The sequence below is a fragment of the Ambystoma mexicanum genome, chromosome 10, assembly GCF_040938575.1.
Source record: "Ambystoma mexicanum isolate Mex_15411 chromosome 10, UKY_AmexF1_1, whole genome shotgun sequence".
Classification (NCBI taxonomy): Eukaryota; Metazoa; Chordata; class Amphibia; order Caudata; family Ambystomatidae; genus Ambystoma; species Ambystoma mexicanum.
The window spans coordinates 1,688,605,430-1,688,677,518 of NC_090932.1; positions in this window are offsets into that span (position 1 = coordinate 1,688,605,430).

The following is a 72,089-nucleotide window of genomic DNA, read 5'->3' on the forward strand; positions in this document are numbered from 1 at the left end:
TTGATAATATATCCCAGCATGCACTAAGCTTAGGTTCGGTAGGCACTGCTGCCACCAGAGCACTATTTATATTATATCCCAGCATGCACTAAGCTTAGGGTTGGTAGTCCCTGCTGCCACCAGAGCACTATTGATAATATATCCCAGCATGCACTAAGCTTAGGGTTGTGTCATGATGCCTACCTCTAAGGAGCCAGGCCGGGCCCAGCAACCCCAGAGGCAGACATCATTTTCCCCAGGGAAGTCTCAGCGGGCCCAAGTCGGGGCCCTTTGGACTCAGTCCTGGCGCCTTAGGCGCCAGGCTCATAGAAGAGGATATGTGTTTAAGTGCTTGGGTGCACACTTACCTGATGCAGACCTTGCTGCTTCATCCAGGCCCTCTTGAGGCCTGAATGGGACTACTTAACCTGTAGGACTACTTCACCACCCGGGTGTGGTCGGGGAAGGATACATACCTGATTGGTGGAAGGATACATACCAGGAACTTCTTCCAAGGCTATTTAAACCCCACCCGAACAGCCACACATGCATGCTTCGCGTTGTTCTGCACCTAGCAGCTGGACGCTCACCGTGTCAGCTCCTGCATCCTGACTTCAGCCACGCCTGCCAGCACCCTGGAAAACCTGCAAGGGGAGAAAGGAAGAGAATAGGAGAAGAAAAGCCCTTACCTGCTAAATCTGCATTCCGGAGTCATTTCTCCAACGGCCCTGAAAAGGAAGACATCATTTTAAAGGCATTTCGTTTTGATCGCTGCAGCGCTGCATTTTACTCACCTTTGCAAGGCGCTTCCATCTTCAGAAGCGATCTTCCGGATTCAGCTACGCCCCGGCGCCTAGAGGAAAAAAGACAAGAACAAAGGTGAGAGGGAGAAAAGGAATAAGGAAAGCTCAGTTTCCTTTTAAGTCTTACCTGTTGGATTATTCCCACTGCATTTCGGGTCCTGCCGCTTCCTGGCATCTCCGGACCCCGGCCCCTATGGGGAAAAAAGACAAAGACATTGAATGAGCGAATGCAAAGACATTACCTGAGCGCTCATCCAGAACTGTAAAACTTCGGGTCGGCGCCATATCTCCAGCACTCCGAACCCCGGCCCCTAAGGGGAAAAAGACATTAGCATTAGCGCTTGCTGCAATTAGACAACGAACATTATTATTAAGCTTGAACTTTTGAACAGAACTTTTACAGCGCCTTACCTGAACAGTCAAGCTTACCTGAACTCCCATCAATCCTCAATCCAGTGAAGTAACTGGGTTTCAACGCGCCCCTGCATCAGAAGCAGGATGGAGAGCTCATCCTTCCAAACCCTAAGGTGAGGCTTCACGGGGAATCGTGGAGGAGGTATCGTGGAGGGTTGGAAGGGAGTGGGAGGCTTGAGCATTGTTCCACAGTTGTTAATACTCCCTTTTCACGCACAGGAGGGTATCCAACGAGCCAGGGAAGCCAGAATAGAGGGGCCCTTCCTGTCCATCTTCAGAGTGCTGCGCCTTCGACGCCGCGCCTCCGTGGGAACCAGGTGAGCGTTACAGAACGCAAAGCCTTACCACAATTTCCCACCTGGGCGCTATGGAGACTTCCAAGACAGATCAGCTGGCCCCTCTTTTAGGGGAATTACGGGCAGAAGTGCACTCAGCCCGCCAGGAGACTAATGCTCTCAGAAGGGAACTAATCCTATCCAAGGAAAGAACTGATGATCTGGCCAAAAGGTTATTGCAGGGCCAGGCAGAGCACACTCCTTTACCTGTTTCCGGAGATATTTCTACAACAATGGGTTTGAATAACCCGGTACAAATCAATCTACCTGGACACATGCCTTTGGCCCCGCCGGAACGTTTTGCGGGGGATCCCAAGAAATATGCCGTTTTTATGAACCAATGCCGTTTACACTTTTTATGCAGGCCCGGGGCCTTCCCCAATGACCAGACCAAAGTAGCCTTTGTACTATCTTACCTCAGTGGCTGTGCTGCCGATTGGTCTATTCCATTGGTAAATCAGGATGATCCCATCCTCCGGGATTTCCAGGGCTTCCAGGCCAGCATGGAAAGATTGTTCGCTCGACACTCGCAGGGACAGGCCCTTGACAACGAACTGCTATCCTTACGACAAGGTAATCAGGATCTTTTGTCCTATGTCGCCACCTTTAATAGACTAGTTGTGGAAACCGGATGGCCTGAAAATAAAAGGATCACATTGTTTCATTGAGGCCTGCGCGGAGAGCTTAAAGATGTTATAGCTCAGATAGTAGATCCACCCCAGGCCTGCGCAGACTACATAGACTTAGTGGTTCAACTTGATCACAGACTTCAAAATAGAAAAGCAGATCGGCTCAAGTATGAAACCAGAGTACCTATCAAGACCCACGTTAACTCCAAGAGTACTGACGTTTCCGAACCTATGCAAATTGGCAGTGTTAAAGGACCATTAACGCAGAAGGAACGAGAGAGAAGGCAACAAATGCAACTTTGTCTGTATTGCGGAACTTCCGGTCACTTTCTTCAAAGTTGTCCAGTTAAACCACCCAAGAAGGTGGTTGGAGCCACTGATAACGAGTTATTGACACCTGGTTCGGGAAACGACCTAGCCCGACAAGCGTAGGGGTCCGCTTGCCGAGCTTGAAAACAAACTCTTTGACCTTGCATTTTGTCATGCCAATTGTGCTTGTGAACCCAAAACAGCCTCAGCAGTTGCATGCTATAAAAGCATACATAGACAGTGGAGCTATTGGAAATTACATAGACCGTGAATTGGCTTCCAGGATTAAGCTTCCTCTCCGCCCGAAAGTAGCCCAAGATGTAATTACTACAGTTGATGGAACCGAAATAGCCTCAGGGCCTGTAACGCATTCCACAGTTGAAATCACTCTGGTGGGTCAGGACGGACATCGGGAAGCAATCGTGTTTGATGTGATCAAGGCCCCACAATTTCAAGTACTTCTTGGAATCCCTTGGTTAGAAACACATAATCCGAGAATAGACTGGCGAGCAAAGAAGATAACTTTTCCTGATTGTGAACCAACCTGTTACCCAAGGAATCCAGCTATGGGTCTAGCCTCTGTAACTTCCACCCCTGTACAGCTACCATCTGAATACCAAGAATTCCAAGACGTTTTTCAGAAAGAGCAGGCTAACACCTTACCTCCCCATCGATCTTACGATTGCCAAATCGACTTGGTACCCAATGCACAACTACCTTGTTGTAGGATTTATGCTCTTACTGAACCTGAGAACCTGCATTTGCGCCAGTATTTGGATCAATACCTGGCCAATGGTTTCATTCGCCCATCAAAGTCACCAGTCTCTTCCGCTTTGTTCTTCGTACCTAAAAAGGAAGGAGACCTTAGGGCCTGTATTGACTACCGCGCCCTAAATCAGATAACGATTAAGAATCGTTACCCTTTGCCCCTGATACCTGAGCTTATCGACCAAGTAAAAGATGCTTGTGTGTACACCAAGCTAGATCTCCGAGGAGCTTACCACCTGGTACGTATAAAAGAGGGCGACGAGTGGAAGACTGCATTCCGCACCAAATTTGGGCTCTTCGAATATCAAGTAATGCCCTTCGGTTTGTGCAACGCACCTGCCGCCTTTCAGTACTTCATGAATGATGTTCTTCGGGAACTTATCGATGTTTGTGTCATCGTTTATATTGACGACATCCTGGTGTATTCCTCCTCAGAATCTGATCACAGAAACCATGTTAGGGCAGTTCTTGAGAAATTGCGCCAGCACAAATTATTTGCCAAGCTCGAAAAATGCGTTTTTCATACCACAGAAGTGGAGTTTCTCGGATTCATCCTGACACCTCAAGGAATCCGAATGGACTTGCGGAAAGTGGACGCCATTCTCAAATGGCCATCTCCTAGCTCTGTGAAGGGAGTGCAAAGCATGCTTGGCTTTGCCAATTTCTATCGAAGGTTCATCCCGGAATTTTCTCGAACTGTTCAACCCATCACAGCTCTCCTAAAGAAAAACAAACGCTTTGAATGGACTCTTGAGGCTGAACAAGCCTTTCAGGTCCTGAAAACCAAATTCACCTCTGCACCTGTATTGAAGCACCCGCGCCCAGATCTCCCTTACATCGTGGAAACCGATGCATCCAGTTCGGCCATGGGAGCTGTCCTGTCGCAAAGAGACCCAGAAACTAACCAACTACACCCTGTAGCCTTTTGGTCCAGAAAATTCTCTCCACCTGAACTCAATTACGCAATTACCGACAAAGAACTACTGGCTATTAAATCAGCTTTCAAGGCTTGGCGTCACTATCTTCTCGGTGCAAGACACACCATCACCGTAATTACGGACCACAGAAATTTGCAGTATTTAAAGACGGCCAAAGCTCAATCTTCGCGACAACTCCGATGGGCTTTATTCTTTGCGGAATTTGATTTTGTAATTACCTATCGCCCTGGCTGCAAGAATGGTAAGGCAGATGCCTTATCCCGGATAGGCATGGAAGAACCCAATTCGAGTTTAGAACCTGTGCCAATCATACCGGAACAAAGAATTCTGGGCTTGACTTCATTGCAAACCATTGAGGACATCAAAGCTCAAGTAAAACAGCTTTTTGACTCTTCTGCCTTACTGGAATGGAGTCAAAAGGGTCCTCACTACACCGTTAAGGATGATTTACCCTACTTCCAAGAGCGGTTATTTCTGCCAAGTAAAGAATTGCAGGAACTTGTCATTACCCGTCATCATGAATCATTAATGGAAGGACACCCCGGTATCGCGAAAACAGAAGAAAAGATCAAACGCCACTTCTGGTGGCCTTCTTGGAGAAAAGACAAAAAGTCATTTGTGTTGTCTTGCGGAATCTGTGCCCAAAATAAGAGTCAAAAGAAAAGGCCAGCCGGCCTACTTCAACCTTTGGACATTCCACCAGCACCTTGGCACACCTTGTCAATGGACTTTATAACTGACCTGCCTCCTTGTGGTGGTTACAACACGATTCTCGTAATAGTGGATCTATTCTCCAAAATGGCCCATTTTATCCCTTTAAAAGGATTGCCGTCAGCTTCCACCTTGGCCAAGGAATTTATGGAAAATATAGTGCGGTTACATGGTTTCCCTTCCATATTAGTCTCAAACCGTGGAAGTCAATTTATCTCCCACTTTTGGAAGAAATGTTGCCAACTAGCACAAATAGACGTGCGGTTATCCACCAGCCACCACCCCCAGACCGACGGACAAACCGAGAGAATCAATCAGACTCTCGAGCAATATCTGCGGTGCATGTTACACCAATCCGAGTTGAATTGGAAGGACATCCTTTGGATTGCAGAATATGCATACAACAATTCAGTGCATTCTGGAACCGGACAGAATCCTTTTTATACCCTGTATGGTCACCATCCTCGGACCTCTGGCCTAGATCCACCTCTGACCCTGGAGATGCCTGCAGTAAATCACCTACATTCCACAATAACCCAAGCCTTCAAAGAAGCTACAACCCACTTACAGCAAGCCAAGAAAAAGTATAAAGAAAACGCTGATTTGCACCGAAGTAAAACTCCTCCTTACCAAGTAGGAGATCAGGTATGGCTAGCAACTAAACATCTACCACTCAAGGGTCAGCGAACTTTTAATCCCAGATTCATTGGGCCTTACCCCATCAAAGCTATTATCAACCCAGTGGCCTTTAAACTCGATTTACCATCCAACATGCGGATTCATCCCGTTTTTCACGCATCTCTTCTAAAACCAGTACAACCTGGAACCAGACTGTCTGAGCCCCCAGGCCCTGTCCAAATTGATGGAGAATTAGAATTCGAAGTGAAAGACATTTTAGATTCCAAGATAGTTAAGTCTAAACTCTTCTATCTTGTTGATTGGAAAGGATATGGACCTCAGGAAAGATCTTGGGAACCCAGTAACTATGTTCACGCACCACGATTAATTCAAAGATTCCATCAAAGATTCCCGCACAAACCAAAACCCCAGGAGGAAAAGACCTTGGGAGGGGCCTTGAGGGGGGGTACTGTCATGATGCCTACCTCTAAGGAGCCAGGCCGGGCCCAGCAACCCCAGAGGCAGACATCATTTTCCCCAGGGAAGTCTCAGCGGGCCCAAGTCGGGGCCCTTTGGACTCAGTCCTGGCGCCTTAGGCACCAGGCTCAGCGGACCCCAGTCCTGGCGCCTTAGGCGCCAGGCTCATAGAAGAGGATATGTGTTTAAGTGCTTGGGTGCACACTTACCTGATGCAGACCTTGCTGCTTCATCCAGGCCCTCTTGAGGCCTGAATGGGACTACTTAACCTGTAGGACTACTTCACCACCCGGGTGTGGTCGGGGAAGGATACATACCTGATTGGTGGAAGGATACATACCAGGAACTTCTTCCAAGGCTATTTAAACCCCACCCGAACAGCCACACATGCTTCGCGTTGTTCTGCATCTAGCAGCTGGACGCTCACCGTGTCAGCTCCTGCATCCTGACTTCAGCCACGCCTGCCAGCACCCTGGAACACCTGCAAGGGGAGAAAGGAAGAGAATAGGAGAAGAAAAGCCCTTACCTGCTAAATCTGCATTCCGGAGTCATTTCTCCAACGGCCCTGAAAAGGAAGACATCATTTTAAAGGCATTTCGTTTCGATCGCTGCAGCGCTGCATTTTACTCACCTTTGCAAGGCGCTTCCATCTTCAGCAGCGATCTTCCGGATTCAGCTATGCCCCGGCGCCTAGAGGAAAAAAGACAAGAACAAAGGTGAGAGGGAGAAAAGGAATAAGGAAAGCTCAGTTTCCTTTTAAGTCTTACCTGTTGGATTATTCCCACTGCATTTCGGGTCCTGCCGCTTCCTGGCATCTCCGGACCCCGGCCCCTATGGGGAAAAAAGACAAAGACATTGAATGAGCGAATGCAAAGACATTACCTGAGCGCTCATCCAGAACTGTTTCACTTCGGGTCGGCGCCATATCTCCAGCACTCCGAACCCCGGCCCCTAAGGGGAAAAAGACATAAGCATTAGCGCTTGCTGCAATTAGACAACGAACATTATTATTAAGCTTGAACTTTTGAACAGAACTTTTACAGCGCCTTACCTGAACAGTCAAGCTTACCTGAACTCCCATCAATCCTCAATCCAGTGAAGTAACTGGGTTTCAACGCGCCCCTGCATCAGAAGCAGGATGGAGAGCTCATCCTTCCAAACCCTAAGGTGAGGCTTCACGGGGAATCGTGGAGGAGGTATCGTGGAGGATTGGAAGGGAGTGGGAGGCTTGAGCATTGTTCCACAGTTGTTAATACTCCCTTTTCACGCACAGGAGGGTATCCAACGAGCCAGGGAAGCCAGAATAGAGGGGCCCTTCCTGTCCATCTTCAGAGTGCTGCGCCTTCGACGCCGCGCCTCCGTGGGAACCAGGTGAGCGTTACAGGTTGGTAGCCTCTGCTGCAACCAGGAGCACTATTGATAATATATCCCAGCATGCACTAAGGTTAGGGTCGGTAGCCACTGCTGCCACCGGGAGCACTATTGATAATATAATCCAGCATGCATTAAGCTTAGGGATGGCAGCCACTGCTGCCACCAGAGCACTATTGATAATATATCCCAGCATGCACTAAGCTTAGGGTCGGTAGCCACTGCTGCCACCAGAGCACTATTGATAATATATCCCAGCATGCACTATGCTTAGGGTCGGTAGCCACTGCTGCCACCGACAGCACTTTTGATAATATATCCCAGCATGCACTAAGCTTAGGGTTGGTAGTCACTGCTGTCACCAGAGTACTATTGATAATATATCCCAGCATGCACTAAGCTTAGGGTCAGTAGCCACTGCTACCACCAGGTGCACTATTGATAATATATCACAGCATGCACTAAGCATAGGGATGGTAGTCTCTGCTGCCTCCAGAGCACTATTGATAATATATCCCAGCATGCACTAAGCTTAGGGTTGGTCGTCTCTGCTGTCACCGGGAGCACTGTTGATAATATATCCCAGCATGCACTAAGCTTACGGTTGGTAGCCACTGCTGTCACCAGAGCACTATTGATAATATATCCCAGCATGCACTAAGCTTAGGGTTGGTAGCCACTGCTGCCACCGGGAGCACTATTGATAATATATCCCAGCCTGCACTAAGCTTAGCGTCCGTAGCCACTGCTGTCACCCGGAGCACTATTGATAATATATCCCAGCATGCACTAAGCTTAGGGTCCGTAGCCACTGCTGTCACCGGGAGCACTATTGATAATATATCCCAGCATGCACTAAGCTTAGCGTCGGTAGCCACTGCTGCCACCGGGAGCACTATTGATAATATATCCCAGCATGCACTAAGCTTAGGGTCGGTAGTCCCTGCTGCCACCAGAGCACTATTGATAATATATCCCAGCATGCACTAAGCTTAGGGTTGGTAGTCTCTGCTGCCACCAGAGCACTATTGATAATATATCCCAGCATGCACTAAGCTTAGGGTTGGTAGTCCCTGCTGCCACCAGAGCACTATTGGTAATATATCCCAGCATGCACTAAGGTTAGGGTCGGTAGCCACTGCTGCCACCAGATCACTATTTATAATATATACTAGCATGCTCTAAGCTTAGGGTTGGTAGCCTCTGCTGCCACGGGGAGCACTATTGATAATATATCCCAGCATGCACTGAGCTTAGGGTCAGTAGCCACTGCTGTCACTGGGAGCACTATTGATAATATATCCCAGCAGGCACTAAGCTTAGGGTTGGTAGCCACTGCTGCCACTGGGAGGACTATTGATAATATATCCCAGCATGCACTAAGCTTAGGGTTGGTAGTCTCTGCTGTCACCTGGAGCACTGTTGATAATATATCCCAGCATGCACTACGCTTAGGGTCAGTAGCCACTGCTGCCACCAGAGCACTATTGATAATATATCCCAGCATGCACTAAGCTTAGGGTTGGTAGCCACTGCTGCCACTGGGAGCACAATTGATAATATATCCCAGCATGCACTAAGCTCAGGGTTGGTAGTCTCTGCTGTCACCGGGAGCACTGTTGATATTATATCTAAGCATGCACTAAGCTTAGGGTCAGTAGCCACTGCTGCCACCAGAGCACTATTGATGATATATCCCAGCATGCACTAAGCTAACTGTTGGTAGCCACTGCTGCCACCGGGAGCACTATTGATAATATATCCCAGCATGCACTAAGCTTAGGGTTGGTAGCCACTGCTGCCACCAGAGCACTATTGATAATAATCCCAGCATGCACTAAGCTTAGGGTTGGTAGCCACTGTTGCCACCGGGAGCACTATTGATAATATATCCCAGCATGCATTAATTTTAGGGTCAGTAGCCACTGCTGCCACCGGGAGCACTATTGATAATATATCCCAGCATGCACTAAGCTTAGGGTCGGTAGCCACTGCTGCCACCGGGAGCACTATTGATAATATATCCCAGCATGCACTAAGCTTAGGGTCGGTAGCCACTGCTGTCACCCAGAGCACTATTGATAATATATCCCAGCATGCATTAAGCTTAGGGTTGGTAGTCCCTGCTGCCACCAGAGCACTATTGATAATATATCCCAGCATGCACTAAGCTTAGGGTTGGTAGTCTCTGCTGTCACCAGGAGCACTGTTGATAATATATCCCAGCATGCACTAAGCTTAGGGTCGGTAGCCACTGCTGCCACCGGGAACACTATTGATAATATATCACAGCATGCACTAAGCTTAGGGTTGGTAGTCTCTGTTGCCACCAGAGCACTATTGATAATATATCCCAGCATGCACTAAGCTTAGGGTTGGTAGTCTCTGCTGCCACCAGAGCACTATTGATAATATATCCCAGCATGCACTAAGCTTAGGGTTGGTAGTCTCTGCTGTCACCAGGAGCACTGTTGATAATATATCCCAGCATGCACTAAGCTTAGGGTCAGTAGCCACTGCTGCCACCGGGAACACTATTGATAATATATCACAGCATGCACTAAGCTTAGGGTTGGTAGTCTCTGCTGCCACCAGAGTACTATTGATAATATATCCCAGCATGCGCTAAGCTTAGGGTTGGTAGTCTCTGCTGCCAAAGAGAGCACTATTGATAATATATCCCAGCATGCACTAAGTTTAGGGTCAGTAGCCACTGCTGCCACCGGGAGCACTATTGATAATATATCCCAGCATGCACTAAGCTTAGTGTGGTAGCCACTGCTGCCACCGGGAGCACTATTGATAATATATCCCAGCATGCACTAAGCTTAGGGTCAGTAGCCACTGCTGCCACCGGGAGCACTATTGATAATATATCGCAGCATACACTAAGTTTAGGGTTGGTAGTCTCTGCTGCCACCAGAGCACTATTGATAATATATCCCAGCATGCACTAGTGTTAGGGTCAGTAGCCACTGCTGCCACCGGGAGCACTATTCATAATATATCCCAGCATGCACTAAGCTTAGGGCTGGTAGCCACTGCTGCCAATGGGAGCACTGTTGGTAATATATCCCAGCATGCACTAAGCTTAGGGTCAGTAGTCACTGCTGCCAACAGAGCACTATTGATGATATATCCCAGCATGCACTAAGCTTACTGTTGGTAGCCACTGCTGCCACCGGGAGCACTATTGATAATATATCCCAGCATGCACTAAGCATAGGGTTGGTAGTCTCTGCTGCCACCAGAGCACTATTGATGATATATCCCAACATGCACTAAGCTTAGGGTTGGTAGGCTCTGCTGTCACCGGGAGCACTGTTGATAATATATCCCAGCATGCACTAAGCTAAGGGTTGGTAGCCACTGCTGCCACCGGGAGCACTATTGATAATATATCCCAGCATGCACTAAGGTTAGGGTCGGTAGCCACTGCTGCCACCGGGAGCACTATTGATAATATATCCCAGCATGCACTAAGCTTAGGGTTGGTAGCCACTGCCGCCACCGGGAGCACTATTGATAATATATCCCAGCATGCACTAAGCTTAGGGTCGGTAGCCACTGCTGCCACTGGGAGCACTATTGATAATATGTCCCAGCATGCACTAAGCTTAGGGTCGGTAGCCACTGCTGCCACCGGGAGCACTATTGATAATATATCCCAGCATGCACTAAGCTTAGGGTCAGTAGCCACTGCTGTCACCCGGAGTACTATTGATAATATATCCCAGCATGCACTAAGCTTAGGGTCAGTAGCCACTGCTGCCACCGGGAGCACTATTGATAATATAATCCAGCATGCATTAAGCTTAGGGTTGGTAGTCCCTGCTGCCACCAGAGCACTATTCATAATATATCCCAGCATGCACTAAGCTTAGGGTTGGTAGTCCCTGCTGCCACCAGAGCACTATTGATAATATATCCCAGCATGCACTAAGCGTAGGTTCGGTAGGCACTGCTGCCACCAGAGCACTATTTATATTACATCCCAGCATGCACTAAGCTTAGGGTTGGTAGTCCCTGCTGCCACCAGAGCACTATTGATAATATATCCCAGCATGCACTAAGCTTAGGGTTGGTAGCCCCTGCTGCCACCGGGAGCACTATTGATAATATATCCCAGCATGCACTAAGGTTAGGGTCGGTAGCCACTGCTGCCACCGGGAGCACTATTGATAATATATCCCAGCATGCACTAAGCTTAGGGTTGGTAGCCACTGCTGCCACCAGAGCACTATTGATAATATATCCCAGCATGCACTAAGCTTAGGGTCGGTAGCCACTGCTGCCACTGGGAGCACTATTGATAATATGTCCCAGCATGCACTAAGCTTAGGGTCGGTAGCCACTGCTGCCACCAGAACACTATTGATAATATATCCGAGCATGCACTAAGCTTAGGGTCGGTAGCCACTGCTGCCACCGACAGCACTTTTGATAATATATCCCAGCATGCACTAAGCTTAGGGTTGGTAGTCACTGCTGCCACCAGAGTACTATTGATAATATATCCCAGCATGCACTAAGCTTAGGGTCAGTAGCCACTGCTACCACCAGGTGCACTATTGATAATATATCACAGCATGCACTAAGCATAGGGTTGGTAGTCTCTGCTGCCACCAGAGCACTATTGATAATATATCCCAGCATGCACTAAGCTTAGGGTTGGTCATCTCTGCTGTCACCGGGAGCACTGTTGATAATATATCCCAGCATGCACTAAGCTTAGGGTTGGTAGCCACTGCTGCCACCGGGAGCACTATTTATAATATATCCCAGCCTGCACTAAGCTTAGTGTCCGTAGCCACTGCTGTCACCGGGAGCACTATTGATAATATATCCCAGCATGCACTAAGCTTAGGGTCCGTAGCCACTGCTGTCACCGGGAGCACTATTGATAATATATCCCAGCATGCACTAAGCTTAGGGTCGGTAGCCACTGCTGCCACTGGGAGCACTATTAATAATATATCCCAGCATGCACTAAGCTTAGGGTTGGTAGTCCCTGCTGCCACCAGAGCACTATTGATAATATTTGCCAGCATGCACTAAGCTTAGGGTTGGTAATCCCTGCTGCCACCAGAGCACTATTGATAATATATCCCAGCATGCACTAAGCTTAGGGTCGGTAGCCACTGCTGCCACTGGGAGCACTATTAATAATTTATCCCAGCATGCACTAAGCTTAGCGTTGGTAGTCCCTGCTGCCACCAGAGCACTATTGATAATATTTGCCAGCATGCACTAAGCTTAGGGTTGGTAGTCCCTGCTGCCACCAGAGCACTATTGATAATATATCCCAGCATGCACTAAGCTTAGGGTTGGTAGTCCCTGCTGCCACCAGAGCACTATTCATAATATATCCCAGCATGCACTAAGCTTAGGGTTGGTAGTCCCTGCTGCCACCAGAGCACTATTGATAATATATCCCAGCATGCACTAAGCTTAGGTTCGGTAGGCACTGCTGCCACCAGAGCACTATTTATATTATATCCCAGCATGCACTAAGCTTAGGGTTGGTAGTCCCTGCTGCCACCAGAGCACTATTGATAATATATCCCAGCATGCACTAAGCTTAGGGTTGGTAGCCTCTGCTGCAACCAGGAGCACTATTGATAATATATCCCAGCATGCACTAAGGTTAGGGTCGGTAGCCACTGCTGCCACCGGGAGCACTATTGATAATATAATCCAGCATGCATTAAGCTTAGGGATGGCAGCCACTGCTGCCACCAGAGCACTATTGATAATATATCCCAGCATGCACTAAGCTTAGGGTCGGTAGCCACTGCTGCCACCAGAGCACTATTGATAATATATCCCAGCATGCACTATGCTTAGGGTCGGTAGCCACTGCTGCCACCGATAGCACTTTTGATAATATATCCCAGCATGCACTAAGCTTAGGGTTGGTAGTCACTGCTGCCACCAGAGTACTATTGATAATATATCCCAGCATGCACTAAGCTTAGGGTCAGTAGCCACTGCTACCACCAGGTGCACTATTGATAATATATCACAGCATGCACTAAGCATAGGGATGGTAGTCTCTGCTGCCTCCAGAGCACTATTGATAATATATCCCAGCATGCACTAAGCTTAGGGTTGGTCGTCTCTGCTGTCACCGGGAGCACTGTTGATAATATATCCCAGCATGCACTAAGCTTACGGTTGGTAGCCACTGCTGTCACCAGAGCACTATTGATAATATATCCCAGCATGCACTAAGCTTAGGGTTGGTAGCCACTGCTGCCACCGGGAGCACTATTGATAATATATCCCAGCCTGCACTAAGCTTAGCGTCCGTAGCCACTGCTGTCACCCGGAGCACTATTGATAATGTATCCCAGCATGCACTAAGCTTAGGGTCCGTAGCCACTGCTGTCACCGGGAGCACTATTGATAATATATCCCAGCATGCACTAAGCTTAGCGTCGGTAGCCACTGCTGCCACCGGGAGCACTATTGATAATATATCCCAGCATGCACTAAGCTTAGGGTCGGTAGTCCCTGCTGCCACCAGAGCACTATTGATAATATATCCCAGCATGCACTAAGCTTAGGGTTGGTAGTCTCTGTAGCCACCAGAGCACTATTGATAATATATCCCAGCATGCACTAAGCTTAGGGTTGGTAGTCCCTGCTGCCACCAGAGCACTATTGGTAATATATCCCAGCATGCACTAAGGTTAGGGTCGGTAGCCACTGCTGCCACCAGATCACTATTTATAATATATACTAGCATGCTCTAAGCTTAGGGTTGGTAGCCTCTGCTGCCACGGGGAGCACTATTGATAATATATCCCAGCATGCACTGAGCTTAGGGTCAGTAGCCACTGCTGTCACTGGGAGCACTATTGATAATATATCCCAGCATGCACTAAGCTTAGGGTTGGTAGCCACTGCTGCCACTGGGAGGACTATTGATAATATATCCCAGCATGCACTAAGCTTAGGGTTGGTAGTCTCTGCTGTCACCTGGAGCACTGTTGATAATATATCTAAGCATGCACTAAGCTTAGGGTCAGTAGCCACTGCTGCCACCAGAGCACTATTGATGATATATCCCAGCATGCACTAAGCTAACTGTTGGTAGCCACTGCTGCCACCGGGAGCACTATTGATAATATATCCCAGCATGCACTAAGCTTAGGGTTGGTAGCCACTGCTGCCACCAGAGCACTATTGATAATAATCCCAGCATGCACTAAGCTTAGGGTTGGTAGCCACTGTTGCCACCGGGAGCACTATTGATAATATATCCCAGCATGCATAAATTTTAGGGTCAGTAGGCACTGCTGCCACCGGGAGCACTATTGATAATATATCCCAGCATGCACTAAGCTTAGGGTCGGTAGACACTGCTGCCACCGGGAGCACTATTGATAATATATCCCAGCATGCACTAAGCTTAGGGTCGGTAGCCACTGCTGTCACCCAGAGCACTATTGATAATATATCCCAGCATGCACTAAGCTTAGGGTTGGTAGTCCCTGCTGCCACCAGAGCACTATTGATAATATATCCCAGCATGCACTAAGCTTAGGGTTGGTAGTCTCTGCTGTCACCAGGAGCACTGTTGATAATATATCCCAGCATGCACTAAGCTTAGGGTCGGTAGCCACTGCTGCCACCGGGAACACTATTGATAATATATCACAGCATGCACTAAGCTTAGGGTTGGTAGTCTCTGCTGCCACCAGAGCACTATTGATAATATATCCCAGCATGCACTAAGCTTAGGGTTGGTAGTCTCTGCTGCCACCAGAGCACTATTGATAATATATCCCAGCATGCACTAAGCTTAGGGTTGGTAGTCTCTGCTGTCACCAGGAGCACTGTTGATAATATATCCCAGCATGCACTAAGCTTAGGGTCAGTAGCCACTGCTGCCACCGGGAACACTATTGATAATATATCACAGCATGCACTAAGCTTAGGGTTGGTAGTCTCTGCTGCCACCAGAGTACTATTGATAATATATCCCAGCATGCGCTAAGCTTAGGGTTGGTAGTCTCTGCTGCCACAGAGAGCACTATTGATAATATATCCCAGCATGCACTAAGCTTAGGGTCAGTAGCAACTGCTGCCACCGGGAGCACTATTGATAATATATCCCAGCATGCACTAAGCTTAGTGTGGTAGCCACTGCTGCCACCGGGAGCACTATTGATAATATATCCCAGCATGCACTAAGCTTAGGGTCAGTAGCCACTGCTGCCACCGGGAGCACTATTGATAATATATCGCAGCATACACTAAGTTTAGGGTTGGTAGTCTCTGCTGCCACCAGAGCACTATTGATAATATATCCCAGCATGCACTAGTGTTAGGGTCAGTAGCCACTGCTGCCACCGGGAGCACTATTGATAATATATCCCAGCATGCACTAAGCTTAGGGTTGGTAGCCACTGCTGCCAATGGGAGCACTGTTGGTAATATATCCCAGCATGCACTAAGCTTAGGGTCAGTAGTCACTGCTGCCAACAGAGCACTATTGATGATATATCCCAGCATGCACTAAGCTTACTGTTGGTAGCCACTGCTGCCACCGGGAGCACTATTGATAATATATCCCAGCATGCACTAAGCATAGGGTTGGTAGTCTCTGCTGCCACCAGAGCACTATTGATGATATATCCCAACATGCACTAAGCTTAGGGTTGGTAGTCTCTGCTGTCACCGGGAGCACTGTTGATAATATATCCCAGCATGCACTAAGCTAAGGGTTGGTAGCCACTGCTGTCACTAGAGCACTATTGATAATATATCCCAGCATGCACTAAGCTTAGGGTTGATAGCCACTGCTGCCACCGGGAGCACTATTGATAAAATATCCCAGCATGCACTAAGCTTTGAGTCCGTAGCCACTGCTGTCACCGGAGCACTATTGATAATATATCCCAGCATGCACTAAGCTTAGGGTTGGTAGCGCCTGCTGCCACCAGAGCACTATTGATAATATATCCCAGCATGCACTAAGCTTAGGGTCGGTAGCCACAGCTGCCACTGGGAGCACTATGTATAATATATCCCAGCATGCACTAAGCTTAGGGTTGGTAGTCCCTGCTGCCACCAGAGCACTATTGATAATATATCCCAGCATGCACTAAGCTTAGGGTTGGTAGTCCCTGCTGCCACCAGAGCACTATTGATAATATATCCCAGCATGCACTAAGCTTAGGGTTGCTAGTCCCTGCTGCCACCAGAGCACTATTGATAATATATCCCAGCATGCACTAAGCTTAGGTTCGGTAGCCTCTGCTGCCACCAGAGCACTCTTTATATTACATCCCAGCATGCACTAAGCTTAGGGTTGGTAGTTCCTGCTGCCACCAGAGCACTATTGATAATATATCCCAGCATGCACTAAGCTTAGGGTTGGTAGCCACTGTTGCCACTGGGAGCACTATTGATAATACATCCTAGCATGCACTAAGCTTAGGGTCAGTAGCCACTGCTGCCAATGGGAGCACTATTGATAATATATAGCAGCATACACTAAGTTTAGGGTTGGTAGTCTCTGCTGCCACCAGAGCACTATTGAAAATATATCCCAGCATGCACTAAGGTTAGGGTCAGTAGCCACTGCTGCCACCGGGAGCACTATGGATAATATATCACAGCATGCACTAAGCTTAGGGTTGGTAGTCACCGCTGCCACCGGGAGCACTATTGATAATATATCCCAGCATGCACTAAGCTTAGGGTTGGTAGTCTCTGCTGTCACCGGGAGCACTGTTGATAATATATCCCAGCATGCACTAAGCTTAGGGTCAGTAGCCACTGCTGCCACCAGAGCACTATTGATGATATATCCCAGCATGCACTAAGCTTACTGTTGATAGCCACTCCTGCTACCGGGAGCACGATTGATAATATATCCCAGCATGCACTAAGCTTAGGGTTCGTAGCCACTGTTGCCACCGGGAGCACTCTTGATAATATATCCCAGCATGCACTAAGCTTAGGGTTGGTAGCCTCTGCTGCCACCAGAGCACTATTGATAATATATCCCAGCATGCACTAAGCTTAGGGTTCGTAGCCACTGTTGCCACCGGGAGCACTCTTGATAATATATCCCAGCATGCACTAAGCTTAGGGTTGGTAGCCTCTGCTGCCACCAGAGCACTATTGATAATATATCCCAGCATGCATTAAGCCTAGGGTTGGTAGCCACTGCTGCCACCGGAGCACTATTGATAATATATCCCAGCATGCACTAAGCTTGGGTCAGTAGCCACTGCTGCCACCGGAGCACTATTGATAATATATCCCAGCATGCACTAAGCTTGGGTCAGTAGCCTCTGCTGCCACCAGAGCACTATTGATAATATATCCCAGCATCTAATAAGCTTAGTGTCAGTAGCCACTGCTGCCACCGGGAGCACTATTGACAATATATCCCAGCATGCACTAAGCTTAGGGTTGATAGTCTCTGCTGCCACCAGAGCACTATTGATAATATATCCCAGCATGCACTAAGCTTAGGGTTGGTAGCCACTGTTGCCACCGGGAGCACTATTGATAATATATCCCAGCATGCACTAAGCTTAGGGTTGGTAGTCACTGCTGCCACCGGGAGCACTATTGATAATGTTTCCCAGCATGCACTAAGCTTAGGGTCAGTAGCCACTGCTGCCACCGGGAGCACTTTTGATAATATATCCCAGCCTGCACTAAGCTTAGGGTTGGTAGTCTCTGCTGCCACCAGAGAACTATTGATAATATATCCCAGCATGCACTAAGCTTAGGATTGGTAGTCTCTGCTGTCACCGATAGCACTGTTGATAATATATCCCAGCATGCACTAAGCTTAGGGTCGGTAGCCACTGCTGCCACCGAGAACACTATTGATAATATATCACAGCATGCACTAAGCTTAGGGTTGGTAGTCTCTGATGCCACCGGGAGCACTATTGATAATATATCCCAGCATGCACTAAGCTTAGGGTCAGTAGCCACTGCTGCCACCGGGAGCACTATTGATAATATATCGCAGCATGCACTAAGCTTAGGGTCGGTAGTCCCTGCTGCCACCAGAGCACTATTGATAATATATCCCAGCATGCACTAAGCTTAGGGTTGGTAGTCTCTGCTGCCACCAGAGCACTATTGATAATATATCCCAGCATGCACTAAGCTTAGGGTTGGTAGTCCCTGCTGCCACCAGAGCACTATTGATAATATATCCCAGCATGCACTAAGCTTAGGGTCGGTAGCCACTGCTGCCACCAGAGCACTATTTATAATATATCACAGCATGCACTAAGCTTAGGGTTGGTAGTCTCTGATGCCACCGGGAGCACTATTGATAATATATCCCAGCATGCACTAAGCTTAGGGTCAGTAGCCACTGCTGCCACCGGGAGCACTATTGATAATATATCACAGCATGCACTAAGCTTAGGGTTGGTAGCCACTGCTGCCACTGGGAGCACTATTGATAATATATCCCAGCATGCACTAAGCTTAGGGTTGGTAGTCTCTGCTGTCACCGGGAGCACTGTTAATAATATATCCCAGCATGAACTAAGCTTAGGGTCAGTAGCCACTGCTGCCACCAGAGCACTATTGATAATATATCCCAGCATGCACTAAGCTTAGGGTTGGTAGCCACTGCTGCCACTGGGAGCACTATTGATAATATATCCCAGCATGCACTAAGCTTAGGGTTGGTAGTCTCTGCTGTCACCGGGAGCATTGTTGATAATATATCCCAGCATGCACTAAGCTTAGGGTCAGTAGCCACTGCTGCCACCAGAGCACTATTGATGATATATCCAAGCATGCACTAAGCTTACTGTTGGTAGCCACTGCTGCCACCGGGAGTACTATTGATAATATATCCCAGCATGCACTAAGCTAAGGTTTGGTAGCCACTGCTGCCACCAGAGCACTATTGATAATATATCCCAGCATGCACTAAGCTTAGGGTTGGTAGCCATTGTTGCCACCGGGAGCACTCTTGATAATATATCCCAGCATACACTAAGCTTAGGGTTGATAGCCACTGCTGCCACCGGGAGCACTATTGATAATATATCCCAGCATGCACTAAGCTTAGGGTCAGTAGCCACTGCTGCCTCCGGGAGCACTATTGATAATATATCCCAGCATGCACTAAGCTTAGGGTTGGTAGTCTCTGCTGCCACCAGAGCACTATTGATAATATATCCCAGCATGCACTAAGCTTAGGGTTGGTAGTCTCTGCTGCCACCAGAGCACTATTGATAATATATCCCAGCATGCACTAAGCTTAGGGTTGGTAGTCTCTGCTGTCACCAGGAGCACTGATGATAATATATCCCAGCATGCACTAAGCTTAGGGTCAGTAGCCACTGCTGCCACTGGGAACTCTTTTGATAATATATCACAGCATGCACTAAGCTTAAGGTTGGTAGTCTCTGCTGCCACCAGAGTACTATTGATAATATATCCCAGCATGCACTAAACTTGGGTTGGTTGTCTCTGCTGCCACCGGGAGCACTATTGATAATATATCCCAGCATGCACTAAGCTTAGGGTCAGTAGCCACTGCTGCCACCGGGAGCACTATTGATAATATATCGCAGCATGCACTAAGCTTAGGGTTGGTAGCCACTGCTGCCACCGGGAGCACTATTGATAATATATCCCAGCATGCACTAAGCTTAGGGTCAGTAGCCACTGCTGCCAATGGGAGCACTATTGATAATATATTGAATCATACACTAAGTTTAGGGTTGGTAGTCTCTGCTGCCACCAGAGCACTATTGATAATATATCCCAGCATGCACTAAGGTTAGGGTCAGTAGCCACTGCTGCCAACGGGAGCACTATTGATAATATATCCCAGCATGCACTAAGCTTAGGGTTGGTAGCCACTGCTGCCACCGGGAGCACTATTGATAATATATCCCAGCATGCACTAAGCTTAGGGTCAGTAGCCACTGCTGCCAATGGGAGCACTATTGATAATATATTGCAGCATACACTAAGTTTAGGGTTGGTAGTCTCTGCTGCCACCAGAGCACTATTGATAATATATCCCAGCATGCACTAAGGTTAGGGTCAGTAGCCACTGCTGCCAACGGGAGCACTATTGATAATATATCCCAGCATGCACTAAGTTTAGGGTTGGTAGTCTCTGCTGTCACCGGGAGCACTGTTGATAATATATCCCAGCATGCACTAAGCTTAGGGTCAGTAGTCACTGCTGCCACCAGAGCACTATTGATGATATATCCCAGCATGCACTAAGCTTACTGTTGGTAGCCACTGCTGCCACCGGAAGCACTATTGATAATATATCCCAGCATGCACTAAGCTTAGGGTTGGTAGCCACTGCTGCCACCAGAGCACTATTGATAATATATCCCAGCATGCACTAAGCTTAGGGTTGGTAGCCTCTGCTGCCACCAGAGCACTATTGATAATATATCCGCGCATGCACTATGCTTAGGGTTGGTAGCCACTGCTGCCACTGGGAGCACTATATATAATATATCCCAGCCTGCACTAAGCTTAGGGTCAGTAGCCACTGCTGTCACCCGGAGCACTATTGATAATATATCCCAGCATGCACTAAGCTTAGGGTTGGTAGTCTCTGCTGCCACCAGAGCACTATTGATAATATATCCCAGCATGCACTAAGTTTAGGGTTGGTCGTCTCTGCTGTCACCGGGAGCACTGTTGATAATATATCCCAGCATGCACTAAGCTTAGGGTCGGTAGCCACTGCTGCCACCGGGAACACTATTGATAATATATCACAGCATGCACTAAGCTTAGGGTTGGTAGTCTCTGCTGCCACCAGAGCACTATTGATAATATATCCCAGCATGCACTAAGCTTAGGGTCAGTAGCCACTGCTGCCACCGGGAGCACTATTGATAATATATCGCAGCATGCACTAAGCTTAGGGTTGGTAGCCACTGCTGCCACCGGGAGCCCTATTGATAATATATCCCAGCATGCACTAAGCTTAGGGTAAGTAGCCACTGCTGCCAGTGGGAGCACTATTGATAATATATCGCAGCATACACTAAGTTTAGGGTTGATAGTCTCTGCTGCCACTAGAGCACTATTGATAATATATCCCAGCATGCACTAAGCTTAGGGTCAGTAGCCACTGCTGCCACCGGGAGCACTATTGATACTATATCCCAGCATGCACTAAGCTTAGGGTTGGTAGCCACTGCTGCCACCGGGAGCACTATTGATAATATATCCCAGCATGCACTAAGCTTAGGATTGGTAGTCTCTGCTGTTATCGGGAGCACTGTTGATAATATATCCCAGCATGCACTAAGCTTAGGGTCAGTAGTCACTGCTGCCACCAGAGCACTATTGATGATATATCCCAGCATGCACTAAGCTTACTGTTGGTAGCCACTGCTGCCACCGGGAGCACTATTGATAATATATCCCAGCATGCACTAAGCTTAGGGTCGGTAGCCACTGCTGCCACCAGAGCACTATTGATAATAATCCCAGCATGCACTAAGCTTAGGGTTGGTAGCCACTGTTGCCACCGGGAGCACTATTGATAATATATCCCAGCATGCATAAATTTTAGGGTCAGTAGGCACTGCTGCCACCGGGAGCACTATTGATAATATATCCCAGCATGCACTAAGCTTAGGGTCGGTAGACACTGCTGCCACCGGGAGCACTATTGATAATATATCCCAGCATGCACTAAGCTTAGGGTCGGTAGCCACTGCTGTCACCCAGAGCACTATTGATAATATATCCCAGCATGCACTAAGCTTAGGGTTGGTAGTCCCTGCTGCCACCAGAGCACTATTGATAATATATCCCAGCATGCACTAAGCTTAGGGTTGGTAGTCTCTGCTGTCACCAGGAGCACTGTTGATAATATATCCCAGCATGCACTAAGCTTAGGGTCGGTAGCCACTGCTGCCACCGGGAACACTATTGATAATATATCACAGCATGCACTAAGCTTAGGGTTGGTAGTCTCTGCTGCCACCAGAGCACTATTGATAATATATCCCAGCATGCACTAAGCTTAGGGTTGGTAGTCTCTGCTGCCACCAGAGCACTATTGATAATATATCCCAGCATGCACTAAGCTTAGGGTTGGTAGTCTCTGCTGTCACCAGGAGCACTGTTGATAATATATCCCAGCATGCACTAAGCTTAGGGTCAGTAGCCACTGCTGCCACCGGGAACACTATTGATAATATATCACAGCATGCACTAAGCTTAGGGTTGGTAGTCTCTGCTGCCACCAGAGTACTATTGATAATATATCCCAGCATGCGCTAAGCTTAGGGTTGGTAGTCTCTGCTGCCACAGAGAGCACTATTGATAATATATCCCAGCATGCACTAAGCTTAGGGTCAGTAGCAACTGCTGCCACCGGGAGCACTATTGATAATATATCCCAGCATGCACTAAGCTTAGTGTGGTAGCCACTGCTGCCACCGGGAGCACTATTGATAATATATCCCAGCATGCACTAAGCTTAGGGTCAGTAGCCACTGCTGCCACCGGGAGCACTATTGATAATATATCGCAGCATACACTAAGTTTAGGGTTGGTAGTCTCTGCTGCCACCAGAGCACTATTGATAATATATCCCAGCATGCACTAGTGTTAGGGTCAGTAGCCACTGCTGCCACCGGGAGCACTATTGATAATATATCCCAGCATGCACTAAGCTTAGGGTTGGTAGCCACTGCTGCCAATGGGAGCACTGTTGGTAATATATCCCAGCATGCACTAAGCTTAGGGTCAGTAGTCACTGCTGCCAACAGAGCACTATTGATGATATATCCCAGCATGCACTAAGCTTACTGTTGGTAGCCACTGCTGCCACCGGGAGCACTATTGATAATATATCCCAGCATGCACTAAGCATAGGGTTGGTAGTCTCTGCTGCCACCAGAGCACTATTGATGATATATCCCAACATGCACTAAGCTTAGGGTTGGTAGTCTCTGCTGTCACCGGGAGCACTGTTGATAATATATCCCAGCATGCACTAAGCTAAGGGTTGGTAGCCACTGCTGTCACTAGAGCACTATTGATAATATATCCCAGCATGCACTAAGCTTAGGGTTGATAGCCACTGCTGCCACCGGGAGCACTATTGATAAAATATCCCAGCATGCACTAAGCTTTGAGTCCGTAGCCACTGCTGTCACCGGAGCACTATTGATAATATATCCCAGCATGCACTAAGCTTAGGGTTGGTAGCGCCTGCTGCCACCAGAGCACTATTGATAATATATCCCAGCATGCACTAAGCTTAGGGTCGGTAGCCACAGCTGCCACTGGGAGCACTATGTATAATATATCCCAGCATGCACTAAGCTTAGGGTTGGTAGTCCCTGCTGCCACCAGAGCACTATTGATAATATATCCCAGCATGCACTAAGCTTAGGGTTGGTAGTCCCTGCTGCCACCAGAGCACTATTGATAATATATCCCAGCATGCACTAAGCTTAGGGTTGGTAGTCCCTGCTGCCACCAGAGCACTATTGATAATATATCCCAGCATGCACTAAGCTTAGGTTCGGTAGCCTCTGCTGCCACCAGAGCACTCTTTATATTACATCCCAGCATGCACTAAGCTTAGGGTTGGTAGTTCCTGCTGCCACCAGAGCACTATTGATAATATATCCCAGCATGCACTAAGCTTAGGGTTGGTAGCCACTGTTGCCACTGGGAGCACTATTGATAATACATCCTAGCATGCACTAAGCTTAGGGTCAGTAGCCACTGCTGCCAATGGGAGCACTATTGATAATATATAGCAGCATACACTAAGTTTAGGGTTGGTAGTCTCTGCTGCCACCAGAGCACTATTGAAAATATATCCCAGCATGCACTAAGGTTAGGGTCAGTAGCCACTGCTGCCACCGGGAGCACTATGGATAATATATCACAGCATGCACTAAGCTTAGGGTTGGTAGTCACCGCTGCCACCGGGAGCACTATTGATAATATATCCCAGCATGCACTAAGCTTAGGGTTGGTAGTCTCTGCTGTCACCGGGAGCACTGTTGATAATATATCCCAGCATGCACTAAGCTTAGGGTCAGTAGCCACTGCTGCCACCAGAGCACTATTGATGATATATCCCAGCATGCACTAAGCTTACTGTTGATAGCCACTCCTGCTACCGGGAGCACGATTGATAATATATCCCAGCATGCACTAAGCTTAGGGTTCGTAGCCACTGTTGCCACCGGGAGCACTCTTGATAATATATCCCAGCATGCACTAAGCTTAGGGTTGGTAGCCTCTGCTGCCACCAGAGCACTATTGATAATATATCCCAGCATGCACTAAGCTTAGGGTTCGTAGCCACTGTTGCCACCGGGAGCACTCTTGATAATATATCCCAGCATGCACTAAGCTTAGGGTTGGTAGCCTCTGCTGCCACCAGAGCACTATTGATAATATATCCCAGCATGCATTAAGCCTAGGGTTGGTAGCCACTGCTGCCACCGGAGCACTATTGATAATATATCCCAGCATGCACTAAGCTTGGGTCAGTAGCCACTGCTGCCACCGGAGCACTATTGATAATATATCCCAGCATGCACTAAGCTTGGGTCAGTAGCCTCTGCTGCCACCAGAGCACTATTGATAATATATCCCAGCATCTAATAAGCTTAGTGTCAGTAGCCACTGCTGCCACCGGGAGCACTATTGACAATATATCCCAGCATGCACTAAGCTTAGGGTTGATAGTCTCTGCTGCCACCAGAGCACTATTGATAATATATCCCAGCATGCACTAAGCTTAGGGTTGGTAGCCACTGTTGCCACCGGGAGCACTATTGATAATATATCCCAGCATGCACTAAGCTTAGGGTTGGTAGTCACTGCTGCCACCGGGAGCACTATTGATAATGTTTCCCAGCATGCACTAAGCTTAGGGTCAGTAGCCACTGCTGCCACCGGGAGCACTTTTGATAATATATCCCAGCCTGCACTAAGCTTAGGGTTGGTAGTCTCTGCTGCCACCAGAGAACTATTGATAATATATCCCAGCATGCACTAAGCTTAGGATTGGTAGTCTCTGCTGTCACCGATAGCACTGTTGATAATATATCCCAGCATGCACTAAGCTTAGGGTCGGTAGCCACTGCTGCCACCGAGAACACTATTGATAATATATCACAGCATGCACTAAGCTTAGGGTTGGTAGTCTCTGATGCCACCGGGAGCACTATTGATAATATATCCCAGCATGCACTAAGCTTAGGGTCAGTAGCCACTGCTGCCACCGGGAGCACTATTGATAATATATCGCAGCATGCACTAAGCTTAGGGTCGGTAGTCCCTGCTGCCACCAGAGCACTATTGATAATATATCCCAGCATGCACTAAGCTTAGGGTTGGTAGTCTCTGCTGCCACCAGAGCACTATTGATAATATATCCCAGCATGCACTAAGCTTAGGGTTGGTAGTCCCTGCTGCCACCAGAGCACTATTGATAATATATCCCAGCATGCACTAAGCTTAGGGTCGGTAGCCACTGCTGCCACCAGAGCACTATTTATAATATATCACAGCATGCACTAAGCTTAGGGTTGGTAGTCTCTGATGCCACCGGGAGCACTATTGATAATATATCCCAGCATGCACTAAGCTTAGGGTCAGTAGCCACTGCTGCCACCGGGAGCACTATTGATAATATATCACAGCATGCACTAAGCTTAGGGTTGGTAGCCACTGCTGCCACTGGGAGCACTATTGATAATATATCCCAGCATGCACTAAGCTTAGGGTTGGTAGTCTCTGCTGTCACCGGGAGCACTGTTGATAATATATCCCAGCATGAACTAAGCTTAGGGTCAGTAGCCACTGCTGCCACCAGAGCACTATTGATAATATATCCCAGCATGCACTAAGCTTAGGGTTGGTAGCCACTGCTGCCACTGGGAGCACTATTGATAATATATCCCAGCATGCACTAAGCTTAGGGTTGGTAGTCTCTGCTGTCACCGGGAGCATTGTTGATAATATATCCCAGCATGCACTAAGCTTAGGGTCAGTAGCCACTGCTGCCACCAGAGCACTATTGATGATATATCCAAGCATGCACTAAGCTTACTGTTGGTAGCCACTGCTGCCACCGGGAGTACTATTGATAATATATCCCAGCATGCACTAAGCTAAGGTTTGGTAGCCACTGCTGCCACCAGAGCACTATTGATAATATATCCCAGCATGCACTAAGCTTAGGGTTGGTAGCCATTGTTGCCACCGGGAGCACTCTTGATAATATATCCCAGCATACACTAAGCTTAGGGTTGATAGCCACTGCTGCCACCGGGAGCACTATTGATAATATATCCCAGCATGCACTAAGCTTAGGGTCAGTAGCCACTGCTGCCTCCGGGAGCACTATTGATAATATATCCCAGCATGCACTAAGCTTAGGGTTGGTAGTCTCTGCTGCCACCAGAGCACTATTGATAATATATCCCAGCATGCACTAAGCTTAGGGTTGGTAGTCTCTGCTGCCACCAGAGCACTATTGATAATATATCCCAGCATGCACTAAGCTTAGGGTTGGTAGTCTCTGCTGTCACCAGGAGCACTGATGATAATATATCCCAGCATGCACTAAGCTTAGGGTCAGTAGCCACTGCTGCCACTGGGAACTCTTTTGATAATATATCACAGCATGCACTAAGCTTAAGGTTGGTAGTCTCTGCTGCCACCAGAGTACTATTGATAATATATCCCAGCATGCACTAAACTTGGGTTGGTTGTCTCTGCTGCCACCGGGAGCACTATTGATAATATATCCCAGCATGCACTAAGCTTAGGGTCAGTAGCCACTGCTGCCACCGGGAGCACTATTGATAATATATCGCAGCATGCACTAAGCTTAGGGTTGGTAGCCACTGCTGCCACCGGGAGCACTATTGATAATATATCCCAGCATGCACTAAGCTTAGGGTCAGTAGCCACTGCTGCCAATGGGAGCACTATTGATAATATATTGAATCATACACTAAGTTTAGGGTTGGTAGTCTCTGCTGCCACCAGAGCACTATTGATAATATATCCCAGCATGCACTAAGGTTAGGGTCAGTAGCCACTGCTGCCAACGGGAGCACTATTGATAATATATCCCAGCATGCACTAAGCTTAGGGTTGGTAGCCACTGCTGCCAATGGGAGCACTGTTGGTAATATATCCCAGCATGCACTAAGCTTAGGGTCAGTAGTCACTGCTGCCAACAGAGCACTATTGATGATATATCCCAGCATGCACTAAGCTTACTGTTGGTAGCCACTGCTGCCACCGGGAGCACTATTGATAATATATCCCAGCATGCACTAAGGTTAGGGTCAGTAGCCACTGCTGCCAACGGGAGCACTATTGATAATATATCCCAGCATGCACTAAGTTTAGGGTTGGTAGTCTCTGCTGTCACCGGGAGCACTGTTGATAATATATCCCAGCATGCACTAAGCTTAGGGTCAGTAGTCACTGCTGCCACCAGAGCACTATTGATGATATATCCCAGCATGCACTAAGCTTACTGTTGGTAGCCACTGCTGCCACCGGAAGCACTATTGATAATATATCCCAGCATGCACTAAGCTTAGGGTTGGTAGCCACTGCTGCCACCAGAGCACTATTGATAATATATCCCAGCATGCACTAAGCTTAGGGTTGGTAGCCTCTGCTGCCACCAGAGCACTATTGATAATATATCCGCGCATGCACTATGCTTAGGGTTGGTAGCCACTGCTGCCACTGGGAGCACTATATATAATATATCCCAGCCTGCACTAAGCTTAGGGTCAGTAGCCACTGCTGTCACCCGGAGCACTATTGATAATATATCCCAGCATGCACTAAGCTTAGGGTTGGTAGTCTCTGCTGCCACCAGAGCACTATTGATAATATATCCCAGCATGCACTAAGTTTAGGGTTGGTAGTCCCTGCTGCCACCAGAGCACTATTGATAATATTTGCCAGCATGCACTAAGCTTAGGGTTGGTAGTCCCTGCTGCCACCAGAGCACTATTGATAATATATCCCAGCATGCACTAAGCTTAGGGTTGGTAGTCCCTGCTGCCACCAGAGCACTATTCATAATATATCCCAGCATGCACTAAGCTTAGGGTTGGTAGTCCCTGCTGCCACCAGAGCACTATTGATAATATATCCCAGCATGCACTAAGCTTAGGTTCGGTAGGCACTGCTGCCACCAGAGCACTATTTATATTATATCCCAGCATGCACTAAGCTTAGGGTTGGTAGTCCCTGCTGCCACCAGAGCACTATTGATAATATATCCCAGCATGCACTAAGCTTAGGGTTGTGTCATGATGCCTACCTCTAAGGAGCCAGGCCGGGCCCAGCAACCCCAGAGGCAGACATCATTTTCCCCAGGGAAGTCTCAGCGGGCCCAAGTCGGGGCCCTTTGGACTCAGTCCTGGCGCCTTAGGCGCCAGGCTCATAGAAGAGGATATGTGTTTAAGTGCTTGGGTGCACACTTACCTGATGCAGACCTTGCTGCTTCATCCAGGCCCTCTTGAGGCCTGAATGGGACTACTTAACCTGTAGGACTACTTCACCACCCGGGTGTGGTCGGGGAAGGATACATACCTGATTGGTGGAAGGATACATACCAGGAACTTCTTCCAAGGCTATTTAAACCCCACCCGAACAGCCACACATGCATGCTTCGCGTTGTTCTGCACCTAGCAGCTGGACGCTCACCGTGTCAGCTCCTGCATCCTGACTTCAGCCACGCCTGCCAGCACCCTGGAAAACCTGCAAGGGGAGAAAGGAAGAGAATAGGAGAAGAAAAGCCCTTACCTGCTAAATCTGCATTCCGGAGTCATTTCTCCAACGGCCCTGAAAAGGAAGACATCATTTTAAAGGCATTTCGTTTTGATCGCTGCAGCGCTGCATTTTACTCACCTTTGCAAGGCGCTTCCATCTTCAGAAGCGATCTTCCGGATTCAGCTACGCCCCGGCGCCTAGAGGAAAAAAGACAAGAACAAAGGTGAGAGGGAGAAAAGGAATAAGGAAAGCTCAGTTTCCTTTTAAGTCTTACCTGTTGGATTATTCCCACTGCATTTCGGGTCCTGCCGCTTCCTGGCATCTCCGGACCCCGGCCCCTATGGGGAAAAAAGACAAAGACATTGAATGAGCGAATGCAAAGACATTACCTGAGCGCTCATCCAGAACTGTAAAACTTCGGGTCGGCGCCATATCTCCAGCACTCCGAACCCCGGCCCCTAAGGGGAAAAAGACATTAGCATTAGCGCTTGCTGCAATTAGACAACGAACATTATTATTAAGCTTGAACTTTTGAACAGAACTTTTACAGCGCCTTACCTGAACAGTCAAGCTTACCTGAACTCCCATCAATCCTCAATCCAGTGAAGTAACTGGGTTTCAACGCGCCCCTGCATCAGAAGCAGGATGGAGAGCTCATCCTTCCAAACCCTAAGGTGAGGCTTCACGGGGAATCGTGGAGGAGGTATCGTGGAGGGTTGGAAGGGAGTGGGAGGCTTGAGCATTGTTCCACAGTTGTTAATACTCCCTTTTCACGCACAGGAGGGTATCCAACGAGCCAGGGAAGCCAGAATAGAGGGGCCCTTCCTGTCCATCTTCAGAGTGCTGCGCCTTCGACGCCGCGCCTCCGTGGGAACCAGGTGAGCGTTACAGAACGCAAAGCCTTACCACAATTTCCCACCTGGGCGCTATGGAGACTTCCAAGACAGATCAGCTGGCCCCTCTTTTAGGGGAATTACGGGCAGAAGTGCACTCAGCCCGCCAGGAGACTAATGCTCTCAGAAGGGAACTAATCCTATCCAAGGAAAGAACTGATGATCTGGCCAAAAGGTTATTGCAGGGCCAGGCAGAGCACACTCCTTTACCTGTTTCCGGAGATATTTCTACAACAATGGGTTTGAATAACCCGGTACAAATCAATCTACCTGGACACATGCCTTTGGCCCCGCCGGAACGTTTTGCGGGGGATCCCAAGAAATATGCCGTTTTTATGAACCAATGCCGTTTACACTTTTTATGCAGGCCCGGGGCCTTCCCCAATGACCAGACCAAAGTAGCCTTTGTACTATCTTACCTCAGTGGCTGTGCTGCCGATTGGTCTATTCCATTGGTAAATCAGGATGATCCCATCCTCCGGGATTTCCAGGGCTTCCAGGCCAGCATGGAAAGATTGTTCGCTCGACACTCGCAGGGACAGGCCCTTGACAACGAACTGCTATCCTTACGACAAGGTAATCAGGATCTTTTGTCCTATGTCGCCACCTTTAATAGACTAGTTGTGGAAACCGGATGGCCTGAAAATAAAAGGATCACATTGTTTCATTGAGGCCTGCGCGGAGAGCTTAAAGATGTTATAGCTCAGATAGTAGATCCACCCCAGGCCTGCGCAGACTACATAGACTTAGTGGTTCAACTTGATCACAGACTTCAAAATAGAAAAGCAGATCGGCTCAAGTATGAAACCAGAGTACCTATCAAGACCCACGTTAACTCCAAGAGTACTGACGTTTCCGAACCTATGCAAATTGGCAGTGTTAAAGGACCATTAACGCAGAAGGAACGAGAGAGAAGGCAACAAATGCAACTTTGTCTGTATTGCGGAACTTCCGGTCACTTTCTTCAAAGTTGTCCAGTTAAACCACCCAAGAAGGTGGTTGGAGCCACTGATAACGAGTTATTGACACCTGGTTCGGGAAACGACCTAGCCCGACAAGCGTAGGGGTCCGCTTGCCGAGCTTGAAAACAAACTCTTTGACCTTGCATTTTGTCATGCCAATTGTGCTTGTGAACCCAAAACAGCCTCAGCAGTTGCATGCTATAAAAGCATACATAGACAGTGGAGCTATTGGAAATTACATAGACCGTGAATTGGCTTCCAGGATTAAGCTTCCTCTCCGCCCGAAAGTAGCCCAAGATGTAATTACTACAGTTGATGGAACCGAAATAGCCTCAGGGCCTGTAACGCATTCCACAGTTGAAATCACTCTGGTGGGTCAGGACGGACATCGGGAAGCAATCGTGTTTGATGTGATCAAGGCCCCACAATTTCAAGTACTTCTTGGAATCCCTTGGTTAGAAACACATAATCCGAGAATAGACTGGCGAGCAAAGAAGATAACTTTTCCTGATTGTGAACCAACCTGTTACCCAAGGAATCCAGCTATGGGTCTAGCCTCTGTAACTTCCACCCCTGTACAGCTACCATCTGAATACCAAGAATTCCAAGACGTTTTTCAGAAAGAGCAGGCTAACACCTTACCTCCCCATCGATCTTACGATTGCCAAATCGACTTGGTACCCAATGCACAACTACCTTGTTGTAGGATTTATGCTCTTACTGAACCTGAGAACCTGCATTTGCGCCAGTATTTGGATCAATACCTGGCCAATGGTTTCATTCGCCCATCAAAGTCACCAGTCTCTTCCGCTTTGTTCTTCGTACCTAAAAAGGAAGGAGACCTTAGGGCCTGTATTGACTACCGCGCCCTAAATCAGATAACGATTAAGAATCGTTACCCTTTGCCCCTGATACCTGAGCTTATCGACCAAGTAAAAGATGCTTGTGTGTACACCAAGCTAGATCTCCGAGGAGCTTACCACCTGGTACGTATAAAAGAGGGCGACGAGTGGAAGACTGCATTCCGCACCAAATTTGGGCTCTTCGAATATCAAGTAATGCCCTTCGGTTTGTGCAACGCACCTGCCGCCTTTCAGTACTTCATGAATGATGTTCTTCGGGAACTTATCGATGTTTGTGTCATCGTTTATATTGACGACATCCTGGTGTATTCCTCCTCAGAATCTGATCACAGAAACCATGTTAGGGCAGTTCTTGAGAAATTGCGCCAGCACAAATTATTTGCCAAGCTCGAAAAATGCGTTTTTCATACCACAGAAGTGGAGTTTCTCGGATTCATCCTGACACCTCAAGGAATCCGAATGGACTTGCGGAAAGTGGACGCCATTCTCAAATGGCCATCTCCTAGCTCTGTGAAGGGAGTGCAAAGCATGCTTGGCTTTGCCAATTTCTATCGAAGGTTCATCCCGGAATTTTCTCGAACTGTTCAACCCATCACAGCTCTCCTAAAGAAAAACAAACGCTTTGAATGGACTCTTGAGGCTGAACAAGCCTTTCAGGTCCTGAAAACCAAATTCACCTCTGCACCTGTATTGAAGCACCCGCGCCCAGATCTCCCTTACATCGTGGAAACCGATGCATCCAGTTCGGCCATGGGAGCTGTCCTGTCGCAAAGAGACCCAGAAACTAACCAACTACACCCTGTAGCCTTTTGGTCCAGAAAATTCTCTCCACCTGAACTCAATTACGCAATTACCGACAAAGAACTACTGGCTATTAAATCAGCTTTCAAGGCTTGGCGTCACTATCTTCTCGGTGCAAGACACACCATCACCGTAATTACGGACCACAGAAATTTGCAGTATTTAAAGACGGCCAAAGCTCAATCTTCGCGACAACTCCGATGGGCTTTATTCTTTGCGGAATTTGATTTTGTAATTACCTATCGCCCTGGCTGCAAGAATGGTAAGGCAGATGCCTTATCCCGGATAGGCATGGAAGAACCCAATTCGAGTTTAGAACCTGTGCCAATCATACCGGAACAAAGAATTCTGGGCTTGACTTCATTGCAAACCATTGAGGACATCAAAGCTCAAGTAAAACAGCTTTTTGACTCTTCTGCCTTACTGGAATGGAGTCAAAAGGGTCCTCACTACACCGTTAAGGATGATTTACCCTACTTCCAAGAGCGGTTATTTCTGCCAAGTAAAGAATTGCAGGAACTTGTCATTACCCGTCATCATGAATCATTAATGGAAGGACACCCCGGTATCGCGAAAACAGAAGAAAAGATCAAACGCCACTTCTGGTGGCCTTCTTGGAGAAAAGACAAAAAGTCATTTGTGTTGTCTTGCGGAATCTGTGCCCAAAATAAGAGTCAAAAGAAAAGGCCAGCCGGCCTACTTCAACCTTTGGACATTCCACCAGCACCTTGGCACACCTTGTCAATGGACTTTATAACTGACCTGCCTCCTTGTGGTGGTTACAACACGATTCTCGTAATAGTGGATCTATTCTCCAAAATGGCCCATTTTATCCCTTTAAAAGGATTGCCGTCAGCTTCCACCTTGGCCAAGGAATTTATGGAAAATATAGTGCGGTTACATGGTTTCCCTTCCATATTAGTCTCAAACCGTGGAAGTCAATTTATCTCCCACTTTTGGAAGAAATGTTGCCAACTAGCACAAATAGACGTGCGGTTATCCACCAGCCACCACCCCCAGACCGACGGACAAACCGAGAGAATCAATCAGACTCTCGAGCAATATCTGCGGTGCATGTTACACCAATCCGAGTTGAATTGGAAGGACATCCTTTGGATTGCAGAATATGCATACAACAATTCAGTGCATTCTGGAACCGGACAGAATCCTTTTTATACCCTGTATGGTCACCATCCTCGGACCTCTGGCCTAGATCCACCTCTGACCCTGGAGATGCCTGCAGTAAATCACCTACATTCCACAATAACCCAAGCCTTCAAAGAAGCTACAACCCACTTACAGCAAGCCAAGAAAAAGTATAAAGAAAACGCTGATTTGCACCGAAGTAAAACTCCTCCTTACCAAGTAGGAGATCAGGTATGGCTAGCAACTAAACATCTACCACTCAAGGGTCAGCGAACTTTTAATCCCAGATTCATTGGGCCTTACCCCATCAAAGCTATTATCAACCCAGTGGCCTTTAAACTCGATTTACCATCCAACATGCGGATTCATCCCGTTTTTCACGCATCTCTTCTAAAACCAGTACAACCTGGAACCAGACTGTCTGAGCCCCCAGGCCCTGTCCAAATTGATGGAGAATTAGAATTCGAAGTGAAAGACATTTTAGATTCCAAGATAGTTAAGTCGAAACTCTTCTATCTTGTTGATTGGAAAGGATATGGACCTCAGGAAAGATCTTGGGAACCCAGTAACTATGTTCACGCACCACGATTAATTCAAAGATTCCATCAAAGATTCCCGCACAAACCAAAACCCCAGGAGGAAAAGACCTTGGGAGGGGCCTTGAGGGGGGGTACTGTCATGATGCCTACCTCTAAGGAGCCAGGCCGGGCCCAGCAACCCCAGAGGCAGACATCATTTTCCCCAGGGAAGTCTCAGCGGGCCCAAGTCGGGGCCCTTTGGACTCAGTCCTGGCGCCTTAGGCACCAGGCTCAGCGGACCCCAGTCCTGGCGCCTTAGGCGCCAGGCTCATAGAAGAGGATATGTGTTTAAGTGCTTGGGTGCACACTTACCTGATGCAGACCTTGCTGCTTCATCCAGGCCCTCTTGAGGCCTGAATGGGACTACTTAACCTGTAGGACTACTTCACCACCCGGGTGTGGTCGGGGAAGGATACATACCTGATTGGTGGAAGGATACATACCAGGAACTTCTTCCAAGGCTATTTAAACCCCACCCGAACAGCCACACATGCTTCGCGTTGTTCTGCATCTAGCAGCTGGACGCTCACCGTGTCAGCTCCTGCATCCTGACTTCAGCCACGCCTGCCAGCACCCTGGAACACCTGCAAGGGGAGAAAGGAAGAGAATAGGAGAAGAAAAGCCCTTACCTGCTAAATCTGCATTCCGGAGTCATTTCTCCAACGGCCCTGAAAAGGAAGACATCATTTTAAAGGCATTTCGTTTCGATCGCTGCAGCGCTGCATTTTACTCACCTTTGCAAGGCGCTTCCATCTTCAGCAGCGATCTTCCGGATTCAGCTATGCCCCGGCGCCTAGAGGAAAAAAGACAAGAACAAAGGTGAGAGGGAGAAAAGGAATAAGGAAAGCTCAGTTTCCTTTTAAGTCTTACCTGTTGGATTATTCCCACTGCATTTCGGGTCCTGCCGCTTCCTGGCATCTCCGGACCCCGGCCCCTATGGGGAAAAAAGACAAAGACATTGAATGAGCGAATGCAAAGACATTACCTGAGCGCTCATCCAGAACTGTTTCACTTCGGGTCGGCGCCATATCTCCAGCACTCCGAACCCCGGCCCCTAAGGGGAAAAAGACATAAGCATTAGCGCTTGCTGCAATTAGACAACGAACATTATTATTAAGCTTGAACTTTTGAACAGAACTTTTACAGCGCCTTACCTGAACAGTCAAGCTTACCTGAACTCCCATCAATCCTCAATCCAGTGAAGTAACTGGGTTTCAACGCGCCCCTGCATCAGAAGCAGGATGGAGAGCTCATCCTTCCAAACCCTAAGGTGAGGCTTCACGGGGAATCGTGGAGGAGGTATCGTGGAGGATTGGAAGGGAGTGGGAGGCTTGAGCATTGTTCCACAGTTGTTAATACTCCCTTTTCACGCACAGGAGGGTATCCAACGAGCCAGGGAAGCCAGAATAGAGGGGCCCTTCCTGTCCATCTTCAGAGTGCTGCGCCTTCGACGCCGCGCCTCCGTGGGAACCAGGTGAGCGTTACAGGTTGGTAGCCTCTGCTGCAACCAGGAGCACTATTGATAATATATCCCAGCATGCACTAAGGTTAGGGTCGGTAGCCACTGCTGCCACCGGGAGCACTATTGATAATATAATCCAGCATGCATTAAGCTTAGGGATGGCAGCCACTGCTGCCACCAGAGCACTATTGATAATATATCCCAGCATGCACTAAGCTTAGGGTCGGTAGCCACTGCTGCCACCAGAGCACTATTGATAATATATCCCAGCATGCACTATGCTTAGGGTCGGTAGCCACTGCTGCCACCGACAGCACTTTTGATAATATATCCCAGCATGCACTAAGCTTAGGGTTGGTAGTCACTGCTGTCACCAGAGTACTATTGATAATATATCCCAGCATGCACTAAGCTTAGGGTCAGTAGCCACTGCTACCACCAGGTGCACTATTGATAATATATCACAGCATGCACTAAGCATAGGGATGGTAGTCTCTGCTGCCTCCAGAGCACTATTGATAATATATCCCAGCATGCACTAAGCTTAGGGTTGGTCGTCTCTGCTGTCACCGGGAGCACTGTTGATAATATATCCCAGCATGCACTAAGCTTACGGTTGGTAGCCACTGCTGTCACCAGAGCACTATTGATAATATATCCCAGCATGCACTAAGCTTAGGGTTGGTAGCCACTGCTGCCACCGGGAGCACTATTGATAATATATCCCAGCCTGCACTAAGCTTAGCGTCCGTAGCCACTGCTGTCACCCGGAGCACTATTGATAATATATCCCAGCATGCACTAAGCTTAGGGTCCGTAGCCACTGCTGTCACCGGGAGCACTATTGATAATATATCCCAGCATGCACTAAGCTTAGCGTCGGTAGCCACTGCTGCCACCGGGAGCACTATTGATAATATATCCCAGCATGCACTAAGCTTAGGGTCGGTAGTCCCTGCTGCCACCAGAGCACTATTGATAATATATCCCAGCATGCACTAAGCTTAGGGTTGGTAGTCTCTGCTGCCACCAGAGCACTATTGATAATATATCCCAGCATGCACTAAGCTTAGGGTTGGTAGTCCCTGCTGCCACCAGAGCACTATTGGTAATATATCCCAGCATGCACTAAGGTTAGGGTCGGTAGCCACTGCTGCCACCAGATCACTATTTATAATATATACTAGCATGCTCTAAGCTTAGGGTTGGTAGCCTCTGCTGCCACGGGGAGCACTATTGATAATATATCCCAGCATGCACTGAGCTTAGGGTCAGTAGCCACTGCTGTCACTGGGAGCACTATTGATAATATATCCCAGCAGGCACTAAGCTTAGGGTTGGTAGCCACTGCTGCCACTGGGAGGACTATTGATAATATATCCCAGCATGCACTAAGCTTAGGGTTGGTAGTCTCTGCTGTCACCTGGAGCACTGTTGATAATATATCCCAGCATGCACTACGCTTAGGGTCAGTAGCCACTGCTGCCACCAGAGCACTATTGATAATATATCCCAGCATGCACTAAGCTTAGGGTTGGTAGCCACTGCTGCCACTGGGAGCACAATTGATAATATATCCCAGCATGCACTAAGCTCAGGGTTGGTAGTCTCTGCTGTCACCGGGAGCACTGTTGATATTATATCTAAGCATGCACTAAGCTTAGGGTCAGTAGCCACTGCTGCCACCAGAGCACTATTGATGATATATCCCAGCATGCACTAAGCTAACTGTTGGTAGCCACTGCTGCCACCGGGAGCACTATTGATAATATATCCCAGCATGCACTAAGCTTAGGGTTGGTAGCCACTGCTGCCACCAGAGCACTATTGATAATAATCCCAGCATGCACTAAGCTTAGGGTTGGTAGCCACTGTTGCCACCGGGAGCACTATTGATAATATATCCCAGCATGCATTAATTTTAGGGTCAGTAGCCACTGCTGCCACCGGGAGCACTATTGATAATATATCCCAGCATGCACTAAGCTTAGGGTCGGTAGCCACTGCTGCCACCGGGAGCACTATTGATAATATATCCCAGCATGCACTAAGCTTAGGGTCGGTAGCCACTGCTGTCACCCAGAGCACTATTGATAATATATCCCAGCATGCATTAAGCTTAGGGTTGGTAGTCCCTGCTGCCACCAGAGCACTATTGATAATATATCCCAGCATGCACTAAGCTTAGGGTTGGTAGTCTCTGCTGTCACCAGGAGCACTGTTGATAATATATCCCAGCATGCACTAAGCTTAGGGTCGGTAGCCACTGCTGCCACCGGGAACACTATTGATAATATATCACAGCATGCACTAAGCTTAGGGTTGGTAGTCTCTGTTGCCACCAGAGCACTATTGATAATATATCCCAGCATGCACTAAGCTTAGGGTTGGTAGTCTCTGCTGCCACCAGAGCACTATTGATAATATATCCCAGCATGCACTAAGCTTAGGGTTGGTAGTCTCTGCTGTCACCAGGAGCACTGTTGATAATATATCCCAGCATGCACTAAGCTTAGGGTCAGTAGCCACTGCTGCCACCGGGAACACTATTGATAATATATCACAGCATGCACTAAGCTTAGGGTTGGTAGTCTCTGCTGCCACCAGAGTACTATTGATAATATATCCCAGCATGCGCTAAGCTTAGGGTTGGTAGTCTCTGCTGCCAAAGAGAGCACTATTGATAATATATCCCAGCATGCACTAAGTTTAGGGTCAGTAGCCACTGCTGCCACCGGGAGCACTATTGATAATATATCCCAGCATGCACTAAGCTTAGTGTGGTAGCCACTGCTGCCACCGGGAGCACTATTGATAATATATCCCAGCATGCACTAAGCTTAGGGTCAGTAGCCACTGCTGCCACCGGGAGCACTATTGATAATATATCGCAGCATACACTAAGTTTAGGGTTGGTAGTCTCTGCTGCCACCAGAGCACTATTGATAATATATCCCAGCATGCACTAGTGTTAGGGTCAGTAGCCACTGCTGCCACCGGGAGCACTATTCATAATATATCCCAGCATGCACTAAGCTTAGGGCTGGTAGCCACTGCTGCCAATGGGAGCACTGTTGGTAATATATCCCAGCATGCACTAAGCTTAGGGTCAGTAGTCACTGCTGCCAACAGAGCACTATTGATGATATATCCCAGCATGCACTAAGCTTACTGTTGGTAGCCACTGCTGCCACCGGGAGCACTATTGATAATATATCCCAGCATGCACTAAGCATAGGGTTGGTAGTCTCTGCTGCCACCAGAGCACTATTGATGATATATCCCAACATGCACTAAGCTTAGGGTTGGTAGGCTCTGCTGTCACCGGGAGCACTGTTGATAATATATCCCAGCATGCACTAAGCTAAGGGTTGGTAGCCACTGCTGCCACCGGGAGCACTATTGATAATATATCCCAGCATGCACTAAGGTTAGGGTCGGTAGCCACTGCTGCCACCGGGAGCACTATTGATAATATATCCCAGCATGCACTAAGCTTAGGGTTGGTAGCCACTGCCGCCACCGGGAGCACTATTGATAATATATCCCAGCATGCACTAAGCTTAGGGTCGGTAGCCACTGCTGCCACTGGGAGCACTATTGATAATATGTCCCAGCATGCACTAAGCTTAGGGTCGGTAGCCACTGCTGCCACCGGGAGCACTATTGATAATATATCCCAGCATGCACTAAGCTTAGGGTCAGTAGCCACTGCTGTCACCCGGAGTACTATTGATAATATATCCCAGCATGCACTAAGCTTAGGGTCAGTAGCCACTGCTGCCACCGGGAGCACTATTGATAATATAATCCAGCATGCATTAAGCTTAGGGTTGGTAGTCCCTGCTGCCACCAGAGCACTATTCATAATATATCCCAGCATGCACTAAGCTTAGGGTTGGTAGTCCCTGCTGCCACCAGAGCACTATTGATAATATATCCCAGCATGCACTAAGCGTAGGTTCGGTAGGCACTGCTGCCACCAGAGCACTATTTATATTACATCCCAGCATGCACTAAGCTTAGGGTTGGTAGTCCCTGCTGCCACCAGAGCACTATTGATAATATATCCCAGCATGCACTAAGCTTAGGGTTGGTAGCCCCTGCTGCCACCGGGAGCACTATTGATAATATATCCCAGCATGCACTAAGGTTAGGGTCGGTAGCCACTGCTGCCACCGGGAGCACTATTGATAATATATCCCAGCATGCACTAAGCTTAGGGTTGGTAGCCACTGCTGCCACCAGAGCACTATTGATAATATATCCCAGCATGCACTAAGCTTAGGGTCGGTAGCCACTGCTGCCACTGGGAGCACTATTGATAATATGTCCCAGCATGCACTAAGCTTAGGGTCGGTAGCCACTGCTGCCACCAGAACACTATTGATAATATATCCGAGCATGCACTAAGCTTAGGGTCGGTAGCCACTGCTGCCACCGACAGCACTTTTGATAATATATCCCAGCATGCACTAAGCTTAGGGTTGGTAGTCACTGCTGCCACCAGAGTACTATTGATAATATATCCCAGCATGCACTAAGCTTAGGGTCAGTAGCCACTGCTACCACCAGGTGCACTATTGATAATATATCACAGCATGCACTAAGCATAGGGTTGGTAGTCTCTGCTGCCACCAGAGCACTATTGATAATATATCCCAGCATGCACTAAGCTTAGGGTTGGTCATCTCTGCTGTCACCGGGAGCACTGTTGATAATATATCCCAGCATGCACTAAGCTTAGGGTTGGTAGCCACTGCTGCCACCGGGAGCACTATTTATAATATATCCCAGCCTGCACTAAGCTTAGTGTCCGTAGCCACTGCTGTCACCGGGAGCACTATTGATAATATATCCCAGCATGCACTAAGCTTAGGGTCCGTAGCCACTGCTGTCACCGGGAGCACTATTGATAATATATCCCAGCATGCACTAAGCTTAGGGTCGGTAGCCACTGCTGCCACTGGGAGCACTATTAATAATATATCCCAGCATGCACTAAGCTTAGGGTTGGTAGTCCCTGCTGCCACCAGAGCACTATTGATAATATTTGCCAGCATGCACTAAGCTTAGGGTTGGTAATCCCTGCTGCCACCAGAGCACTATTGATAATATATCCCAGCATGCACTAAGCTTAGGGTCGGTAGCCACTGCTGCCACTGGGAGCACTATTAATAATTTATCCCAGCATGCACTAAGCTTAGCGTTGGTAGTCCCTGCTGCCACCAGAGCACTATTGATAATATTTGCCAGCATGCACTAAGCTTAGGGTTGGTAGTCCCTGCTGCCACCAGAGCACTATTGATAATATATCCCAGCATGCACTAAGCTTAGGGTTGGTAGTCCCTGCTGCCACCAGAGCACTATTCATAATATATCCCAGCATGCACTAAGCTTAGGGTTGGTAGTCCCTGCTGCCACCAGAGCACTATTGATAATATATCCCAGCATGCACTAAGCTTAGGTTCGGTAGGCACTGCTGCCACCAGAGCACTATTTATATTATATCCCAGCATGCACTAAGCTTAGGGTTGGTAGTCCCTGCTGCCACCAGAGCACTATTGATAATATATCCCAGCATGCACTAAGCTTAGGGTTGGTAGCCTCTGCTGCAACCAGGAGCACTATTGATAATATATCCCAGCATGCACTAAGGTTAGGGTCGGTAGCCACTGCTGCCACCGGGAGCACTATTGATAATATAATCCAGCATGCATTAAGCTTAGGGATGGCAGCCACTGCTGCCACCAGAGCACTATTGATAATATATCCCAGCATGCACTAAGCTTAGGGTCGGTAGCCACTGCTGCCACCAGAGCACTATTGATAATATATCCCAGCATGCACTATGCTTAGGGTCGGTAGCCACTGCTGCCACCGATAGCACTTTTGATAATATATCCCAGCATGCACTAAGCTTAGGGTTGGTAGTCACTGCTGCCACCAGAGTACTATTGATAATATATCCCAGCATGCACTAAGCTTAGGGTCAGTAGCCACTGCTACCACCAGGTGCACTATTGATAATATATCACAGCATGCACTAAGCATAGGGATGGTAGTCTCTGCTGCCTCCAGAGCACTATTGATAATATATCCCAGCATGCACTAAGCTTAGGGTTGGTCGTCTCTGCTGTCACCGGGAGCACTGTTGATAATATATCCCAGCATGCACTAAGCTTACGGTTGGTAGCCACTGCTGTCACCAGAGCACTATTGATAATATATCCCAGCATGCACTAAGCTTAGGGTTGGTAGCCACTGCTGCCACCGGGAGCACTATTGATAATATATCCCAGCCTGCACTAAGCTTAGCGTCCGTAGCCACTGCTGTCACCCGGAGCACTATTGATAATGTATCCCAGCATGCACTAAGCTTAGGGTCCGTAGCCACTGCTGTCACCGGGAGCACTATTGATAATATATCCCAGCATGCACTAAGCTTAGCGTCGGTAGCCACTGCTGCCACCGGGAGCACTATTGATAATATATCCCAGCATGCACTAAGCTTAGGGTCGGTAGTCCCTGCTGCCACCAGAGCACTATTGATAATATATCCCAGCATGCACTAAGCTTAGGGTTGGTAGTCTCTGTAGCCACCAGAGCACTATTGATAATATATCCCAGCATGCACTAAGCTTAGGGTTGGTAGTCCCTGCTGCCACCAGAGCACTATTGGTAATATATCCCAGCATGCACTAAGGTTAGGGTCGGTAGCCACTGCTGCCACCAGATCACTATTTATAATATATACTAGCATGCTCTAAGCTTAGGGTTGGTAGCCTCTGCTGCCACGGGGAGCACTATTGATAATATATCCCAGCATGCACTGAGCTTAGGGTCAGTAGCCACTGCTGTCACTGGGAGCACTATTGATAATATATCCCAGCATGCACTAAGCTTAGGGTTGGTAGCCACTGCTGCCACTGGGAGGACTATTGATAATATATCCCAGCATGCACTAAGCTTAGGGTTGGTAGTCTCTGCTGTCACCTGGAGCACTGTTGATAATATATCTAAGCATGCACTAAGCTTAGGGTCAGTAGCCACTGCTGCCACCAGAGCACTATTGATGATATATCCCAGCATGCACTAAGCTAACTGTTGGTAGCCACTGCTGCCACCGGGAGCACTATTGATAATATATCCCAGCATGCACTAAGCTTAGGGTTGGTAGCCACTGCTGCCACCAGAGCACTATTGATAATAATCCCAGCATGCACTAAGCTTAGGGTTGGTAGCCACTGTTGCCACCGGGAGCACTATTGATAATATATCCCAGCATGCATAAATTTTAGGGTCAGTAGGCACTGCTGCCACCGGGAGCACTATTGATAATATATCCCAGCATGCACTAAGCTTAGGGTCGGTAGACACTGCTGCCACCGGGAGCACTATTGATAATATATCCCAGCATGCACTAAGCTTAGGGTCGGTAGCCACTGCTGTCACCCAGAGCACTATTGATAATATATCCCAGCATGCACTAAGCTTAGGGTTGGTAGTCCCTGCTGCCACCAGAGCACTATTGATAATATATCCCAGCATGCACTAAGCTTAGGGTTGGTAGTCTCTGCTGTCACCAGGAGCACTGTTGATAATATATCCCAGCATGCACTAAGTTTAGGGTTGGTAGTCTCTGCTGCCACCAGAGCACTATTGATAATATATCCCAGCATGCACTAGTGTTAGGGTCAGTAGCCACTGCTGCCACCGGGAGCACTATTGATAATATATCCCAGCATGCACTAAGCTTAGGGTTGGTAGCCACTGCTGCCAATGGGAGCACTGTTGGTAATATATCCCAGCATGCACTAAGCTTAGGGTCAGTAGTCACTGCTGCCAACAGAGCACTATTGATGATATATCCCAGCATGCACTAAGCTTACTGTTGGTAGCCACTGCTGCCACCGGGAGCACTATTGATAATATATCCCAGCATGCACTAAGCATAGGGTTGGTAGTCTCTGCTGCCACCAGAGCACTATTGATGATATATCCCAACATGCACTAAGCTTAGGGTTGGTAGTCTCTGCTGTCACCGGGAGCACTGTTGATAATATATCCCAGCATGCACTAAGCTAAGGGTTGGTAGCCACTGCTGTCACTAGAGCACTATTGATAATATATCCCAGCATGCACTAAGCTTAGGGTTGATAGCCACTGCTGCCACCGGGAGCACTATTGATAAAATATCCCAGCATGCACTAAGCTTTGAGTCCGTAGCCACTGCTGTCACCGGAGCACTATTGATAATATATCCCAGCATGCACTAAGCTTAGGGTTGGTAGCGCCTGCTGCCACCAGAGCACTATTGATAATATATCCCAGCATGCACTAAGCTTAGGGTCGGTAGCCACAGCTGCCACTGGGAGCACTATGTATAATATATCCCAGCATGCACTAAGCTTAGGGTTGGTAGTCCCTGCTGCCACCAGAGCACTATTGATAATATATCCCAGCATGCACTAAGCTTAGGGTTGGTAGTCCCTGCTGCCACCAGAGCACTATTGATAATATATCCCAGCATGCACTAAGCTTAGGGTTGGTAGTCCCTGCTGCCACCAGAGCACTATTGATAATATATCCCAGCATGCACTAAGCTTAGGTTCGGTAGCCTCTGCTGCCACCAGAGCACTCTTTATATTACATCCCAGCATGCACTAAGCTTAGGGTTGGTAGTTCCTGCTGCCACCAGAGCACTATTGATAATATATCCCAGCATGCACTAAGCTTAGGGTTGGTAGCCACTGTTGCCACTGGGAGCACTATTGATAATACATCCTAGCATGCACTAAGCTTAGGGTCAGTAGCCACTGCTGCCAATGGGAGCACTATTGATAATATATAGCAGCATACACTAAGTTTAGGGTTGGTAGTCTCTGCTGCCACCAGAGCACTATTGAAAATATATCCCAGCATGCACTAAGGTTAGGGTCAGTAGCCACTGCTGCCACCGGGAGCACTATGGATAATATATCACAGCATGCACTAAGCTTAGGGTTGGTAGTCACCGCTGCCACCGGGAGCACTATTGATAATATATCCCAGCATGCACTAAGCTTAGGGTTGGTAGTCTCTGCTGTCACCGGGAGCACTGTTGATAATATATCCCAGCATGCACTAAGCTTAGGGTCAGTAGCCACTGCTGCCACCAGAGCACTATTGATGATATATCCCAGCATGCACTAAGCTTACTGTTGATAGCCACTCCTGCTACCGGGAGCACGATTGATAATATATCCCAGCATGCACTAAGCTTAGGGTTCGTAGCCACTGTTGCCACCGGGAGCACTCTTGATAATATATCCCAGCATGCACTAAGCTTAGGGTTGGTAGCCTCTGCTGCCACCAGAGCACTATTGATAATATATCCCAGCATGCACTAAGCTTAGGGTTCGTAGCCACTGTTGCCACCGGGAGCACTCTTGATAATATATCCCAGCATGCACTAAGCTTAGGGTTGGTAGCCTCTGCTGCCACCAGAGCACTATTGATAATATATCCCAGCATGCATTAAGCCTAGGGTTGGTAGCCACTGCTGCCACCGGAGCACTATTGATAATATATCCCAGCATGCACTAAGCTTGGGTCAGTAGCCACTGCTGCCACCGGAGCACTATTGATAATATATCCCAGCATGCACTAAGCTTGGGTCAGTAGCCTCTGCTGCCACCAGAGCACTATTGATAATATATCCCAGCATCTAATAAGCTTAGTGTCAGTAGCCACTGCTGCCACCGGGAGCACTATTGACAATATATCCCAGCATGCACTAAGCTTAGGGTTGATAGTCTCTGCTGCCACCAGAGCACTATTGATAATATATCCCAGCATGCACTAAGCTTAGGGTTGGTAGCCACTGTTGCCACCGGGAGCACTATTGATAATATATCCCAGCATGCACTAAGCTTAGGGTTGGTAGTCACTGCTGCCACCGGGAGCACTATTGATAATGTTTCCCAGCATGCACTAAGCTTAGGGTCAGTAGCCACTGCTGCCACCGGGAGCACTTTTGATAATATATCCCAGCCTGCACTAAGCTTAGGGTTGGTAGTCTCTGCTGCCACCAGAGAACTATTGATAATATATCCCAGCATGCACTAAGCTTAGGATTGGTAGTCTCTGCTGTCACCGATAGCACTGTTGATAATATATCCCAGCATGCACTAAGCTTAGGGTCGGTAGCCACTGCTGCCACCGAGAACACTATTGATAATATATCACAGCATGCACTAAGCTTAGGGTTGGTAGTCTCTGATGCCACCGGGAGCACTATTGATAATATATCCCAGCATGCACTAAGCTTAGGGTCAGTAGCCACTGCTGCCACCGGGAGCACTATTGATAATATATCGCAGCATGCACTAAGCTTAGGGTCGGTAGTCCCTGCTGCCACCAGAGCACTATTGATAATATATCCCAGCATGCACTAAGCTTAGGGTTGGTAGTCTCTGCTGCCACCAGAGCACTATTGATAATATATCCCAGCATGCACTAAGCTTAGGGTTGGTAGTCCCTGCTGCCACCAGAGCACTATTGATAATATATCCCAGCATGCACTAAGCTTAGGGTCGGTAGCCACTGCTGCCACCAGAGCACTATTTATAATATATCACAGCATGCACTAAGCTTAGGGTTGGTAGTCTCTGATGCCACCGGGAGCACTATTGATAATATATCCCAGCATGCACTAAGCTTAGGGTCAGTAGCCACTGCTGCCACCGGGAGCACTATTGATAATATATCACAGCATGCACTAAGCTTAGGGTTGGTAGCCACTGCTGCCACTGGGAGCACTATTGATAATATATCCCAGCATGCACTAAGCTTAGGGTTGGTAGTCTCTGCTGTCACCGGGAGCACTGTTGATAATATATCCCAGCATGAACTAAGCTTAGGGTCAGTAGCCACTGCTGCCACCAGAGCACTATTGATAATATATCCCAGCATGCACTAAGCTTAGGGTTGGTAGCCACTGCTGCCACTGGGAGCACTATTGATAATATATCCCAGCATGCACTAAGCTTAGGGTTGGTAGTCTCTGCTGTCACCGGGAGCATTGTTGATAATATATCCCAGCATGCACTAAGCTTAGGGTCAGTAGCCACTGCTGCCACCAGAGCACTATTGATGATATATCCAAGCATGCACTAAGCTTACTGTTGGTAGCCACTGCTGCCACCGGGAGTACTATTGATAATATATCCCAGCATGCACTAAGCTAAGGTTTGGTAGCCACTGCTGCCACCAGAGCACTATTGATAATATATCCCAGCATGCACTAAGCTTAGGGTTGGTAGCCATTGTTGCCACCGGGAGCACTCTTGATAATATATCCCAGCATACACTAAGCTTAGGGTTGATAGCCACTGCTGCCACCGGGAGCACTATTGATAATATATCCCAGCATGCACTAAGCTTAGGGTCAGTAGCCACTGCTGCCTCCGGGAGCACTATTGATAATATATCCCAGCATGCACTAAGCTTAGGGTTGGTAGTCTCTGCTGCCACCAGAGCACTATTGATAATATATCCCAGCATGCACTAAGCTTAGGGTTGGTAGTCTCTGCTGCCACCAGAGCACTATTGATAATATATCCCAGCATGCACTAAGCTTAGGGTTGGTAGTCTCTGCTGTCACCAGGAGCACTGATGATAATATATCCCAGCATGCACTAAGCTTAGGGTCAGTAGCCACTGCTGCCACTGGGAACTCTTTTGATAATATATCACAGCATGCACTAAGCTTAAGGTTGGTAGTCTCTGCTGCCACCAGAGTACTATTGATAATATATCCCAGCATGCACTAAACTTGGGTTGGTTGTCTCTGCTGCCACCGGGAGCACTATTGATAATATATCCCAGCATGCACTAAGCTTAGGGTCAGTAGCCACTGCTGCCACCGGGAGCACTATTGATAATATATCGCAGCATGCACTAAGCTTAGGGTTGGTAGCCACTGCTGCCACCGGGAGCACTATTGATAATATATCCCAGCATGCACTAAGCTTAGGGTCAGTAGCCACTGCTGCCAATGGGAGCACTATTGATAATATATTGAATCATACACTAAGTTTAGGGTTGGTAGTCTCTGCTGCCACCAGAGCACTATTGATAATATATCCCAGCATGCACTAAGGTTAGGGTCAGTAGCCACTGCTGCCAACGGGAGCACTATTGATAATATATCCCAGCATGCACTAAGCTTAGGGTTGGTAGCCACTGCTGCCAATGGGAGCACTGTTGGTAATATATCCCAGCATGCACTAAGCTTAGGGTCAGTAGTCACTGCTGCCAACAGAGCACTATTGATGATATATCCCAGCATGCACTAAGCTTACTGTTGGTAGCCACTGCTGCCACCGGGAGCACTATTGATAATATATCCCAGCATGCACTAAGGTTAGGGTCAGTAGCCACTGCTGCCAACGGGAGCACTATTGATAATATATCCCAGCATGCACTAAGTTTAGGGTTGGTAGTCTCTGCTGTCACCGGGAGCACTGTTGATAATATATCCCAGCATGCACTAAGCTTAGGGTCAGTAGTCACTGCTGCCACCAGAGCACTATTGATGATATATCCCAGCATGCACTAAGCTTACTGTTGGTAGCCACTGCTGCCACCGGAAGCACTATTGATAATATATCCCAGCATGCACTAAGCTTAGGGTTGGTAGCCACTGCTGCCACCAGAGCACTATTGATAATATATCCCAGCATGCACTAAGCTTAGGGTTGGTAGCCTCTGCTGCCACCAGAGCACTATTGATAATATATCCGCGCATGCACTATGCTTAGGGTTGGTAGCCACTGCTGCCACTGGGAGCACTATATATAATATATCCCAGCCTGCACTAAGCTTAGGGTCAGTAGCCACTGCTGTCACCCGGAGCACTATTGATAATATATCCCAGCATGCACTAAGCTTAGGGTTGGTAGTCTCTGCTGCCACCAGAGCACTATTGATAATATATCCCAGCATGCACTAAGTTTAGGGTTGGTCGTCTCTGCTGTCACCGGGAGCACTGTTGATAATATATCCCAGCATGCACTAAGCTTAGGGTCGGTAGCCACTGCTGCCACCGGGAACACTATTGATAATATATCACAGCATGCACTAAGCTTAGGGTTGGTAGTCTCTGCTGCCACCAGAGCACTATTGATAATATATCCCAGCATGCACTAAGCTTAGGGTCAGTAGCCACTGCTGCCACCGGGAGCACTATTGATAATATATCGCAGCATGCACTAAGCTTAGGGTTGGTAGCCACTGCTGCCACCGGGAGCCCTATTGATAATATATCCCAGCATGCACTAAGCTTAGGGTAAGTAGCCACTGCTGCCAGTGGGAGCACTATTGATAATATATCGCAGCATACACTAAGTTTAGGGTTGATAGTCTCTGCTGCCACTAGAGCACTATTGATAATATATCCCAGCATGCACTAAGCTTAGGGTCAGTAGCCACTGCTGCCACCGGGAGCACTATTGATACTATATCCCAGCATGCACTAAGCTTAGGGTTGGTAGCCACTGCTGCCACCGGGAGCACTATTGATAATATATCCCAGCATGCACTAAGCTTAGGATTGGTAGTCTCTGCTGTTATCGGGAGCACTGTTGATAATATATCCCAGCATGCACTAAGCTTAGGGTCAGTAGTCACTGCTGCCACCAGAGCACTATTGATGATATATCCCAGCATGCACTAAGCTTACTGTTGGTAGCCACTGCTGCCACCGGGAGCACTATTGATAATATATCCCAGCATGCACTAAGCTTAGGGTCGGTAGCCACTGCTGCCACCAGAGCACTATTGATAATATATCCCAGCATGCAGTAAGCTTAGGGTTGGTAGCCACTGTTGCCACCGGGAGCACTCTTGATAATATATCCCAGCATGCACTAAGCTTAGGGTTGGTAGCCTCTGCTGCCACCAGAGCACTATTGATAATATATCCCAGCATGCACTATGCTTAGGGTTGGTAGCCACTGCTGCCACCAGGAGCACTATTGGTAATATATCCCACCATGCACTAAGCTTGGGTCAGTAGCCACTGCTGCCACCGGGAGCACTATTGATAATATATCAAAGCATGCACTAAGCTTAGGGTCAGTAGCCACTACTGCCACCGGGAGCACTATTTATAATATATCCCAGCCTGCACTAAGCTTAGGGTCAGTAGCCACTGCTGTCACCCAGAGCACTATTGATAATGTATCCCAGCATGCACTTAGCTTAGGGTTGGTAGTCTCTGCTGCCACCAGAGCACTATTGATAATATATCCCAGCATGCACTAAGCTTAGGGTTGGTAGTCTCTGCTGTCACCGGGAGCACTGTTGATAATATATCCCAGCATGCACTAAGCTTAGGGTTGGTAGCCACTGCTGCCACCGGCAACACTGTTGATAATATATCACAGCATGCACTAAGCTTAGGGTTGGTAGTCTCTGCTGCCACCAGAGCACTATTGATAATATATCCCAGAATGCACTAAGCTTAGGGTTGGTAGTCTCTGCTGCCACCGGGAGCACTATTGATAATATATCCCAGCATGCACTAAGCTTAGGGTCAGTAGCCACTGCCGCCACCGGGAGCACTATTGATAATGTATCGCAGCATGCACTAAGCTTAGGGTTTGTAGCCACTGCTGCCAGTGGGAGCACTATTGATAATATATCGCACCATACACTAAGTTTAGGGTTGGTAGTCTCTGCTGCCACTAGAGCACTATTGATAATATATCCCAGCATGCACTAAGCTTAGGGTCAGTAGCCACTGCTGCCACCGGGAACACTATTGATAATATATCACAGCATGCACTAAGCTTAGGGTTGGTAGTCTCTGCTGCCACCAGAGTACTATTGATAATATATCCCAGCATGCGCTAAGCTTAGGGTTGGTAGTCTCTGCTGCCACAGAGAGCACTATTGATAATATATCCCAGCATGCACTAAGCTTAGGGTCAGTAGCCACTGCCGCCACCGGGAGCACTATTGATAATGTATCGCAGCATGCACTAAGCTTAGGGTTGGTAGCCACTGCTGCCACCGGGAGCACTATTGATAATATATTCCAGCATGCACTAAGCTTAGGGTCAGTAGCCACTGCTGCCAGTGGGAGCACTATTGATAATATATCGCACCATACACTAAGTTTAGGGTTGGTAGTCTCTGCTGCCACTAGAGCACTATTGATAATATATCCCAGCATGCACTAAGCTTAGGGTCAGTAGCCACTGCTGCCACCGGGAACACTATTGATAATATATCACAGCATGCACTAAGCTTAGGGTTGGTAGTCTCTGCTGCCACCAGAGTACTATTGATAATATATCCCAGCATGCGGTAAGCTTAGGGTTGGTAGTCTCTGCTGCCACAGAGAGCACTATTGATAATATATCCCAGCATGCACTAAGCTTAGGGTCAGTAGCCACTGCTGCCACCAGGAGCACTATTGATAATATATCCCAGCATGCACTAAGCTTAGTGTGGTAGCCACTGCTGCCACCGGGAGCACTATTGATAATATATCCCAGCATGCACTAAGCTTAGGGTCAGTAGCCACTGCTGCCACCGGGAGCACTATTGATAATATATCGCAGCATACACTAAGTTTAGGGTTGGTAGTCTCTGCTGCCACCAGAGCACTATTGATAATATATCCCAGCATGCACTAGTGTTAGGGTCAGTAGCCACTGCTGCCACCGGGAGCACTATTGATAATATATCCCAGCATGCACTAAGCTTAGGGTTGGTAGCCACTGCTGCCAATGGGAGCACTGTTGGTAATATATCCCAGCATGCACTAAGCTTAGGGTCAGTAGTCACTGCTGCCAACAGAGCACTATTGATGATATATCCCAGCATGCACTAAGCTTACTGTTGGTAGCCACTGCTGCCACCGGGAGCACTATTGATAATATATCCCAGCATGCACTAAGCATAGGGTTGGTAGTCTCTGCTGCCACCAGAGCACTATTGATGATATATCCCAACATGCACTAAGCTTAGGGTTGGTAGTCTCTGCTGTCACCGGGAGCACTGTTGATAATATATCCCAGCATGCACTAAGCTAAGGGTTGGTAGCCACTGCTGTCACTAGAGCACTATTGATAATATATCCCAGCATGCACTAAGCTTAGGGTTGATAGCCACTGCTGCCACCGGGAGCACTATTGATAAAATATCCCAGCATGCACTAAGCTTTGAGTCCGTAGCCACTGCTGCCACTGGGAGCACTATGTATAATATATCCCAGCATGCACTAAGCTTAGGGTTGGTAGCGCCTGCTGCCACCAGAGCACTATTGATAATATATCCCAGCATGCACTAAGCTTAGGGTTGGTAGTCCCTGCTGCCACCAGAGCACTATTGATAATATATCCCAGCATGCACTAAGCTTAGGGTTGGTAGTCCCTGCTGCCACCAGAGCTCTATTGATAATATATCCCAGCATGCACTAAGCTTAGGTTCGGTAGCCACTGCTGCCACCAGAGCACTCTTTATATTACATCCCAGGATGCACTAAGCTTAGGGTTGGTAGTTCCTGCTGCCACCAGAGCACTATTGATAATATATCCCAGCATGCACTAAGCTTAGGGTTGGTAGCCACTGTTGCCACTGGGAGCACTATTGATAATACATCCCAGCATGCACTAAGCTTAGGGTCAGTAGCCACTGCTGCCAATGGGAGCACTATTGATAATATATAGCAGCATACACTAAGTTTAGGGTTGGCAGTCTCTGCTGCCACCAGAGCACTATTGAAAATATATCCCAGCATGCACTAAGGTTAGGGTCAGTAGCCACTGCTGCCACCGGGAGCACTATGGATAATATATCACAGCATGCACTAAGCTTAGGGTTGGTAGTCACCGCTGCCACCAGGAGCACTATTGATAATATATCCCAGCATGCACTAAGCTTAGGGTCAGTAGCCACTGCTGCCACCAGAGCACTATTGATGATATATCCCAGCATGCACTAAGCTTACTGTTGGTAGCCACTGCTGCTACCGGGAGCACGATTGATAATATATCCCAGCATGCACTTAGTTTAGGGTTGGTAGCCACTGCTGCCACCAGAGCACTATTGATAATATATCCCAGCATGCACTAAGCTTAGGGTTCGTAGCCACTGTTGCCACCGGGAGCACTCTTGATAATATATCCCAGCATGCACTAAGCTTAGGGTTGGTAGCCTCTGCTGCCACCAGAGCACTATTGATAATATATCCCAGCATGCATTAAGCCTAGGGTTGGTAGCCACTGCTGCCACCGAAGCACTATTGATAGTATATCCCAGCATGCACTAAGCTTGGGTCAGTAGCCACTGCTGCCACTGGAGCACTATTGATAATATATCCCAGCATGCACTAAGCTTGGGTCAGTAGCCTCTGCTGCCACCAGAGCACTATTGATAATATATCCCAGCATCTAATAAGCTTAGGGTCAGTAGCCACTGCTGCCACCGGGAGCACTATTGACAATATATCCCAGCCTGCACTAAGCTTAGGGTCAGTACCCACTGCTGTCACCCGGAGCACTATTGATAATATATCCCAGCATGCACTAAGCTTAGGGTTGATAGTCTCTGCTGCCACCAGAGCACTTTTGATAATATATCCCAGCATGCACTAAGCTTAGGGTTGGTAGCCACTGTTGCCACCGGGAGCACTATTGATAATATATCCCAGCATGCACTAATCTTAGGGTTGGTAGTCACTGCTGCCACCGGGAGCACTATTGATAATGTTTCCCAGCATGGACTAAGCTTAGGGTCAGTAGCCACTGCTGCCACCAGAGAACTATTGATAATATATCCCAGCATGCACTAAGCTTAGGGTTGGTAGTCTCTGCTGTCACCGATAGCACTGTTGATAATATATCCCAGCATGCACTAAGCTTAGGGTCGGTAGCCACTGCTGCCACCGGGAACACTATTGATAATATATCACAGCATGCACTAAGCTTAGGGTTGGTAGTCTCTGATGCCACCGGGAGCACTATTGATAATATATCCCAGCATGCACTAAGCTTAGGGTCAGTAGCCAATGCTGCCACCGGGAGCACTATTGATAATATATCGCAGCATGCACTAAGCTTAGGGTCGGTAGTCCCTGCTGCCACCAGAGCACTATTGATAATATATCCCAGCATGCACTAAGCTTAGGGTTGGTAGTCTCTGCTGCCACCAGAGCACTATTGATAATATATCCCAGCATGCACTAAGCTTAGGGTTGGTAGTCCCTGCTGCCACCAGAGCACTATTGATAATATATCCCAGCATGCACTAAGCTTAGGGTCGGTAGCCACTCCTGCCACCAGAGCACTATTTATAATATATCCTAGCATGCTCTAAGCTTAGGGTTGGTAGCCTCTGCTGCCACGGGGAGCACTATTGATAATATATCCCAGCATGCACTAAGCTTAGGGTCAGTAGCCACTGCTGTCACCGGGAGCACTATTGATAATATATCCCAGCATGCACTAAGCTTAGGGTTGGTAGCCACTGCTGCCACTGGGAGCACTATTGATAATATATCCCAGCATGCACTAAGCTTAGGGTTGGTAGTCTCTGCTGTCACCGGGAGCACTGTTGATAATATATCCCAGCATGCACTAAGCTTAGGGTCAGTAGCCACTGCTGCCACCAGAGCACTATTGATAATACATCCCAGCATGCACTAAGCTTAGGGTTGGTAGCCACTGCTGCCACTGGGAGCACTATTGATAATATATCCCAGCATGCACTAAGCTTAGGGTTGGTAGTCTCTGCTGTCACCGGGAGCATTGTTGATAATATATCCCAGCATGCACTAAGCTTAGGGTCAGTAGCCACTGCTGCCACCAGAGCACTATTGATGATATATCCAAGCATGCACTAAGCTTACTGTTGGTAGCCACTGCTGCCACCGGGAGTACTATTGATAATATATCCCAGCATGCACTAAGCTAAGGTTTGGTAGCCACTGCTGCCACCAGAGCACTATTGATAATATATCCCAGCATGCACTAAGCTTAGGGTTGGTAGCCATTGTTGCCACCGGGAGCACTCTTGATAATATATCCCAGCATACACTAAGCTTAGGGTTGATAGCCACTGCTGCCACCGGGAGCACTATTGATAATATATCCCAGCATGCACTAAGCTTAGGGTCAGTAGCCACTGCTGCCTCCGGGAGCACTATTGATAATATATCCCAGCATGCACTAAGCTTAGGGTTGGTAGTCTCTGCTGCCACCAGAGCACTATTGATAATATATCGCAGCATGCACTAAGCTTAGGGTTGGTAGTCTCTGCTGCCACCAGGCACTATTGATAATATATCCCAGCATGCACTAAGCTTAGGGTTGGTAGTCTCTGCTGTCACCAGGAGCACTGGTGATAATATATCCCAGCATGCACTAAGCTTAGGGTCAGTAGCCACTGCTGCCACTGGGAACTATTTTGATAATATATCACAGCATGCACTAAGCTTAAGGTTGGTAGTCTCTGCTGCCACCAGAGTACTATTGATAATATATCCCAGCATGCACTAAACTTGGGTTGGTAGTCTCTGCTGCCACCGGGAGCACTATTGATAATATATCCCAGCATGCACTAAGCTTAGGGTCAGTAGCCACAGCTGCCACCGGGAGCACTATTGATAATATATCGCAGCATGCACTAAGCTTAGGGTCAGTAGCCACTGCTGCCACCGGGAGCACTATTGATAATATATCCCAGCATGCACTAAGCTTAGGGTCAGTAGCCACTGCTGCCAATGGGAGCACTATTGATAATATATTGCAGCATACACTAAGTTTAGGGTTGGTAGTCTCTGCTGCCACCAGAGCACTATTGATAATATATCCCAGCATGCACTAAGGTTAGGGTCAGTAGCCACTGCTGCCAACGGGAGCACTATTGATAATATATCCCAGCATGCACTAAGCTTAGGGTTGGTAGCCACTGCTGCCACCGGGAGCACTATTGATAATATATCCCAGCATGCACTAAGCTTAGGGTCAGTAGCCACTGCTGCCAATGGGAGCACTATTGATAATATATTGCAGCATACACTAAGTTTAGGGTTGGTAGTCTCTGCTGCCACCAGAGCACTATTGATAATATATCCCAGCATGCACTAAGGTTAGGGTCAGTAGCCACTGCTGCCAACGGGAGCACTATTGATAATATATCCCAGCATGCACTAAGTTTAGGGTTGGTAGTCTCTGCTGTCACCGGGAGCACTGTTGATAATATATCCCAGCATGCACTAAGCTTAGGGTCAGTAGTCACTGCTGCCACCAGAGCACTATTGATGATATATCCCAGCATGCACTACGCTTACTGTTGGTAGCCACTGCTGCCACCGGGAGCACTATTGATAATATATCCCAGCATGCACTAAGCTTAGGGTTGGTAGCCACTGCTGCCACCAGAGCACTATTGATAATATATCCCAGCATGCACTAAGCTTAGGGTTGGTAGCCTCTGCTGCCACCAGAGCACTATTGATAATATATCCCCGCATGCACTATGCTTAGGGTTGGTAGCCACTGCTGCCACTGGGAGCACTATATATAATATATCCCAGCCTGCACTAAGCTTAGGGTCAGTAGCCACTGCTGTCACCCGGAGCACTATTGATAATATATCCCAGCATGCACTAAGCTTAGGGTTGGTAGTCTCTGCTGCCACCAGAGAACTATTGATAATATATCCCAGCATGCACTAAGCTTAGGGTTGGTAGTCTCTGCTGTCACCGATAGCACTGTTGATAATATATCCCAGCATGCACTAAGCTTAGGGTCGGTAGCCACTGCTGCCACCGGGAACACTATTGATAATATATCACAGCATGCACTAAGCTTAGGGTTGGTAGTCTCTGATGCCACCGGGAGCACTATTGATAATATATCCCAGCATGCACTAAGCTTAGGGTCAGTAGCCACTGCTGCCACCGGGAGCACTATTGATAATATATCGCAGCATGCACTAAGCTTAGGGTCGGTAGTCCCTGCTGCCACCAGAGCACTATTGATAATATATCCCAGCATGCACTAAGCTTAGGGTTGGTAGTCTCTGCTGCCACCAGAGCACTATTGATAATATATCCCAGCATGCACTAAGCTTAGGGTTGGTAGTCTCTGCTGCCACCAGAGCACTATTGATAATATATCCCAGCATGCACTAAGCTTAGGGTTGGTAGTCTCTGCTGCCACCGGGAGCACTATTGATAATATATCCCAGCATGCACTAAGCTTAGGGTCGGTAGCCACTGCTGCCACCAGAGCACTATTTATAATATATCCTAGCATGCTCTAAGCTTAGGGTTGGTAGCCTCTGCTGCCACGGGGAGCACTATTGATAATATATCCCAGCATGCACTAAGCTTAGGGTCAGTAGCCACTGCTGTCACCGGGAGCACTATTGATAATATATCCCAGCATGCACTAAGCTTAGGGTTGGTAGCCACTGCTGCCACTGGGAGCACTATTGATAATATATCCCAGCATGCACTAAGCTTAGGGTTGGTAGTCTCTGCTGTCACGGGGAGCACTGTTGATAATATATCCCAGCATGCACTAAGCTTAGGGTCAGTAGCCACTGCTGCCACCAGAGCACTATTGATAATATATCCCAGCATGCACTAAGCTTAGGGTTGGTAGCCACTGCTGCCACTGGGAGCACTATTGATAATATATCCCAGCATGCACTAAGCTTAGAGTTGGTAGTCTCTGCTGTCACCGGGAGCATTGTTGATAATATATCCCAGCATGCACTAAGCTTAGGGTCAGTAGCCACTGCTGCCGCAAGAGCACTATTGATGATATATCCAAGCATGCACTAAGCTTACTGTTGGTAGCCACTGCTGCCACCGGGAGTACTATTGATAATATATCCCAGCATGCACTAAGCTAAGGTTTGGTAGCCACTGCTGCCACCAGAGCACTATTGATAATATATCCCAGCATGCACTAAGCTTAGGGTTGGTAGCCATTGTTGCCACCTGGAGCACTCTTGATAATATATCCCAGCATACACTAAGCTTAGGGTTGGTAGTCTCTGCTGCCACCAGAGCACTATTGATAATATATCCCAGCATGCACTAAGCTTAGGGTCAGTAGCCACTGCTGCCTCCGGGAGCACTATTGATAATATATCCCAGCATGCACTAAGCTTAGGGTTGGTAGTCTCTGCTGCCACCAGAGCACTATTGATAATATATCGCAGCATGCACTAAGCTTAGGGTTGGAAGTCTCTGCTGCCACCAGAGCACTATTGATAATATATCCCAGCATGCACTAAGCTTAGGGTTGGTAGTCTCTGCTGTCACCAGGAGCACTGGTGATAATATATCCCAGCATGCACTAAGCTTAGGGTCAGTAGCCACTGCTGCCACTGGGAACTATTTTGATAATATATCACAGCATGCACTAAGCTTAAGGTTGGTAGTCTCTGCTGCCACCAGAGTACTATTGATAATATATCCCAGCATGCACTAAACTTGGGTTGGTAGTCTCTGCTGCCACCGCGAGCACTATTGATAATATAACCCAGCATGCACTAAGCTTAGGGTCAGTAGCCACTGCTGCCACCGGGAGCACTATTGATAATATATCGCAGCATGCACTAAGCTTAGGGTTGGTAGCCACTGCTGCCACCGGGAGCACTATTGATAATATATCCCAGCATGCACTAAGCTTAGGGTCAGTAGCCACTGCTGCCAATGGGAGCACTATTGATAATATATTGCAGCATACACTAAGTTTAGGGTTGGTAGTCTCTGCTGCCACCAGAGCACTATTGATAATATATCCCAGCATGCACTAAGGTTAGGGTCAGTAGCCACTGCTGCCAACGGGAGCACTATTGATAATATATCCCAGCATGCACTAAGCTTAGGGTTGGTAGCCACTGCTGCCACCGGGAGCACTATTGATAATATATCCCAGCATGCACTAAGCTTAGGGTCAGTAGCCACTGCTGCCAATGGGAGCACTATTGATAATATATTGCAGCATACACTAAGTTTAGGGTTGGTAGTCTCTGCTGCCACCAGAGCACTATTGATAATATATCCCAGCATGCACTAAGGTTAGGTTCAGTAGCCACTGCTGCCAACGGGAGCACTATTGATAATATATCCCAGCATGCACTAAGTTTAGGGTTGGTAGTCTCTGCTGTCACCGGGAGCACTGTTGATAATATATCCCAGCATGCACTAAGCTTAGGGTCAGTAGTCACTGCTGCCACCAGAGCACTATTGATGATATATCCCAGCATGCACTAAGCTTACTGTTGGTAGCCACTGCTGCCACCGGGAGCACTAATGATAATATATCCCAGCATGCACTAAGCTTAGGGTTGGTAGCCACTGCTGCCACCAGAGCACTATTGATAATATATCCCAGCATGCACTAAGCTTAGGGTTGGTAGCCTCTGCTGCCACCAGAGCACTATTGATAATATATCCCAGCATGCACTAAGCTTAGGGTTGGTAGTCTCTGCTGCCACCAGAGCACTATTGATAATATATCGCAGCATGCACTAAGCTTAGGGTTGGTAGTCTCTGCTGCCACCAGGCACTATTGATAATATATCCCAGCATGCACTAAGCTTAGGGTTGGTAGTCTCTGCTGTCACCAGGAGCACTGGTGATAATATATCCCAGCATGCACTAAGCTTAGGGTCAGTAGCCACTGCTGCCACTGGGAACTATTTTGATAATATATCACAGCATGCACTAAGCTTAAGGTTGGTAGTCTCTGCTGCCACCAGAGTACTATTGATAATATATCCCAGCATGCACTAAACTTGGGTTGGTAGTCTCTGCTGCCACCGGGAGCACTATTGATAATATATCCCAGCATGCACTAAGCTTAGGGTCAGTAGCCACAGCTGCCACCGGGAGCACTATTGATAATATATCGCAGCATGCACTAAGCTTAGGGTTGGTAGCCACTGCTGCCACCGGGAGCACTATTGATAATATATCCCAGCATGCACTAAGCTTAGGGTCAGTAGCCACTGCTGCCAATGGGAGCACTATTGATAATATATTGCAGCATACACTAAGTTTAGGGTTGGTAGTCTCTGCTGCCACCAGAGCACTATTGATAATATATCCCAGCATGCACTAAGGTTAGGGTCAGTAGCCACTGCTGCCAACGGGAGCACTATTGATAATATATCCCAGCATGCACTAAGCTTAGGGTTGGTAGCCACTGCTGCCACCGGGAGCACTATTGATAATATATCCCAGCATGCACTAAGCTTAGGGTCAGTAGCCACTGCTGCCAATGGGAGCACTATTGATAATATATTGCAGCATACACTAAGTTTAGGGTTGGTAGTCTCTGCTGCCACCAGAGCACTATTGATAATATATCCCAGCATGCACTAAGGTTAGGGTCAGTAGCCACTGCTGCCAACGGGAGCACTATTGATAATATATCCCAGCATGCACTAAGTTTAGGGTTGGTAGTCTCTGCTGTCACCGGGAGCACTGTTGATAATATATCCCAGCATGCACTAAGCTTAGGGTCAGTAGTCACTGCTGCCACCAGAGCACTATTGATGATATATCCCAGCATGCACTACGCTTACTGTTGGTAGCCACTGCTGCCACCGGGAGCACTATTGATAATATATCCCAGCATGCACTAAGCTTAGGGTTGGTAGCCACTGCTGCCACCAGAGCACTATTGATAATATATCCCAGCATGCACTAAGCTTAGGGTTGGTAGCCTCTGCTGCCACCAGAGCACTATTGATAATATATCCCCGCATGCACTATGCTTAGGGTTGGTAGCCACTGCTGCCACTGGGAGCACTATATATAATATATCCCAGCCTGCACTAAGCTTAGGGTCAGTAGCCACTGCTGTCACCCGGAGCACTATTGATAATATATCCCAGCATGCACTAAGCTTAGGGTTGGTAGTCTCTGCTGCCACCAGAGAACTATTGATAATATATCCCAGCATGCACTAAGCTTAGGGTTGGTAGTCTCTGCTGTCACCGATAGCACTGTTGATAATATATCCCAGCATGCACTAAGCTTAGGGTCGGTAGCCACTGCTGCCACCGGGAACACTATTGATAATATATCACAGCATGCACTAAGCTTAGGGTTGGTAGTCTCTGATGCCACCGGGAGCACTATTGATAATATATCCCAGCATGCACTAAGCTTAGGGTCAGTAGCCACTGCTGCCACCGGGAGCACTATTGATAATATATCGCAGCATGCACTAAGCTTAGGGTCGGTAGTCCCTGCTGCCACCAGAGCACTATTGATAATATATCCCAGCATGCACTAAGCTTAGGGTTGGTAGTCTCTGCTGCCACCAGAGCACTATTGATAATATATCCCAGCATGCACTAAGCTTAGGGTTGGTAGTCTCTGCTGCCACCAGAGCACTATTGATAATATATCCCAGCATGCACTAAGCTTAGGGTTGGTAGTCTCTGCTGCCACCGGGAGCACTATTGATAATATATCCCAGCATGCACTAAGCTTAGGGTCGGTAGCCACTGCTGCCACCAGAGCACTATTTATAATATATCCTAGCATGCTCTAAGCTTAGGGTTGGTAGCCTCTGCTGCCACGGGGAGCACTATTGATAATATATCCCAGCATGCACTAAGCTTAGGGTCAGTAGCCACTGCTGTCACCGGGAGCACTATTGATAATATATCCCAGCATGCACTAAGCTTAGGGTTGGTAGCCACTGCTGCCACTGGGAGCACTATTGATAATATATCCCAGCATGCACTAAGCTTAGGGTTGGTAGTCTCTGCTGTCACGGGGAGCACTGTTGATAATATATCCCAGCATGCACTAAGCTTAGGGTCAGTAGCCACTGCTGCCACCAGAGCACTATTGATAATATATCCCAGCATGCACTAAGCTTAGGGTTGGTAGCCACTGCTGCCACTGGGAGCACTATTGATAATATATCCCAGCATGCACTAAGCTTAGAGTTGGTAGTCTCTGCTGTCACCGGGAGCATTGTTGATAATATATCCCAGCATGCACTAAGCTTAGGGTCAGTAGCCACTGCTGCCGCAAGAGCACTATTGATGATATATCCAAGCATGCACTAAGCTTACTGTTGGTAGCCACTGCTGCCACCGGGAGTACTATTGATAATATATCCCAGCATGCACTAAGCTAAGGTTTGGTAGCCACTGCTGCCACCAGAGCACTATTGATAATATATCCCAGCATGCACTAAGCTTAGGGTTGGTAGCCATTGTTGCCACCTGGAGCACTCTTGATAATATATCCCAGCATACACTAAGCTTAGGGTTGGTAGTCTCTGCTGCCACCAGAGCACTATTGATAATATATCCCAGCATGCACTAAGCTTAGGGTCAGTAGCCACTGCTGCCTCCGGGAGCACTATTGATAATATATCCCAGCATGCACTAAGCTTAGGGTTGGTAGTCTCTGCTGCCACCAGAGCACTATTGATAATATATCGCAGCATGCACTAAGCTTAGGGTTGGAAGTCTCTGCTGCCACCAGAGCACTATTGATAATATATCCCAGCATGCACTAAGCTTAGGGTTGGTAGTCTCTGCTGTCACCAGGAGCACTGGTGATAATATATCCCAGCATGCACTAAGCTTAGGGTCAGTAGCCACTGCTGCCACTGGGAACTATTTTGATAATATATCACAGCATGCACTAAGCTTAAGGTTGGTAGTCTCTGCTGCCACCAGAGTACTATTGATAATATATCCCAGCATGCACTAAACTTGGGTTGGTAGTCTCTGCTGCCACCGCGAGCACTATTGATAATATAACCCAGCATGCACTAAGCTTAGGGTCAGTAGCCACTGCTGCCACCGGGAGCACTATTGATAATATATCGCAGCATGCACTAAGCTTAGGGTTGGTAGCCACTGCTGCCACCGGGAGCACTATTGATAATATATCCCAGCATGCACTAAGCTTAGGGTCAGTAGCCACTGCTGCCAATGGGAGCACTATTGATAATATATTGCAGCATACACTAAGTTTAGGGTTGGTAGTCTCTGCTGCCACCAGAGCACTATTGATAATATATCCCAGCATGCACTAAGGTTAGGGTCAGTAGCCACTGCTGCCAACGGGAGCACTATTGATAATATATCCCAGCATGCACTAAGCTTAGGGTTGGTAGCCACTGCTGCCACCGGGAGCACTATTGATAATATATCCCAGCATGCACTAAGCTTAGGGTCAGTAGCCACTGCTGCCAATGGGAGCACTATTGATAATATATTGCAGCATACACTAAGTTTAGGGTTGGTAGTCTCTGCTGCCACCAGAGCACTATTGATAATATATCCCAGCATGCACTAAGGTTAGGTTCAGTAGCCACTGCTGCCAACGGGAGCACTATTGATAATATATCCCAGCATGCACTAAGTTTAGGGTTGGTAGTCTCTGCTGTCACCGGGAGCACTGTTGATAATATATCCCAGCATGCACTAAGCTTAGGGTCAGTAGTCACTGCTGCCACCAGAGCACTATTGATGATATATCCCAGCATGCACTAAGCTTACTGTTGGTAGCCACTGCTGCCACCGGGAGCACTAATGATAATATATCCCAGCATGCACTAAGCTTAGGGTTGGTAGCCACTGCTGCCACCAGAGCACTATTGATAATATATCCCAGCATGCACTAAGCTTAGGGTTGGTAGCCTCTGCTGCCACCAGAGCACTATTGATAATATATCCCCGCATGCACTATGCTTAGGGTTGGTAGCCACTGCTGCCACTGGGAGTACTATATATAATATATCCCAGCCTGCACTAAGCTTAGGGTCAGTAGCCACTGCTGTCACCCGGAGCACTATTGATAATATATCCCAGCATGCACTAAGCTTAGGGTTGGTAGTCTCTGCTGCCACCAGAGCACTATTGATAATATATCCCAGCATGCACTAAGTTTAGGGTTGGTCGTCTCTGCTGTCACCGGGAGCACTGTTGATAATATATCCCAGCATGCACTAAGCTTAGGGTCGGTAGCCACTGCTGCCACCGGGAACACTATTGATAATATATCACAGCATGCACTAAGCTTAGGGTTGGTAGTCTCTGCTGCCACCAGAGCACTATTGATAATATATCCCAGCATGCACTAAGCTTAGGGTTGGTAGTCTCTGCTGCCACCGGGAGCACTATTGATAATATATCCCAGCATGCACTAAGCTTAGGGTCAGTAGCCACTGCTGCCACCGGGAGCACTATTGATAATATATCGCAGCATGCACTAAGCTTAGGGTTGGTAGCCACTGCTGCCACCGGGAGCCCTATTGATAATATATCCCAGCATGCACTAAGCTTAGGGTAAGTAGCCACTGCTGCCAGTGGGAGCACTATTGATAATATATCGCAGCATACACTAAGTTTAGGGTTGATAGTCTCTGCTGCCACTAGAGCACTATTGATAATATATCCCAGCATGCACTAAGCTTAGGGTCAGTAGCCACTGCTGCCACCGGGAGCACTATTGATACTATATCCCAGCATGCACTAAGCTTAGGGTTGGTAGCCACTGCTGCCACCGGGAGCACTATTGATAATATATCCCAGCATGCACTAAGCTTAGGATTGGTAGTCTCTGCTGTCATCGGGAGCACTGTTGATAATATATCCCAGCATGCACTAAGCTTAGGGTCAGTAGTCACTGCTGCCACCAGAGCACTATTGATGATATATCCCAGCATGCACTAAGCTTACTGTTGGTAGCCACTGCTGCCACCGGGAGCACTATTGATAATATATCCCAGCATGCACTAAGCTTAGGGTTGGTAGCCACTGCTGCCACCAGAGCACTATTGATAATATATCCCAGCATGCAGTAAGCTTAGGGTTGGTAGCCACTGTTGCCACCGGGAGCACTCTTGATAATATATCCCAGCATGCACTAAGCTTAGGGTTGGTAGCCACTGCTGCCACCAGAGCACTATTGATAATATATCCCAGCATGCACTATGCTTAGGGTTGGTAGCCACTGCTGCCACCAGGAGCACTATTGATAATATATCCCAGCATGCACTAAGCTTGGGTCAGTAGCCACTGCTGCCACCGGGAGCACTATTGATAATATATCAAAGCATGCACTAAGCTTAGGGTCAGTAGCCACTACTGCCACCGGGAGCACTATTTATAATATATCCCAGCCTGCACTAAGCTTAGGTTCAGTAGCCACTGCTGTCACCCAGAGCACTATTGATAATGTATCCCAGCATGCACTTAGCTTAGGGTTGGTAGTCTCTGCTGCCACCAGAGCACTATTGATAATACATCCCAGCATGCACTAAGCTTAAGGTTGGTAGTCTCTGCTGTCACCGGGAGCACTGTTGATAATATATCCCAGCATGCACTAAGCTTAGGGTTGGTAGCCACTGCTGCCACCGGCAACACTGTTGATAATATATCACAGCATGCACTAAGCTTAGGGTTGGTAGTCTCTGCTGCCACCAGAGCACTATTGATAATATATCCCAGAATGCACTAAGCTTAGGGTTGGTAGTCTCTGCTGCCACCGGGAGCACTATTGATAATATATCCCAGCATGCACTAAGCTTAGGGTCAGTAGCCACTGCCGCCACCTGGAGCACTATTGATAATGTATCGCAGCATGCACTAAGCTTAGGGTTGGTAGCCACTGCTGCCACCGGGAGCACTATTGATAATATATTCCAGCATGCACTAAGCTTAGGGTCAGTAGCCACTGCTGCCAGTGGGAGCACTATTGATAATATATCGCACCATACACTAAGTTTAGGGTTGGTAGTCTCTGCTGCCACTAGAGCACTATTGATAATATATCCCAGCATGCACTAAGCTTAGGGTCAGTAGCCACTGCTGCCACCGGGAGCACTATTGATACTATATCACATCATGCACTAAGCATAGGGTTGGTAGTCTCTGCTGCCACCAGAGCACTATTGATGATATATCCCAACATGCACTAAGCTTAGGGTTGGTAGTCTCTGCTGTCACCGGGAGCACTGTTGATAATATCCCAGCATGCACTAAGCTAAGGGTTGGTAGCCACTGCTGTCACCAGAGCACTATTGATAATATATCCCAGCATGCACTAAGCTTAGGGTTGGTAGCCACTGCTGCCACCGGGAGCCCTATGGATAATATATCCCAGCATTCCCTAATCTAAGGGTCAGTAGCCACTGCTGCCAGTGGGAGCACTATTGATAATATATCGCAGCATACACTAAGTTTAGGGTTGGTAGTCTCTGCTGCCACTAGAGCACTATTGATAATATATCCCAGCATGCACTAAGCTTAGGGTCAGTAGCCACTGCTGCCACCGGGAGCACTATTGATACTATATCCCAGCATGCACTAAGCTTAGGGTTGGTAGCCACTGCTGCCACCGGGAGCACTATTGATAATATATCCCAGCATGCATCAAGTTTAGGATTGGTAGTCTCTGCTGACACCGGGAGCACTGTTGATAATATATCCCAGCATGCACTAAGCTTAGGGTCAGTAGTCACTGCTGCCACCAAAGCACTATTGATGATATATCCCAGCATGCATTAAGCTTACTGTTGGTAGCCACTGCTGTCACCGGGACCATTATTGATAATATATCCCAGCATGCACTAAGCTTAGGGTTGGTAGCCACTGCTGCCACCGGGAGCACTATTGATAATATATCCCAGCATGCACTAAGCTTAGGGTTGGTAGCCACTGCTGCCACCAGAGCACTATTGATAATATATCCTAGCATGCAGTAAGCTTAGGGATGGTAGCCACTGTTGCCACCGGGAGCACTCTTGATAATATATCCCAGCATGCACTAAGCTTAGGGTTGGTAGCCTCTGCTGCCACCAGAGCACTATTGATAATATATCCCAGCATGCACTATGCTTAGGGTTGGTAGCCACTGCTGCCACCGGGAGCACTATTGATAATATATCCCAGCATGCACTAAGCTTGGGTCAGTAGCCACTGCTGCCACCGGGAGCACTATTGATAATATATCAAAGCATGCACTAAGCTTAGGGTCAGTAGTCACTGCTGCCACCGGGAGCACTATTTATAATATATCCCAGCCTGCACTAAGCTTAGGGTCAGTAGCCACTGCTGTCACCCGGAGCACTATTGATAATATATCCCAGCATGCACTAAGCATAGGGTTGGTAGTCTCTGCTGCCACCAGAGCACTATTGATAATATTTCCCAGCATGCACTAAGCTTAGGGTTGGTAGTCTCTGCTGTCACCGGGAGCACTGTTGATAATATATCCCAGCATGCACTAAGCTTAGGGTCGGTAGCCACTGCTGCCACCGGGAACACTATTGATAATATTTCACAGCATGCACTAAGCTTAGGGTTGGCAGTCTCTGCTGCCACTAGAGCACTAATGATAATATATCCCAGCATGCACTAAGCTTAGGGTCAGTAGCCACTGCTGCCACCGGGAGCACTATTGATACTATATCACATCATGCACTAAGCATAGGGTTGGTAGTCTCTGCTGCCACCAGAGCACTATTGATGATATATCCCAACATGCACTAAGCTTAGGGTTGGTAGTCTCTGCTGTCACCGGGAGCACTGTTGATAATATATCCCAGCATGCACTAAGCTAAGGGTTGGTAGCCACTGCTGTCACCAGAGCACTATTGATAATATATCCCAGCATGCACTAAGCTTAGGGTTGGTAGCCACTGCTGCCACCGGGAGCACTATTGATAATATATCCCAGCATGCACTAAGCTTATGGTCCGTAGCCACTGCTGTCACTGGAGCACTGTTGATAATATATCCCAGAATTCACTAAGATTAGGGTTGGTAGTCCCTGCTGCCACCAGAGCACTATTGATAATATATCCCAGCATGCACTAAGCTTAGGCTAGGTAGCCACTGCTGCCACTAGGAGCACTATGTATAATATATCCCAGCATGCACTAAGCTTAGGGTTGGTAGTCCCTGCTGCCACCAGAGCACTATTGATAATATATCCCAGCATGCACTAAGCTTAGGGTTGGTAGTCCCTGCTGCCACCAGAGCACTATTGATAATATATCCCAGCATGCACTAAGCTTAGGGTTGGTAGTCCCTGTTGCCACCAGAGCACTATTAATAATATATCCCAAAATGCACTAAGCTTAGGTTCGGTAGCCACTGCTGCCACCAGAGCACTATTTATATTACATCCCAGCATGCACTAAGTTTAGGGTTGGTAGTTCCTGCTGCCACCAGAGCACTATTGATAATATATCCCAACATGCACTAAGCTTAGGGTTGGTAGCCTCTGCTGCCACCGGGAGCACTATTGATAATATATCCCAGCATGCACTAAGCTTAGGGTTGGTAGCCACTGCTGCCACTGGGAGCACTATTGATAATACATACCAGCATGCACTAAGCTTAGGGTCAGTAGCCACTGCTGCCAATGGGAGCACTATTGATAATATATCGCAGCATGCACTAAGTTTAGGGTTGGTAGTCTCTGCTGCCACCAGAGCACTATTGATAATATTTCCCAGCATGCACTAAGCTTAGGGTTGGTAGTCTCTGCTGTCACCGGGAGCACTGTTGATAATATATCCCAGCATGCACTAAGCTTAGGGTCGGTAGCCACTGCTGCCACCGGGAACACTATTGATAATATTTCACAGCATGCACTAAGCTTAGGGTTGGCAGTCTCTGCTGCCACCAGAGCACTATTGATAATATATCCCAGCATGCACTAAGCTTAGGGTTGGTAGCCACGGCTGCCACCGGGAGCACTATTGATAATATATCCCAGCATGCACTAAGCTTAGGGTCAGTAGCCACTGCTGCCAGTGGGAACACTATTGATAATATATCGCACCATACACTGAGTTTAGGGTTGGTAGTCTCTGCTGCCACTAGAGCACTAATGATAATATATCCCAGCATGCACTAAGCTTACGGTCAGTAGCCACTGCTGCCACCGGGAGCACTATTGATACTATATCACATCATGCGCTAAGCATAGGGTTGGTAGTCTCTGCTGCCACCAGAGCACTATTGATGATATATCCCAACATGCACTAAGCTTAGGGTTGGTAGTCTCTGCTGTCACCGGGAGCACTGTTGATAATATATCCCAGCATGCACTAAGCTAAGGGTTGGTAGCCATTGCTGTCACCAGAGCACTATTGATAATATATCCCAGCATGCACTAAGCTTAGGGTTGGTAGCCACTGCTGCCACCGGGAGCACTATTGATAATATATCCCAGCATGCACTAAGCTTATGGTCCGTAGCCACTGCTGTCACTGGAGCACTGTTGATAATATATCCCAGAATGCACTAAGATTAGGGTTGGTAGTCCCTGCTGCCACCAGAGCACTATGTATAATATATCCCAGCATGCACTAAGCTTAGGGTTGGTAGTCCCTGCTGCCACCAGAGCACTATTGATAATATATCCCAGCATGCACTAAGCTTAGGGTTGGTAGTCCCTGCTGCCACCAGAGCACTATTGATAATATATCCCAGCATGCACTAAGCTTAGGGTTGGTAGTCCCTGTTGCCACCAGAGCACTATTAATAATATATCCCAACATGCACTAAGCTTAGGTTCGGTAGCCACTGCTGCCACCAGAGCACTATTTATATTACATCCCAGCATGCACTAAGTTTAGGGTTGGTAGTTCCTGCTGCCACCAGAGCACTATTTATAATATATCCCAACATGCACTAAGCTTAGGGTTGGTAGCCTCTGCTGCCACCGGGAGCACTATTGATAATATATCCCAGCATGCACTAAGCTTAGGGTTGGTAGCCACTGCTGCCACTGGGAGCACTATTGATAATACATACCAGCATGCACTAAGCTTAGGGTCAGTAGCCACTGCTGCCAATGGGAGCACTATTGATAATATATCGCAGCATACACTAAGTTTAGGGTTGGTAGTCTCTGCTGCCACCAGAGCACTTTTGATAATATATCCCAGCATGCACTAAGGTTAGGGTCAGTAGCCACTGCTGCAACCGAGAGCACTATTGATAATATATCCCAGCATGCACTAAGCTTAGGATTCGTAGCCACTGCTGCCACCGGGAGCACTATTGATAATATATCCCAGCATGCACTAAGCTTAGGGTTGGTAGTCTATGCTGTCACCGGGAGCACTGTTGATAATATATCCCAGCATGCACTAAGCTTAGGGTTGGTAGTCCCTGCTGCCACCAGAGCACTATTGATAATATATCCCAGCATGCACTAAGCTTAGGTTCGGTAGCCACTGCTGCCACCAGAGCACTATTTATATTACATCCCAGCATGCACTAAGTTTAGGGTTGGTAGTTCCTGCTGCCACCAGAGCACTATTGATAATATATCCCAACATGCACTAAGCTTAGGGTTGGTAGCCTCTGCTGCCACCGGGAGCACTATTGATAATATATCCCAGCATGCACTAAGCTTAGGGTTGGTAGCCACTGCTGCCACTGGGAGCACTATTGATAATACATACCAGCATGCACTAAGCTTAGGGTCAGTAGCCACTGCTGCCAATGGGAGCACTATTGATAATATATCGCAGCATACACTAAGTTTAGGGTTGGTAGTCTCTGCTGCCACCAGAGCACTATTGATAATATATCCCAGCATGCACTAAGGTTAGGGTCAGTAGCCACTGCTGCCACCGAGAGCACTATTGATAATATATCCCAGCATGCACTAAGCTTAGAGTTCGTAGCCACTGCTGCCACCGGGAGCACTATTGATAATATATCCCAGCATGCACTAAGCTTAGGGTTGGTAGTCTCTGCTGTCACCGGGAGCACTGTTGATAATATATCCCAGCATGCACTAAGCTTATGGTCAGTAGCCACTGCTGCCACCAGAGCACTATTGATGATATATCCCAGCATGCACTAAGCTTACTGTTGGTAGCCACTGCTGCCACCGGGAGCACTATTGATAATATATCCCAGCATGCACTAAGCTTAGGGTTGGTAGCCACTGCTGCCACCAGAGCACTATTGATAATATATCCCAGCATGCACTAAGCTTAGGGTTGGTAGCCACTGTTGCCACTGGGAGCACTCTTGATAATATATCCCAGCATGCACTAAGCTTAGGGTTGGTAGCCTCTGCTGCCACCAGAGCACTATTGATAATATATCCCAGCATGCACTAAGCTTAGGGTTGGTAGCCACTGCTGCCACCGGGAGCACTATTGATAATATATCCCAACATGCACTAAGCTTAGGGTTGGTAGCCATTGTTGCCACCGGGAGCACTATTGATAATATATCCCAGCATGCACTAAGCTTAGGGTTGGTAGCCACTGCTACCACCGGGAGCACTATTGATAATATATCCCAGCATGCACTAAGCTTAGGGTTGGTAGCCACTGTTGCCACCGGGAGCACTATTGATAATATATCCCAGCATGCACTAAGCTTAGGGTTGGTAGCCACTGCTGTCACCGGGAGCACTGTTGATAATATATCCCAGCATGCACTTAGCTTAGGGTTGGTAGTCTCTGCTGTCAGTGGGAGCACTGTTGATAATATATCCCAGCATGCACTAAGCTTAGGGTCAGTAGCCACTGCTGCCACCGGGAACAATATTGATAATATATCAGCGCATGCACTAAGCTTAGGGTTGGTAGTACCTGCTGCCACCAGAGCACTATTGATAATATATCCCAGCATGCACTAAGCTTAGGGTTGGTAGTCTCTGCTGCCACCGGGAGCACTATTGACAATATATCCCAGCTTGCACTAAGCTTAGGGTCAGTAGCCACTGCTGCCACCGGGAGCACTATTAATAATATATCACAGCATGCACTAAGCTTAGGGTTGGTAGCCAATGCTGCCACCGGGAGCAAAATAGATAATATATCCCAGCATGCACTAATCTTAGGGTCAGTAGCCACTGCTGCCAGTGGGAGCACTATTGATAATATATCGCAGCATAGACTAAGTTAAGGGTTGGTAGTCCCTGCTGCCACCAGAGCACTATTGATAATATATCCCAGCATGCACTAAGCTTAGGGTTGGTAGTCCCTGCTGCCACCAGAGCACTATTGATAATATATCCCAGCATGCACTAAGCTTAAGTTTGGTAGTCTCTGCTGTCACCGGGAGCACTGTTGATAATATATCCCAGCATGCACTAAGCTAAGGGTTGGTAGCCACTGCTGTCACCAGAGCACTATTGATAATATATCCCAGCATGCACTAAGCTTAGGGTTGGTAGCCACTGCTGCCACCAGAGCA